Below are 72,089 nucleotides of genomic sequence, written 5' to 3'. Positions count from 1 at the left end.
CCACTTTTTAAAGTGGAGTGCAGGTGTCAGCATTCAATGTGTGAGTAGTCATCTCCATGAGATCTGACACCGCAAGATTGATGGTACGACCAGCTTCAGCATTTTAACATCCTTTTCTTCAAATGGCCCCAAGATGTGAGGTATATGCAGTATGTTCATGTACTTCTTTTTTCTATGAGATGCATTGTGCTGCATAGATCCCTGTTTGTTGTTTGATGTGGGATCTTGTTTTCTTACTTGTTTCATGATTCCTGCGTAATGTGACACGAAATCATTTGTGGGATGTACTTGTAGTCATGATTCATCATGTTTTGTTTGATATCCCTTTGTTTTTATGTTGATGGGATACTCATGTGTCGCCATGTATGTTTGCATTGAGATCCCTTTTATGCGATGTTGGCGGGATGCTCATTATCATCATACATGATTTTAGGTCATACTGATAAGAGTCCTTTTTGAATGAGAGTTCATGCAGCGGAACGTCTCTTGGAGCCACTCCTACGTGAGGGCATTTTCCTTGTATGATAGCGACGTCACCACCTATGTACATCACCACTATTGACAACACTTAATGTAGCGACCTACACCATCTTGACACCGAGGCCCGGAGACGTAGTCCCTCCTGAACGAACTCCGTTATCAATGTCTTGTTATTTTTATGTTGCTGATTATTGTCATGTTCCTTCTTTACAACATGCAGATATGTTCAATTATGTTATTTTAAATGCAATTTTAATCACATCATGAAAGTAAAAGATCTTGGTTAAATCCGAGAGTTGAGTCAACTCGGATCATTGTTGGAACCATAACTAGAATAGTATCTTTGTCCATCACCTCTTTGATCCGGAGTATCCAAGAACCTGCCATCTCTAACTATGTCATCCCTATCTGACCTGTGCCCACCATGAGATCTACTTCCATATGCCCCATTAGTCCTATTCTCCTGTCCATGGTTGATCCGAAGTGGTCCCTGTCTCTGCAAGTCTGAAAAAACTATGAAGGATTACTACATTGACTTATGCTTATTTCTCCTGTGTCTGCGTGATTACGTCACTATATGCCTTGCAACTCCTTAATTATTCCTTTAAGCTTCTTAACATGTCTGCAAAGTCAGATGAATGCCCAACACCACATTGCTCATCTGATCCATAGGGAGAGTCTCAGGAACTGTAGTCTACCATCTTGCTAGTCATCTTTGTTGTTTTCTTCCTGCAAAGCATACCATGTCAGCTAAACCAAAATATAAACATAATCAACATACCTCTGTATAGTTCGGGGAGGATATCTCATCTGCAAGATCAACTAGATTAGCACAATAGATGTATAAACATAATCATAAGAGCATATAGATATCATCTTAACCATAATCCAATCATCAATGCATGACCATATCGACCACACATCATGACCTCATGAATGAAACCTACACCCATATCAATGTATGGGTGACATGCATGCATACACGATACATACAAACACTGACATGCATAACCAATGCATAACTGACCTATACTCATGATAAACACATCCAACAACACACCATCCACTTTCACATGGCGACATCACTGCAACCATGACCAACACCATGCATATGCAACAAGCACATAGACCACAAGTATAAGTAACACATATATAACTGACATGAATGCATGACTAACACACCGCCCATCCAGTCCAAAGGGTGAACCATGCTCTGATACCACTATGTAAAACCCTCCTCCCACATTTACCCAAGTTAACCGGTCTGCTGGGGTAAACATGTGACGATAGGCTACTACAATCTGATTCAACTCCCCATGTACAATTAAGGAAGTGGAACTGACACAACACAACTAATCTGACCTTCTAAACATACCACAAAACCTACAGGATCCAACCAACCCTTCCATGTCATCAACCCCTGCGACAACTTGACACTTCACTGCCCTAGAGCCTTAATCGCTCCCATGGCATGGGCGTGCATGCGACTAGGGACCTCCAGTCACTCTCACAACATGGGCATGCAAGCAACTGGGGTCTTTTTCAGCTAGTTCTAAGCCTGTGACCTTAGATTTTGTGCCACTTTTTTAGGGCCAGGACTCAGGCCACTACCCATAACTCCATGAAACTTTCAGGAATGAAAAGTAACATTGAAAAAATGATACAAATGCAAATAATTGAACAAAGACTTAGCTAGACCCCTGCTAGCCAGGACAAACATTTCGTCAAAAATGTCACAAATATGCATTTTATAGGTCATAACAACATATTTGATCATAGGGGTCTCATACTTATCTGATAATCACTAAGAAGCATTAATTCCTTATGACATTAGTTGCATTATCATCTATTAGGTCATATATTCATTGTATATTCATTTACAAATCAAAACATGATGAGAGCCATACATCATCATTATCATAAAACATGATCATAACCAGCATATAACTAACAAAAATAACAAGGATACATCAACCATAAATGCCTCATATGAACTAGTACATTTACTCATAAAATACCAAGGAGAAATAGTTCTTATTAATGAATGATTAGACCAACCAAGTTCGGGACTTCCACATACCACCCGACCATATATTAGTTGAACCAAATATTTCTTTCAGCCAATCACCCCCATGTGATATTCCAAGCATGAATGTGGGACTTATAACCAAAATCAACCAGGGCTTCCCGAGGCTACACCACCTCACCCTCAACAATAGAACTAGGCTTTACCACAATCCCCACCGGATCACTGAGGCATAAACACTAAAAATACAATACCGGGTTTTACCGCAATCCTCACCGGATCACTAGGCCAAAACAAGCATGGATGCCACTAGATCTCTCCACCTACACCGTGAGGGATTTGTCTGTCCCAACCTCTCAACTTTACCGTGTATCCCGCCATTACTGATCAAGGGATTCCTAGGCCTACGAGGTCTCCACCCTTTCTGCTTTATCGTGTATCCCATCCCGAGATTCTTAGGCCCAATCAAGGGTACTCACCACTGAGCTTTACCATGTATCCCGCCATTCACTGGTCAAGGGATTCCTAGGCTTAATCGAGGTGTTCACATTCAGGCTTTACTGTGTATCTCATTCCAGGATTCCTAGGTCTTGTGAATAATCCTGGGACCACCGCATTCAACTTCGAGCTCATCTGGCAATCTAGCTCAACCACATACAAAATAACCCATCGTACCATGGCTATCTGGAAATGGAAAGGCAAGTTTGAATAACATTGTCACACATGGCAAAACCCATGCCCATGGCAGCAAGAAAACAAAGAACACACATGCATAGCCATGCATGCTAAATCTAGCAAGGAAATCACACATGCAAATCGATACCTGCAAATAATCTCGTTGTAGCTGCTAGATCCCACTCTTCCTTGCTTGATCTTTGCTTCCTCTTGCCGTCTTTGCTTTTCTTGATCCAATGCTAAAGTGCTAAAAGAAACTCCAAGTGTGGAAGAGTGAGAGAGAGAGCTCGAAAATTGAACTAACAAAAGGTAACAATTGATCCTCATAAGCCTTTTTATTAATGAGGCCTCTATTTTCTTCATTTTCCTCCTCACATGCAACTTGTGACGTTTCACCTTCCTTTTCTCCTAATTTCCTTTATTTTCATAAATAAAATGCCAATTAATGCCATTTTGTCTTTCCAAAGCCTTTTCCAATTTCCTTAGCCATAATAAACCAAATGAACACCCACACTAGGATGTTTTTCCCAACATTAAGCTTGGAATAAGTGTCCCATAACCGTGGTTATTATTTTTCCTTTATTTGCTTTTATTACATGGAATTTTCACCAAGGCTGTTACCGCCCTTCAACCTTGAAGATCTTAATCATCAACTAAACTACTTCCAATTCTGAGTGCGATTCATATGAATATTTCAACTTTTTCAATGCATCATGAGCATTTTAATTGGAATAATACGGCGACTAACCTCTTCACTTATAGAAGCAACAATTAGGGCATAAGCTTTGTTGTCTTTATTCTCCCATATGGTTAGCTCCTTTTTTGATGTGGGATTAGTGGGTGCATTGTCACCTTCTCCTTTACAGATGCATTTCAATAAGTCATTAAAAATGAGGGTGTGCCTGATCTTTCTTGACCATTCTTGGTAGTTTTCCTTACTAGTCAACACCATGCCAAGAATGGAGATGAGCGAATGCATCTATACCAATAGTTTTGAGTTAGTGAGGTTGATACAAGCTTTAAAAAAATGTGCCCAAAGAAGTGCATATCTCTACAATTAACATGAATGCACAAACACGAAGGCATATGTTTTCCTTAAGGAAGAATGGGGGATTGTGCACTTTAGTCATGACATTGATTGATAAGTATGAAGGAATATCTGTAAAGGACAAACAACAATGTCAAGGCAATTATAGTGTTTTATAAATACCTTTACAATCAGATGTACTCGACATATTTATTCATTTATGATTATAGCAAATTCAGATAAATGACAATAATAATGTTTCCTTGCCCAAAGGTATAAATTACGTATGAACGTCAGGCTCTGTAAAGGGTAACCTTCTTACTCTCAAAGCCGCTACCATGCCTTTTGTTACAAAATGTCCTCCAATGAGCAACTAGTGCATTGAACTTGACATTTGTGGCCTTTACCCCATGCCATGAACACTAATTATAACTGTGATAATATTTTGTAGCAACCCAACTTGTCATAGTTATTTGAATGTGGAAATTATTGTCTTAGAAGGACTAAAGTGGACATGGATCTGCAAATGATCCGAATTGGATCATTATATTGTTTTTCATCCATCTCAATGCATTTAGAGTGGAAAAAGTGGAGGAATTAGCTCACGTGACCGTTTTTACTAGCGGGACCCAGTTTGGAAAAACGGGGTCTAAAACTTTCCGGGAGCGTTTTGAGGCATCAAACGACGTTTTTTGGGGGTAGAACTTTCTCGCTTCAGTGCAAGTCCTTTTCATGCTATTCTACACACAAAAATATTTCCAACGACATAAGAATCGCGTCAATCAGAGTCCGTATGCAAAAGTTATGCCACTCAGAAGTTGACCTTCCTGTTTTCACACCTATAGTTCAAGAGGATGCCGCGTCAGCCCCATTATTCATGGAAAAGGTTCTAGCCACATGTTTGTGATGTAAAAGACTCTATAAGAGTCTATTTTGTAACTCTAGTTAAGAGTTGATGTAGTCAAACTTAACCACTAGTAGGCTATCGGGCTGTGTTATAACCGGGCCACTAGGAGGAAGAGACATTCCATTCTTTCAAGAGCATTTTGTTCCATAGTTGAGCAAAGATAGCCATTAGAGATATAAGGTAGAGCACACAAAGAGGATATGTGCACTTTAGTAGCCCACGGGCCACAGACATTACTTCTTTGTATCTGCAGCCATATTTCCAGACAGAGAAAGAGAGTGAAGCGGCCTCACCTTCTAGTTGGGTTTTCTCCCGAAAGGGTTTCCCAGAGAGCATATCTTGTGTATTATGTGTGTGTGAGCTTTTTTTTTCATTCTCTACTTTTATGCTTGATTTACTTTTATATGCATGCACTAATTACAATTAAAATTACAAATATAGAAATTAAATAAAATTGTAATAGTGTCGAATCTCAGATTTTAAATATAAAATTATCATATCTGTTGTGACGAGTTGTCCAATGGAATATCCACGATAATTTACATATCATTTGGTATTAGAGCAAATTTCTTTGTGTATTTTGTGGAGATTGTAGGGATCTAGATCGGCGAGGCCGAAAATCATAAAACCCTAATCATGGGGTGACAAATTTGTAAACGAACCTCATGATCTTGCAGAGGTGAGGTTTTCACGGCTTGAAGAACAAGTCACGGATATAAACTGCAATGTAAACCTCCTCATGGAGGCCCTAAGCAATAAGCTAGGGATATTTGGAGAAGAATGGGGTTTGAATGCAGAGGACAAATCAGAAGGGGGATCAGGAGATCGAGAAGACACAGATAACTAGCCAAAGAAAGAACCCAGAAAAGATCAACCCAGTTCGAGTAATGTGAACCAATCCCTATTTAAAGTGGAAGCAAAAGTCGATATCAAGCCATACCACGACGAGATTGGTGCTCTGAAGCTGAACTTTGGAAGTTTATTTCAATGTCCATCAGATTGAGGAAGGGAAAAGTATCTCATTTGCGCTACTGAAATTGGAGGGCCATGCACTGACTTGGTGGGAGAGCCACACAAAAGCCCTGAGGTTGGAGGGAGAACTTCCAGTGACTAAGTGGGGGGATTTCAAAACCTTCATTAAGTCACAGTTTTATCCCATTGGGTACGTGGAAGACTAGTGGATCCAATGGCATTACTTCGGGCAAAATTCGGGCCAAAGCGTGTAGGAGTACACCACAGAATTCAAAAAGATGACTATAATGTTGGGTATCTCTCCAAAGAACCCAGATGTACTCCTAAAGTATTTGGGGGGTCTACACTGCCATCTGCGTGAGAAAGTGATGTTGTTCAAGCCCAAAACGGTGGACGAGGCTTGTGTACAGGCATAATACCTAGAGAACATAGGTATGAAAAGAGTGCAATCAAGTGAATCAGAGCAAAAGGAGCAACAAGACGCTTCTAAGGATGGGAAGAAGAAGCAAAAAGGGGGAAAAGATAAAAATATGGCAAAGATCCTAACAACCATTGTAACCACTACAACATTGATGGCCATACAGAGGAGAAGTGTTGGAAGTTGCATCCAGAGCTAAACCCAAAGAACAATAAGAAATATAATAAAAAGAAGAATCTCATGGCCATTGATTTGAGCAACCAAGTTGAAAGCATCTCATACATGGATGAGAAGATCGTCTGTACGTCAGTGCAGAAGGAGGTGAATCTAAGTAGCCTTCAACAACATGAAGAGAAAGAAATGACCAAACTCTTCCATGTAAAGATACAAGTCAAGAAGATGAAGATTGATGCTCTGTTTGACTTAGGATCACAGGAAAATCTCATTGCAGCAGATCTAGTCAAGAAGTTGGGGCTGGAAGTTCATGATCATCCAAACCCATATCCACTGGGATGGGTACATAAGGATGCAGAGTTGAAGGTAACAAAACAATGTAAAATTAGATTTGCTATCAGTGCTGATTTTATTGATGAAGTAGATCTAGATGTGGTTCCCCTTGATGTATGTGGAGTCATGTTTGGGAGTCCATACATGTACATGCGTGATGCAATATTCATGAGGAGAGCTAACTAGTACCGGCTCATCAAGGATGGAAAATCATTCATCATCAACACGCATAAAGGCAAGTCGAAAATTTCACTGGTAAGTGCCAACCAAGCTAAGAAATTGATCAGTTCCAACAAGAAGTATGTTTTATTGTTTTTAAGAGAAAATCAGTCTGTAGAGGAGTTAATAAGACGCAAGGAATCCCTAGATGGTGTACTAAGAAACAAAAACAACGACTATAGGAGTTGTTACAAGCATACAAGGACATGTTTCGAGAGCCTAAAGGGGTACCCCCTAAGAGAGAAGTGGAGCACAAGATCCAACTATTTCTAGACTCCCCATTGCCAAATATTGTGTTGTACAAACACTCTGTTATAGAAGCAAGTGAGGTGAAGAAATAATTACAGCAGCTGCTGGAACAAGGTGTCATTCGACCAAGTGCATCACCGTGTGGGTCACCATCATCATTGTGCGAAAGAAGGATGGGACTTGGTGGATGTGTATAAATTACATGGCGTTGAATAAAATCACGCTCAAGAACAGATACCCCCTACCCAGGATATACGATCTACTAGATCAATTACAACAAGCAAATTATTTCACCAAGCTAGACTTGAAGTCTGGATATCACCAGGTTCGAGTCAAAGAAAAAGATACTTGGAAGACCACCTTCAAAACCAGGCAAGGTTTGTATGAGTGGTTAGTTATGCCATTTGGCCTATGTAATGCACCAACTACATTTATGAGATTAATGAATGATGTATTGCACCCTTTTATAGATTCATTTGTTATTGTCTATTTGGATGATATACTGGTATATAATGTTACATGGGAGGAGCATATTTCACATTTGATGCAGGTGCTGGAAACATTGAAGAAGCACTAGCTGCTAGCAAATCTCAAGAAGTGCGAGTTTGTGTAGCAGTCCTTGGTGTATTTGGGATATGTAATTGGTGGAGGACAATTGAAGATAGATCCTTCCAATATGAAGGCCATCATGAAATGGTCGGTGCCTACTAATGTTACTGAGGTTAGGAGTTTCATTGGAGCAGCACAGTACATGAGGAAATTCATAGCCTCGTTTTCAACGGTAGCAGCACTGCTCCACACCATAACAACAAGTGGTAAGAGTTTCCAGTGGGGAAAAGGAAAGCAGAAGGCTTTCGATGAGTTAAAGAAGAAGATCAATGAAGCACCAATTCTAGCATTACCAAACTTGCAACGACCCTTTGAAATGGATACAAATGTGAGTGGGTATGTTATGGAAGTTGTCTTGATGCAAGTAGGAAGCCCCGTTTGCTACCATTATGAAGTATTTCATGTGGCAGTTCTTAACTACCCTACCTACGATAGGGAGCTCTACGCCATGGTGCAAGATGTGAAGAAGTGGAAGCACTATCTTATGGGAAGGGAGATAATAATCCCAACAGATCACCAACCGTTACAGTACTTGCAGGCTCAAAATAAGCTCCAACAGACTAGGCACTACAAGTGGATAGGGTTTTTACAACAGTTTTATTTGGTGATCAAGTATAAGAAGGGCAACACAAACAAGTTGGTCGATATGATTTCAAGGCCACTCATATCAAAGATTACAACTTTGGGGACTCTTATGCACATGGAGCCATTCACCCATGATGCATGCATAGAGGTGTATTCAGAAGATGAGGACTTCAAGGAGGTGTATTGTAGAAATTTTGAATAATATAACACTTATTCACAAAGATTATCCTGATTATACACTATTTGTGGAATGCATGCATAATACATAACCTCCTCTACAATTGATCATCAATTTGCAAAATTAAAACATCAATCGCATGCGCACATTGAAACATCAATCACACATATCAACACAGTATATCACGGGGAAAGCATATAGCTGAAAACCCCCAACTATCTGTATATTATATTGATTGAGAACATGTAACAATACATAGTACAATACTCCTCACAAGTACTCAGTACTATCTCCACCTGTTACACACAAACTAGCTCAGATCTGAATCAATCACACGTTCAAATCTCCTCCGTTGCTTACCTGTCTACACTGCGTAACCCTGCATGAGAATATATGAGAATGGTTGATCCAAACTCGTATTTCCCTTGTATTGCACTACGCAATCCTCATTGGCAATCTCAATCCACTGATTGTGTAAATCTCATGCACAATTGTAGTCACAATTGACAGCTGTCTTGCCCTTTCACTCACCTCTAACACTTGTCTCCACTTAACTATCCATGCACTGAGTTAACTGATGTATTCTTTAGTTGATTTATGAGTTAATAATTAGTGAATTAATTAATAATTAATTCACACCACTCATCACTAGTGTATTTGTGAGTTAGACTAAATACAACTAGTTCAACTAAGTCAAACTGAACACAACTCCATCAACTCCTCAATCAACTCCACCAAACTCAATCACTTGAGTTCTAACTGAAGTCCATCATGCAATAGCTCAACTAACCCATAGGAAAAGCGTATTTCCTTCTAGCAGTTGCATGTTCCACATCCGTAGCTTGAACTGAAGCGCTGCAAGAGAATAAGATAATGTTTATAGTCCAAATATTATTAAGAGCTAATAATATTCGACTGTTCTATATTTAGACTGGCAGTCTAAAAATAGACTCCGCCCATATGTCTAAAAATAGAAGTCCATCTATTTTTACCAACATGACCAATCATCCATAAATAGCATCCTGCAACTCATAGACCATGATCCATATGTCTAAAAATAGACTTTGCGCCAAAAATAGCCTGCGGGCCCACTTAGTGAAGGCAACTTCTTTTCACTAAGCTCCATCATCTTGTTGCATTTTCAACACTCCCTCTCAACAAGATATGGATTATCTGCAACCCCTATCCTGTAACTCTGGAATGTTCTGCATGCAACACATTTGCCCGGTCCACTTGCTCCAACAACACTTGGAACAAAAATACTCCCAACTGACCACTCTGTTGGGCTAGGAACATACTCTGATGCTGAAGCTCTACCTGTTGCTGACAAGTGCTCCCTCTCTGACATCTGCACTACTGTAACATCTCCATGCATCTCGCACCATTGCACACCTCTATGTGCCACCTAGCACTGTGCAAAACACTTGTGCCTCTCGCATTGCTGCTGCCTGCTAGCTATGCGCTGTCCTAGGATTCCCTACACTATCGCTCTCTCTGCTGCTCTATCCACATCTGTCTCTACCCAATCAGTCAGTTCCTGCTACTCCACATCGGGGCTCCCGTAGCAAGGTCTCATCCAAGAGGTTGGGTACCTCAAGGATCCTGCCCCTCCTCCTTGGGACGATCACTCTATATCGCCCCACCTCCTACCTGGAGGTATGGCTGCATGTGATCCCTCAGCCCACCTGGCTCGAAGTTTCCCCCTACTGGAGGTCTCTGCATGAGTAGATGTCTCTACTCGATCTCCTCTCAGCTTCCCTTGTTGTGGCTGCTCCACAACCTTCTGAAGCTCTGCACCAATTGTGGCTCCTCCACAATCGTCTGAGACTTCTTCTGGCTCTGCATGTTGAGAGGTAATATACGCTCCCTCTCAACCACCAAGTCTCCATCAGTTGCCTTGCTGCTCAAGGCTTTGCATGCATCTTGAACCTCAAGAGCATACAGGTTCTTGACCCGTGAACCAATCTGCTTCACCTGTCTAGTGATGATGTGTCCAAGGAAAACCTTTCCCTTACTGAAAACTACATCATAGCCTCTGTCTTCCAGCATCGCGATCAACACCAAGTTTCTCTTCAGTCCTGGTACATACTTGACATCGGTCAAGGTAAGGCAATCTCCATGCTCCCTCTGAAAAATAACCGTGCCTAGACCTGAGACACTATACTTCTCATCATTACCCATTGCTATGAGTATCTGGAGATCTTTCTCCTCCAAAGTACTGAACAAACTCTTGTCACCGGTCATGTGGAAAGAAGCTCCACTGTCAAGAAACCAACCACTTCCCACCATGGATGAAACCATGCATGCAAAGAGTGTGAAATCCAACTCAAACTGTGAAGCAAGTGCCTCACCTTCAGATCCTTCACCGGATCCCTTCTTGGATTTCCTCCGTGGACAATTTGCAGCATAATGGCCCACTTCATGACAATGAAAGCATCGCACTTTCGATTTGTCAACCTTCTTCCCATCATTGGAAGAACTGGATTCGGAAAGAGAAACCTTCTCCTTCCCCTTCTTTGCTTTGGCAGACAAGGCGCAATTTTCTTCATCAGATGCCTTTGATGAAGATCTGTCCCTGGTATTCCGCCTGATCTCCTCTTGCACAAGATCAGACCAAAGTCTCTCCCATCCTGGCAATTTCTCCCGACCATTAACAGAGTCCTGATAGGAATGCCAAGTCTTCGGAAGACCAAGGAGAGCCAAGCTCACCAAGTCCTCATCATCGACAGTCACCCCCACACTTCCCAGCTCATCCCGACATTAGGTGAACTTCGTGAGATACTTGGGCATACTGTCTCCATTCTCACACTTAATGTTTCTGAGTTTATCCTTGAGCGCCAACTTTCTCTAGTTGCTCTTGCTTTGGAATAAATCTGTCAATGCTTTCCACATCAAGTATGGAGAAACCTTTCCATGCAGGCTGGATACAATGTGATCCTTCACGCCCTCCAACAGAATCCTTTGACACTTTGTTGTCTTCTTTTTCCAAGCCTCAACGTGAGCAACATCAGTAGGCTTTGGGACTTTAGCATCTATGAACTCCTTCAACCCATTGTCATCTAACACCGCCTCCATCATGTCTTTCCATGCAATATAATTCGAGCTGCCTTCAAGGGCATACTCCAATCGCAATCCGTTGAAAGACATTTCAACTTCAACACCAAAAAAACACTGCTGCAAATTTGAATTCCACCAGCTCAAAACTCAACTGCTTCTGATCTAAAATTCATGAGAACAAAGTATTTCTCATACAGAGATTAATTGTATGGGCATTCACCGGATATCTCACCTTTCAAAAGAAGGATGAATCCAGAGGCTACCTGGCCCGATTATAGACTCTGCCTGAAGAAATAAAACGTAATCACTTTCTGAATAATAGATCTGATGATCAACTCTGCTCCGATACCATGTAGAAATTTTGAATAATATAAAACTTATTCACATAGATTATCCTGATTATACACTATTTGTGGAATGCATGCATAATACATAACCTCCTCTACCATTGATCATCAATTTGTAAATTAAAACATCAATCGCATGCGCACATTGAAACATCAATCACACATATCAACACAGTATATCACAGGGAAAGCATACAACTGTAAACCCCCAGCTATCTGTATATTATATTGATTGAGAACATGTAACAATACATAGTACAATACTCCTCACAAGTACTCAGTACTATCTCCACCTGTTACACACAAACTAGCTCAGATCTGAATCAATCACAGGTTCAAATCTCCTCCGCTACTTGCCTGCCTCCACTGCGCAATCCTGCATGAGAATAGATGAGAATGGCTGATCCAAACTCGTATTTCCCTTGTGTTGCACTACGCAATCCTCATTGGCAATCTCAATCCACTGATTGTGCAAATCTCATGCACAACTATAGTCACAACTGACAGTTGTCTTGCCCTTTCACTCACCTCTAACACTTGTCTCCACTGAACTGTCCATGCACTAAGTTAACTGATGTATTCTTTAGTTGATTTATGAGTTAATAATTAGTGAATTAATTAATAATTAATTCACACCACTCATCACTAGTGTATTTGTCAGTTAGACTAAATACAACTAGTTCAACTAAGTCAAACTGAACACAACTCCATCAACTCCTCAATCAACTCCACCAAACTCAATCACTTGAGTTCTAACTGAAGTGCATCATGCAATAGCTCAACTAACCCATAGGAAAAGCGTATTTCCTTCTGGCAGTTGCATGTGCCACATCCGTAGCTCGAACTGAAGTGTTGCAAGAGAATAAGATAATTTTTATAGTCCAAATATTATTAAGAGCTAATAATATTCGACTGCTCTATATTTAGACTGGCAGTCTAAAAATAGACTCCGCCCATATGTCTAAAAATAGAAGTCCATCTATTTTTACCAACATGACCAATCATCCATAAATAGCATCCTGCAACTCATAGACCATGATCCATATGTCTAAAAATAGACATAGTCTAAAAATAGACTTTGCGCCAAAAATAGCCTGCGGGCCCACTTAGTGAAGGCAGCTTCTTTTCACTAAGCTCCATCATCTTGTTGCATTTCCAACATGTATCAGCAGTTGTAGAGTTAGAGTCATGTGCACGATGACGACATCACCGTTGACTACCATCTCCAAGATGGGTTACTCTATAGGCTAGATAAGCTATGTGTTCCTAAAGTTGAGCATTTTCTGCTGATAAGAGAGGCTCACACCTCCAAGGTTGTAGGGCACTTTGGTGTAGGGAAGACAATGGCTAACTTGCAGAGGTATGTGTATTGGCCCAAGATGCAAGAACAAGTAGTTAGGTTCATAAGAGGATGGATGCACGCTTTGTTGTACCAACAAGCCTAGCAACAAGAAATAGGGTCTGTATCATCCCTTACCTGTACCTACTTGTCCTTGGGAAAACATTTCCATGGACTTTGTGGGAGGTTTACCGACAACCAGGAAGGGACATGACTACTTGTTCGTGGTAGTTGATAGGTTCAGCAAGATGTGTGTTCTGATGCCATGTAAAAAGACCATCAACAGACAAGAAGTAACAAACTTATTCTTTGCACAGGTCTGGGTACACTTTGGGATACCAAGGAGCATCATTTCAAACCAGGATACAAGATTTTTTAGTTGATTCTGGACTACATTGTGGGAGAAGATGGACATGAAGTTGAAGAGATGTACAACATTCCATCCACAGATAGATGGGCAAACTGAAGTAGTCAATAGGACTATGGTGCAACTTTTGAGGGGTTACAACCACAAGCATCCGAAGAACTGGGATGAAAATATGGTATATATATAACATTCTTATAATAGAGCAGTCCACACTTCTACATGAAAGTGCCCATTTGAAACTTGTTTTGTATATTTTCCATCTTCACCTTTGGATGTTGCATATGGGCAACAAAGAGAAGTGACAGAAGACCTTACAGGAGATACATTGACGGCTGAAAATTTTATAGAGAAGATCAGGCAGATCCATCTACAAGTACAGGAAACACTGCAGAAATCGCAAGTGAAGTATAAGGCCATGCATGATCAACATAGAACAGAGAAAACATTCAAGGTGGGAGACAAAGCATGGCTACAATTGAACAAGGAGAGGCTGCATGGGTCTGGTAAGAAAATCAAGGCTCTAAGGTATGGTCCCTTCGAGATACTGGAAAAGGTGGGTGATAATGCCTATCAACTCAATTTACCATGATATATGCACATTTACTCAGTTGTAAATGTGGAGAATTTGAAACTCTATGAGCCTTCCGTGCTAGATTAGGAAGAGGAACAAGTCCTACGTTCTGTGGAGGATTTGGCACCAGACGCTCAGCGGAGTTGAAAGAAGATACAATTTTTCATAAGAGGTCCATAACTATAAGACAAGGGCAACAAGACCTTTGGCAGTTGGATTGAAAGGACAATTTCTAGGCAAAGCTAAATGGTATGCCAGAGAAGGTGGAAGAAAAATTTCCTCACCTCACTCAGTAAAAGCTTTTGAGGACCAAAAACTTCCCAAATGGAGGATGCGTGATTCAAATTGGATAATTATATTGTTTGTCATCCATCTCGATGCATTTAGAGTGGAAAAAGTGGAGGAATCATCTCACGAGACCGTTTTTACTGGTGGGACCCAGTTTGGAAAAACGGGGTTTGAAACTTTTCGGGAGTGTTTTGAGGCAAACACCGTTTTTTGGGGATAAAACTTTGCCTCTTCAGTGCGGGTCCTTTTTATGTTATTCTACACACAGAAAGCTTTCCAACGATGCAAGAATCACATCAATCGGAGTTCGTATGCAAAAGTTATGCCACTCAGAAGTTGACCTTCCTGTTTTCACACCTATAGTTCGGGAGGATGCCGCGTCAACCCCATTATTCATGGAAAAGGGGCTAGCCACGTGTTTGTGATGTAAAAGACTCTAGAAGAGTCTATTTTGTAACTCTATTTAAGAGTTGATGTAGGCAAACTTAACCACTAGTAAGCTATCAGATTGTGTTATAACTGGGCCACTAGGAGGAAGAGACATTCCATTCTTTCGAGAGCATTTTGTTCCATAGTTGAGCAAAGATAGCCAGAGATATAAAAGGTAGAGCACACAGAGAGGATATGTGCATTGTAGCAGCCCACAAGCCACAAACATTACTTCTCTGTATATGCAGCCATATTTCGAGACAGAGAGGCGACCCACCTTCCAGCTGGGTTTTCTCCCGAAAGGGTTTCCCAGAGAGAATATCCTATGTATTATGTGTGTGAGCTTAGTTTGTCGTTCTCTACATTTATGCTTGGTTTAATTTTACTTGCATGCACTAATTACATTTAAATTTACAGATCTAGAAATTAAATAAAACTGTAACAATGTAGAATCTCATATTTTAAATATAAAATTATCAGATCTGTTGTGACGAGCTGTCGAGTGGAATATCCACAACAGTTTATCGATCATCAAACCTATGGACCTTCTCGAGAGAAATTACACGTTTATGAAAACTCTCATCGTTGAGGTTTTGTTAATCTCATGGGTAAGCACCAATGTTGAAAAACACAATGCCAAAATCATGGAGTTGCACCAGGATGGAAAGGAAGTGACAATTACTTTATGCCTTACGAACAAACTTAGCATTAAAACACTTAACTAGGTTTCTTTGTAAAATAGAACCGATATAAAATCCTTCTAGTACAATGAAGACTAAAACTAACTCTACAAAAAGATTGTAGTGGTAGCGATTTTCATAGTCAACACTAAGGTGTAGAATGCGTGGAGAGAGAGCACAATGTAGAGTACTAGTCAAGCAACCTAAAGCTATGAGTCAAGTAGAGTTTTGAATGAGCATCGAGTAGAGAGTCCACTGTGGAGAGTAACATCTGACTTAGCATAATCACACATGATAAGGAATCGTTCAACATTGAGCAGAGAAAACTGGTGGAAAGAGATGGCAAGGAGCATTAGGTTTCTAAGGCCCGTGACAACAATGGAGGAGATACGCTAACTAGAGCATGCAATGCCTAAACTTAGAACCTTGAACCTGCACTCTAATACCGTGTCAAGCTAGGATGTTTAACTCTTGAAATTGTTATTTGAATTAATGTGATCATCATTATATACATGAAGTGGAGTGACCTTTGGGATTCATATTCCAATGTCTTTGCTTATTCTAACTACTCAAATTTATCTATTTACATATTTATAGATTTGTGCTCAATCTCTGAGGATTAGGTATCTAACACCTAAATTAGAATACAGTTGTATTTCCATCAATTGGATCTACAAAACTATGGGTAAAACCACCATGAGCCCAAAAACTGCTAAAAGCAATAACCATATGTTAAAAATCACCAAAAAATGGATGCAAAAAATCACTGACAAACCCCTTGTGAAAACCTATACGTGTGGTGTACGTAAATCGTGCATGGGGTTAGTCATGCAAAGAATATAACACATCCCAACAATTAGTATAGATCCATTGACATTCACTCAGAGACATTTTGATCCCTCCTAAATCTATTTGCATTTCAAACTAGAACAAACAACAAGAGGAATAAGAGACATCCATTGCTCAACATTGGCTAGGCAAATAGAAATATGATAGACAATGCCTCAGAAAATTAGTAATGTGATTGTGTAATGCCTCACTCCATATTTACCCACTTTAACCTGCTCACTAGGGTAAACATGAGATGAGAGTTATTATGACCCGATTTCCAAGATGCACTTATGGAAAATGGGGTCCACATGTCCAGAATTGACTGCAAACACCCAGTGGATCACAATCATGCTATTATCGCACATGATCATACTATTATCAACCTCACTTCACCCAACATTATTTCTTTTCATTTTCGTTTCCTTAAATTTAACACAACTTTCTTTTTTTTTTTACAGTTTTTCAGGTTCTAAACTTCCCAGGCCGTTTTGAGGGCCTAAAAGATATTTTAAGGGAAAACAAAGAAATTAGAAAAGTGGCAAAATTTGTTTCACTACTTTTCTTCTCGGCCTGTATTATGATAGTCAAACAAAGATCGTATGCCAAATTTACGACCCCAGGAAATTGGAGGTCCAAATTACTCATTTATATAAACACTTTATGTACATAGTACTTGTAGGTTATAAATACATACCTATTCACTAATTCAATAAGCTCACCGGAGAATCATCAAGAAGGCTCAATGCCCTCTCAAGGTAGCTACAAAAACACTTGTTAGCCCATGCATTCATCAACCATTCAGTAACTTATCAAAACATGTCAAGCGCCATAGATAAAATACATCATAGAATGAACATATGACCAACACATAAACAAAATGAAAACCATGGAAACTCAACCATAACATCGCCAACATAACCACTACAAGTATATATGAATCACAATAGAAGAATACCTCTTATTAATATATGAAAATACCAACCAAGTCAAGGACTTCCATATATCACCCAATCATAGATTGAGTTGAACCAAATCTCTCTTTCAACCAATCACCCGCGCGCCATACTCCAAACATGAATGTGGGACTTAAGGAATAAACCAATACAAAACCAAACTAGGGCTTCCAGAGGCCAAACCACTTCAACCCTCAACCACAGTGATTCCACCTCTATGGCCAGACATCACTAACTGATGCAGGAGCATCTGGTCACAGGGTGAAGTCAGAGAGAGGGCGGACAAGGTTTCTGAAAAGGACTGGAGATGAGGAATAGTTCACTGGACGGACAGCAAGTCTGTCTCGTTCTTAAGTTTCTTTTCTTTCTTTGTTAGCTACATTATTATCTGTTGTTATTTTAGTTTTGTCCATTATGTCTGAAGTATTGTAATAGGTTCTAACTAGAAATGATAGTAGTAGGTTAGAGTCATCAGACAGTTAACAATAAATTACTGTTGTAAAGAACAGACTAAGTAAACTAGTTAAACACCAAGAAAAATCACGTCTGTAGTAACTGCTGAACTGAAAATGAGCAACTACCAGCAGTTATCAAACTGCCTGGAAACAATGTATAAAAAGATAAGCAAGCAAACCCAGTGGGGTTCAGCAGCGGAGAAAACACAAAAGAGTAACAGAAAATAAAGAGATATTTCCTTCATTTTTTACAGTGCACAAGTAAACAAATAATTCTTGTATGCGTCCTCAGTAACACAAGACTGTGTGTAAAGTTCTGTATAAATAATTTACTTTTATTTGCATATACAAAAGTTCATTACAGTATTCGATGAGTTACGAACTGGCAGAGTAAGAAAGCGAGCAAGAAGTGGAATCGACCAGCACCCACTACGGGTTCATACCAAGCAAACACAGTCACCAGGTAAGCACCAAAAACTGGCAGTGAACGAGTTTACTTCCCATTTAATTTTTACAACAAACTATCTCAGCATAAAATTACATAGAACAGTTCATCTCAGTGCAACCTAACAGCGTTGCCGCAAACACCAAAACCCTCCTAGTTTACGACCAAGGGTTTGACAAACCCAGAAACCCCAAACACGACAAAGGAACAGGCATTCTACATAACAAGCAACCATAACCCGGGACAGTGACCAAGACTCAATACAGATAAGTAAACAAGAAAAGGACTACCCGGGAGGAGTCGACGAATGCCATTGCCCACGAAACAGGGGACGGCCACACCTGCAAAATGCACCAAGGGCGGAAGGTTAGTTTTCTTTTAAAACCCTTGCATGAGAAGTAAAAAGCCGTAAAGACTGGAAACGAAAACACAGAGAATGAACATGAGGGCGTGACCATACCTGAGAGTGAGCCGTAATAGCATACAAGAAAAACCTCGAACCAGAGAGTCCTGCTCACAGAGGGGCCGAAAAACGTTAGCATATGCACAAGTTGGGGTAAAGAAACACCAGCATAGAACTGGAACTTACCTTATTAAGTAGCTGAGAGCCGGAGAGGGAAGAACCCGGAGTTCCATCGACCTGGGTAACTGTCGAGCTGAGCGAGCTGAGCACCATTACGCCATAGCAATTAACCACAAAGAATTGTCAAGAAGACCAGACCAGACGGTGCCCACGTAACCAAACAAAGGAGAGTGTTTACAGCCAGGAAAAGCGAAACAAGCATACGATGGAATAGCAATAACTTACCAAGGAAACCAAGCGCCGGACAGACAAACCAACACAGGAACGACAGAGCACAGTCGAGCTCTCACCATATCACCACAGAACAGGCGGAACCACATAGGGTTTCATCACAGGCGAACAACCACAAGCAGAGCAAAATAACACAGAAACCACCGAAACCAACCACCGGGAGATAGAAATGACCGCAAGGGCGCGAACAGAGTGACAAAATCAAGGCGGGGTTTGCCAGGATCCCGAGGAGAACAGGTGTCCAACGAAGGGGTGGAGAGAGTACATGCAAAGTTGATTGCATATCAGACAGTAATCAATTCCCAATTAACGCGTATATTGCCCAGTTCATAACGTTAAGTCCACATCAGCTGAAGCAAGGCGGGACCACGTGGGTTGGCCCCATCACTAACACCAACAAGATTTGATCCTAAATGGATCTTGGATAGACTCCTAAGTCTAAGTGTTCCTCACAGAGGAAAATGAAAGTCCAAAGAAGTTCCTGGAGATAGCCCCATTGCAGAGATCTTCTCCTTCTAAATCTACTGCAACTTGAATGGGAAAAAAATGGACTTAGGATGCAAAAGTTATCACAGAAAGAAGATGTCCTATGTTCTTTAGAAAAAGAGGAAAATTCCTCTAAAATGGGCAAAAAAAAGCCCTTATAAAGGGAAATCGCATCAGAAGAGAGCCAAAGGTGGACTTAAGCGGAAAGGGGAAGCACCCCCGATTGCCGATCCCTGACATATCGGGTTGGAGGCGGGCATATGCATTAACATAAGGAAAGGACTGGGCCGATGCGATAAAGCGATCACCGATATCGACGGATCGCAATTGGTGATGCCATGAAGTAAAGGACGGACTCCCGAGCCAATGCGACTTGCGATTGCGATATGTCGCATCGTAACGTCGCGTCGCAGCGATATAAAGGGGTGATAACGCCAGACCCGATGGGTTTTATAAACCCGACCATATATATTTTGAGATCCTTAAAAAGGCTTTTTCTATGTAAAATTGTGTTTTCGTTGAATAAACGAAAATTCAAGGAAACGCGAATTGGGTGATTTAACGGACCCGAAAGGGTTTTTAGACACAACAATATATGTTTTGAGTTTCGAAACGAGCGGGATTTCGGGCGGGCTGTAGGCGGTAAGTGGTTTTGGCTGGGCTTCACCCGAGCCCATACACTGGATGCCACGTGGCCAGGCGTCGGAAAGAGAAAACCACCCTTTTCGGGCTGATAATCTCCGTGTGTGTTAGCCACCCGAAATCGATAATAACTGTTGATCAACGATTACTTGCGATGGCGCCCAAAGACGGATCTGAAAGGATATAAGGCGGAATTAATGATTTTTGAAGTTTGATAGACTGTGTTTGGGTGGATTTTTACAGGTTTTTTGTGTGTTCTCTGTATAAACAGAGAACGACCATTTTTGGGATTTCAAAGGTACCGACGGTCCATTCCGTTACAAAACGGGTGGCCACCATCCCTGAAGGCGTTTGGCAATTATTGTTAACGCTCAGAGGGGGATTTGAGCGGACAGAGGCCAGAAGACAGAGAGCCCAGAAGAGGAAACGAACGGACATCGCCGAGTGGCTTAAAAGCCATAGAATGACAGAGACAGAGGGGGAGAGCGAAAACAGGCAGTGCAAAAAGCAAAAGCTGAAGCGCAGAGCAGCCGAGGGAGTCACTTGGAGTTCAAGTGGAAAGCCAGAGGGCTGTAAACTAACAGAGAACCGAAGAAGCCAGAGCGAGAGCCAAAAGCCAGAGCGAGAGCCAAGAGCCAAGAGGCAGAGCCGAGAGTGAGAGCGAGAGTCGAGAGCCAGAAAGCCGAGAGCTTCAAGAGCCAGGGATAAAATGGTGTCTAAACCCATTGTTTCTATGTAAAACAGTGGAGTTGAGCCAAGAGCTTGTAAAAAGGACTTTGCCATAATCCCAGAGAGCCTAGTTGAGTTGACTAGAGCTCACGGAGACGTAGCCCAAGAGTTTTGGGTGAACTCCTAATTAATATTGCTGTTATGTGTGATTGCTTGCTGCTGCATTGTATCTGCTGCTTTATTTACTGTTATATGTATTTATATATCAGTTTGAGCACATTAAATTATAGCAAATAAACAGTTTTAATAACAAACTCCAGCATACACCTTATTTTCAAGCACATATTTAATTCTGCATTAGTTAATCATACAGACTTGGGAATATTTAATCTTTGGAAGTGGGACAGGTTCTTGTAAGTTAGACAAGAAGCCTAAGTGCCCCATTTTTAGATCAAGATTGTCTCTACCCAAGCTGTCCAGGACTCCAGGAACTAGTAACTTAGCCCACATCCTTTCAGGGCTCTAGAGCATTTGTCCAACCTAGCTCCATGGACTAGTAACTTAATGCACCAAGGACTCTAGAGCGTTTGTCCTAATCTAGGATCTATGACTAGTATCTCAACCCAAGTTGTTCCAAGGCTTCTAGAGCAGTTTTTCCAACCCAGTCATAAGGAACATGAGCACAAATACAAAAAAGAAGTGGAAAACCCACAACACCATGGCGCTCTAGGAAATGACAAGGCAAGGCCAAAACCACTATCAATCTAGGCAAATCTCCATGCCAATGACAACACATCACTAGAAAATCACATGCATATACCATGCATCCACAAGAGCAAGGAAATCACACATGCAACCTGTTAACTCCAAAGCAATGCGACTGTAGTTGTTGATCCTACTATTCCCTTGTGCTTTCTTGCTTTCCTTTGTCTTCTTTCTCCAATCCAAGTGAATACTAGAGTGCTCCAAGCATGCTCCAAGAATGATCCAAGATTTCTCTAAGTGTGCAAGAGAATGAGAGAATGAATTGAGAGCTCCAAAACTGAATTGACTAAAAGCTGTGAACTGATCCTCAAAAGTTTGTTTGTTTGTTTGTCTTATTTATTTATTTATTTATTATTATTATTATTATCATTGAGGCCTCTATTTTCTTCATTTGGCTTCAATTTCCCTCTCATGCAAATTTGTGTCTCTTCACCTTCATTTTCTCGTAAATAATCCACAAGTGATGCCCACTAAAGTGTTTTGCCCAACATTCAACTTGGAATACATGTCCCATGACCTTGGTCTTATTTTATTTACATGGAAAATCAATCAGGGGTTGTTATAAATTGATTGGGTTAACTGGGGCTCCTTTAGAACTAATATGAATATTTAGATACGAGGGGATAATGGAGAAAGGTCACTCACTTCCCATTTCAAATTTGCATACCATTGCAATGTTCAATTTCTAAAGTTTAGAGAGCAATAGTTATAGCAATTGTTATGTAGTGTAATTTTCTAGATAGTTAAATAAAGGAACACTTTAGTTAAGTTGTAACATTTTCTATGGGGTTCTAGACTCCCTTTTGTAGGCAACATTCAAGGGGAGAGTCCAAAACATTCCTTTATTAGTTTGCTTGTGTTTTCATGGTTTATTTGTAGATTATTCACTATTTGTTTTCAATAAAATGTACTATCAATAATTAAGTTCAATGTAACATTCTTAGTTGATAGATTTTATGATGTTTTCATTTATTTAGATTACAATAACTAGTGTTTTGAGTTCTGGGATCTAAACTCTCCATCAGTAACATCTTTATTACTATGGTTATCTCTACACTGTGATATATAGGCAATTGTTAACAATTTACTTTTTTGTATGATTTCCTTTGATTTACATTCCCTTAAAACTAAGATTACTATACTTGATTTATGGTAAACCATGAGAAGAGGAGGTTACCAAAGCCAATATCCTAGAGTAAGTAGGATGGAGAGTGGATTATTTGCCGAGGTTGGTTATTTGCTTTAGCTATAACATCGTTAATATTTTAGATTATTGTAGTTTGCATACGTAGTGCATAACACCTTTGAAGCAATGCACACAGAGATTGATGCTTTAAGTGTGTTCTCAAGATTCCTCGATGTTTTGTTGTTAATGTAATTTCTTGGCCCAACGAAAATATTGAATGAATGATTGTGAAAATCAAGCTTTAATTTCCCTTTTTACCATTTCCTTTAACACCATTTTCTTTAATATTGAAACTTGGTTTTTTTTTTTCCTCGTGGAAAAAGTCGTAATTTTATTCATAAGACAAAATTACATTTTGTAGATGCTCAAAGCATATGCAGAGATACTGATCCCATTTTCACAGAAACCAAAAAAGAATAAAAAAATGAAAAATGTTAAAAAAAACTATTCTTTTCTCCCTTTCTTTTTCTCCACCTTATGCCATCCCCCAGAGTTTGGGGTAGTAGTTACAATGGAGAGCTGATTTTCTGTTATAGTTATGGGAGATTCCTTGTCCGATTCGGATCCTTCTGATCCATGGGTTCTCTTATTGCCAGATATTTCCTTGCTGTTTGTCTTGGGGTCTTGTTGCTGCAGTGGATTACTGGGGGCTTCCTCTTGCTCTTGCGTGTTGTGCTGGGCTTTTTGTTCATCCTTTTCTGCTTTGTGTTTTGTAGTGTCTATTGTATCTTCTTCTTCATCCAATGGCTCTGTATGCTGCCATCCTTTAGGCCTCCTTTGTTGTTGCTTGTTCCGATTGGGGGTGTTTCTTGCCTGTGGACAAGCACTGAGAAGGTGGCCTGTTTGTAGGCATCCTCGGCATTAGAATGCTGTGTTTTCATAATCCAAGGATTGTGTCCATTGGGTGTTGTTAAAATTTAGAATTATACTTTCTGGTAGTCCTTGGCTGAGATCTACTTCGACACATATCCTGGCGAATGTAAATATGCCTTTTGTGAGTCTGCCTTCATCAATATTTAGGAATTTCCCCAAGGTATTCCCTATAGCGATTAAAACCTTGTGGTGCCAGAAGTGTAATGGGAGGTTGTGCAGCCTGACCCAGACTGGCATCTTTGAGACCACCATTGTATTGGCGTCGAAGTCTGGAAACCATGGTGTAATGAAGAGCCCTGCGATGCCCCAGAACCATGGCCCCGTGTTAAGGACGAATTCCTTTTCCTGTTCTATGCTAAATCTTACTATAAAAAATCCTTTGGGACATAAGTAGATTTCACAGTTTGGTGTCCAGTTAGTGTGGATCCAGTGGTGCAACTCGCCAGATCTGGGCCAATACCCATTGAATCTACAGATGACTGAGTGGGAGTATAGATCTGAGTACAGAGCACTTACCTCAGGCATTTCAATGGTGAGAGCAGGATTCACGGTTTTTTGTTCAACTATGTAGGGCCCGAGAAGTACAGGGGCTGTTGCAGGATTGGCTTGCACTTTTCCTTTGCCTTTGACAACATCTTTGAAGGAGCTTGAGTTCTTTGGGTTTTTTGAACTGGTTCCAGAACATCCACCTCGCAGATGGAGGTTGATGATGATGGTCGAGTCCGTAGTTATGTTGTAATCCTGAAGGGTGTAGTTGTCCTACAAGCTGCGTCCCTTGTAGATCAGGTTTTGCCCCTGTTCTGGTATGCCAAGTAGATTCTGTATTTTGTTCCGTAGAGTTTGAATGTTGCTGCCCTTCCATAATCTTATGCATTGATGCCTGCCTTCCGGTGCTTTAAGGAAGAGATGTGTGAGATCCGCCTCTCTAGGGTTTGAGTCCGACTGAGTTTGCCCCTGATCGGTTGCCCGAAACGTCCAGATCCCTGATCCTGGATCATCGCCCGTCTGCTTTGTTAATTGTCATTCCTCTGTGATTGTGGCCCATGAAACAGGGCCTGGAGTGTGCTCCCAGATCTGGACATTTTAAAGGCTGCTTATTCTTTTAAGTTCCTGATATGTTGGTTCAATGGCAGATCTGATCCTCAGGCTGTCTTCCGTCGCTAGAAAGCTCGACCCAGGCCTGTGCATTGGCCATGCAAAGGCGGCTAGGCCAAAATTGGGTGTGAGGAAAGGGTATATAAAAAACGAGTTGACGCTTACCTCTGAAATATTGCCATGTGGGCTGCTAGATCCTGCCCTGTCCGCGCCTAGCTTTTCCTCCTGCAGCACTGCCTCTACTGAGATCTAGAAATTCGGAACAGGGTTGAAGTCCCAGATCTGAATTTGGTATGGGTCATATCGTTCGCTGTGGGCCTGTCTGATTAGATCATTGTCGGATCTGATGGTATTATGCCTTCCCCTATTGAGGAGGGTTGGCCCGGAACCATGCAATAGCCGTGCTAGGGCAGCTATGTCGAGTTCAGACTTATGGTGAGGGTGCATGAGGGGCATTTGATCTCAAAGCTTAGATTTGATTGCATGTGGGCCGACAAAACTAACACTGAGATCGAGTGGCTGGACATTCGTTTCAGTAGTACCTGGTAAAACCCTCGCTCTCCTTCCCGGTCCCTTCGATTGTGGCATCCTCGATACCCTTTAACCACTTGACGACACCTGCGGTGGAGACGACGCTTATGGATCCCTACTTGCCCAGCGCCTTGAGAAGGCCTCGTCGGAGCTCTGGCTACGTTGGTGTATCTGCGGGGGATTCTATTGGGTACTTCGGCATCAAGGAATAATAGGGAGGAGGAACGAGGGCCACGAAGGATCCCTGTTCCCCTCCATTCTCCAGGCTTGACAGAGCAATAAACCTGCTGCCCATTCTCGCTCGTATCAAGTATCTCGATTTAGCTCGTTTCATATTGAAACTTGGTTATTTTGCAATCATACTACAATATTTTAATTAAGGAAGACAGCCAAGAGTAAAAAGATGATGCTATAACAATGGCATCCACAATTATTTCCATCTTTAGAGTTTAGGTTGGGATTTTTTGTTGTTGTGTAACTTTTGGTGGCCCAAAACAAAACACTTGTCCTATATTTGTGCAATGTAACCAATGCGATTTCCCTCGGTGCTTCCATTCCATTGCTTTAACAACATGATGGTTAACTTTAGGACACACACACACACACATATATTTTAATAAATCCACAAAAAATCACAAATTCTATTCATAAAAAAAGAAAAAAAAATGATAAATTTTTCTTTTATGTTGAGTTCGTATTTGTGGACAAGTTTCTTACAAATAACATGTTGATCACAATACCAACACCTAAAGATTATGTTTTCATAGTCCAAACTTTGGATCCATTTGTTGTTGTTGTTGTTGTTTTTTGTTTTTTTCCAATGACAATTTACGGTGAAGACCTTTATTAAGGTTGATATCCACATAAATAAGAGTATATGTAAATAATCCCTACTAGGTCCTCTCGAGACCATACTTTAGGACGTTGTCCGTTATGTTTCCTATATCTTTAAACATTGATGGGTGGTAAAAGGGAATAAGCATAATGAGAAGTCCAACCTAAACCGATGTTTTGGATACCACCATGGTAGTGGGATCAAAATATAGAAACCGTGGGACAACAATGAGTCAAGCTATTCCCCAAAACCAAGGTTCATCCTCAAATCATTGTATGGGAATCATCATGCGTGTAAAATTAAATTGCAAAGAAACCTATAAAAGACAACAAAATCTCAATGCATGGTCTAATTATTATAGATTTATTGGTGTAGATTTGTTGTTTGTGGTTGGAACCCATTAAAACAACATATTATTACCTCAAATTCAAGTAATAAAAATAACTAATTTACCTCATAATGCTTAGCTTCCAAAGTTTGCACCTCATCCATTTTCTCAATATATATGAGTCTGGCATAATCAAACGTTAAACTATTGCAAGAGAAACCTTGGAGTGAGTAATAACCTTATAAGAAACTAGTTTAGATGATGACACCCCAAGTCCCACTATTTCTCCTCACAAACACTTAGAGACGTCTTGGGATTATAAGTCTCTCATTGTGTAAATTCTCCCCTAACACTTTCCATGTCGTTAATCTTCTTTAGATCCACCCTCATCCTATTGATCCACTAAAAAATCTCTAGAGATACACAACTGTTAAGATCTTCTCCATAAATATATATGAACTTGGCATAATCAAACGTTGAACTATTACAAGAGAAACCTTGGAGTGAGTAATAACCTTATAAGAAACTAGTTTAGATGATAACATCCCAAGTCCCACTATTTCTCCTCATAAATAATTGGAGACGTTTTGGGATTATAAATCTGTCATTGCGTAAATTCTTCCCTGACACTGTCCATGTCGTTAATCTTCTTTATATCCACCCTCATCCTATCAAATCCGCTTTGATCCACTCAAAAATCTTTAGAGATGCACAACTATTAAGATCTTCCCCATAAACTCTTAGAGCATCCCATACGTGCTTGGATTTTGAAATACACTATTAAGAAAAAAGAGCTTTCCAAACATTACATAGTAATTTACCTATAAAAGCTTTGGAAACATTACATAGTAATTTACCTATACCAAGTTCATTGGTTAATTAGTGGTAAAACTTATCATCAATTTGAGAAGTAAATCACTTCAAAAAGTAACTCATTAACTCTTCTAAATCCATGTGCATTGTATCTCACAAACATGTATGTACGGTTTATGAGCCCCCAAAATGTGAACATATACTAGGTGGGGGGAAAGCCAAAACAAAAAGGAAGGCTTGGGCTTTTTGGACTTGAAAATACAATTAAACGTTATATAAAGCCCGGCGTTGGGCTTTCTGGACTTGAAAATACAATTAAACGTTATATAAAACCCGGCGTCTTCACATAGCTTATATGTTCTTCCATCGGCCTTCTGTTAAGGGAAAGGGAGAGTGTTGATTTGATTTCGCATCGCTGTCGAAGAGAAGGGTTGGTTCGGTAATTGAGATCAGACGGTAGGAAATGGCGAAGGGACCTCCTATTCGCTTGAAGGCCGTGATCTACTCGTTATCGCCATTCGAGCAGAAAGTCATGCCCGGCCTTTGGAAGGACTTACCCCATAAGGTAGAGAAGAAAATTACAGACAATTGGCTCAACGCTGTCTTCTTTCTCACCCCGCTCATCGGCACTACTATGTATGCACTCCAATCTCTTCCCTTTACATATTGATATTATTCTTTAAGATATGTTAGGATAATTGATAGTTCTTTAAGATATGTTGGAAATAGATGCAGTTAAATACAAATTATGTGTTCTAGTTAATGCCTGAACATTAGGGTTTCGTTCTGGGAGGGTTTTGTTTTTTTTTTCGCCTCTGGAATTGGCTGGTATTCCCTTTTTCTTTATTCATTTTTCTTCTGGTCATCGATTGATATTATTGTCGATTAGATTTCTTTTGAGCAAGATAGATTGTTGCTCGGGTATTAGGGTTTCGTTCTGGGAGGGTTTTGATTTTTTTCGCCTCTGGAATTGGCTGGTATTCCCTTTTTCTTTATTCGTTTTTCTTCTGGGCATCGATTGATATTATTATTGTCGATTAGATTGCTTTTGAACAAGATAGATTGTTGCTCGGATACCTTGTAGATATTAAAGGAAATAAGCTGTAGCTTGTCAGCTTGTAAACGCCAATATAGATGCACCCGTAAAGCTTATTGTTTGCAGTCTCTCTGCTATGAGTCACGGGCATTCATTTTAAGGCCTCTTATCTCCAGAAGATAAGTTATGGCAAACCCGATTACACTTTTGGTCGTGTACAATCGCTAAAAGCAACCCGTGGGTTGTGCCCTTCCAACGTCTCTGTATTTTTAGATTTCATTCCCTTTGTCCCAGCATAGTGGAGGTCAGAACCGTGATCGCGAGACCGCACAACACATTAGTACGTTGCGAATTGATATTATCTGTATAGTTAACTCAGGGATATACATAATATCATATACACGAACCCCTCTAGCCCATTTTTCGTACTGTTTCTATTTTTGCACCGTGTCTAGTAACATACATTGTTAAATGATCATTCAAGCGATTTCTTGACATTTGAAGATGTTCTTAAGTGTTCCTGCTGAAACTTTGGTGTGGCGATGCAATGTATAGGGTAGTTTATAGAAGAGAGGAATGGACAAGACAATTGTCAAAGTGATTTGACCAGCTGTCTGTCATCTGTGAAGATTAGAGCATGAAGATCAGGGTTTCAATCTGTCAGGGTTTTGATTTATTTTTCTTTCGGAAACTACTGGTATTCTGGTTCTCTATTGTATTTTCTCCTAGGCATCGAATGGTATTATTACTGTAGACTAAATTGCAATTGAGCAAGATAGATCGTTGTTTGGGTGCCCCATGGATATTCAACGGAAATAAGCTGCAGCCTCTCAGCTTGTGCACCTCAATTTAGATGCATTTTCTACGAGTCATGGCCCTCTTATCTCGAGAAAGTAAGTTATGTCAACTCTCATTACACTTTTAATAGATGTGCAATTTTTAACAGTGACCCAGGGGTTGTGGTTTTCTAATGTGTCTGTTTTTTAGGTTTCATCACTTTCTCCTGGGCTGTAGCATATTGGAGACGAGAAACCTGACCAGTAGATCCATTTCTTATTTTTGTCCAGACAATATGTTAGTGCATTACTAATTGATTTTATATGTATTATATACCATTAATATGAGCACAATACTGTCAATGGAAAGATAGTTACATACAATCGAAGCATAAGAGGACAAGTATGTAAGTATAAGAGAATAAGATTGCTTACATTGTACACATGCTACATAGTCATTTGTGTTTTCCATATAGAGTACAAATTTGTGGGGCAAGGGATAAAAGATCACAATATTTTCAATAAAATACAATGAAGTTGTGAGTGATAGTGGTAAGGATAAAGGGAGAAGGACAAAAATTACAACTTTAATACATCTTGACATGTTTACAATACTTGTTTAGTGAGCCTCAACCTTTTAGCATGGATTTGAAAATTGAGGTGTGACTAGAATTGTGTTTCTCTACATTGCACATTGCATGAGTTTTAGAAACATGAGAGTGTTTGGAGCAGGGATTCAGGTATGTGATATATTTAATAGTTTCAACCAAATTTGCAAGGAAAAAATGTTTAAAAAAAATGAAAAAACATAAGTAATATGATATAATAATAATGTGGAATATATGTGGATTTGTATTATATTGTAAGTATAGATTCTAATATACTTATTTTTATATATTTTTTCCACACATTGCATTTTGTGGGGAAACCCATAGGGCATTTCCTCTCATTTTGAGGATGGTATTTAGGGAAATTATATTAGGTAGAATATCATAGCATTGTCATGTCGCTTATAGGAATATTACTTGGGTGGGGAAGAAAACACGTCATGATACAACCAGTTGAGCTAGACCTAAATGGCAATAATATACTCAATGTAAGTTCTATTGATACACACACACATTTACGTACATATTGGGGAAACCCATTGGTGGTTTCCCTCATTCCAAGGATGGTAACTAGGGTAAACTAGATTCTTTAGGGTTGAAGGTCGATACAACAATATACTCATTAGGATCCCAACTCACTTGCAAGAATTCTTCCTGGGTGGGGAGGATATCACTCCTCTTAACTTCCAGGGTTGGACCTAATTGAGAATAAGTTCTACTAATAAATATTATAAATCACATTAAATATTAAATACATTATTAATTATAAATTAAAATATAATAATACATAATATATATTTGTATATAAATAAAAGTCATATAATATAATGTTGTATACATATAAATATTAATATTATTAATATATGATATTATTATCAACTCGAGGCTTATTCTCCTTTCTAGAGGCTTTTGCTAGCAAATGAAGCTAGAACAAAGTTATTGATTGTTATAGGTGGCTCAATTATAATTATCAACTTGATGATATGAAAATCAACCTTGTTTAATAGCAAACTCTCATCCATCATAACTTGAATTCAAAAGGAGGTTTGAAAAGTTTAGAAGGTCTTGTTCTACCAAGTTCCAGGAGAGCTTAGTTTCTAGGCCAGATCATTAGCTAATGAGGCCTCCAAGATCAAAATATTGGTTCTCTAGAAAATGGGGGTTGGTATCATTAGATAATTCATTAATTCACATAGGGTTATGGACATTGAAGCACATTACATTACAATAAATTGCCATAGGTCATGACACCACTGTTAATTGAGTTTAAGCAAGGCTTTAAGATATGACAGGCCTTGCACACCTTGCATGTATGAATCTTTTTGGTCAACTTCTTAAGTCACTTGAAATGTTTATCAAGGGAGATAAAGGATATTTTGTGTGGTAGAAGCGAGCAATACCATTTGGAACAAGGCTATTTGATTTTGAAAATATTTCATGTCAAGAGTTTCTCCTTTAGCCTTTGGACTGTAATTTTGAATTCTTTTTTTGTGTTTAAAGCTTTAGGGCATGCTCAATGCATGGCTGTTTCTTTGTTTAGGTTCATGAAACTCTTATGGATGTTGGACTAGGGTACTACGAAACATATATGGATATGGTGTCACTAGATTTTTTAAAAGATAGGATTGAGATACATGGGGAAGCACCATGTGCAAAAATATAATAATTTTTTTACATATTTTGAAAATTCAAATTTAAAAATCGAACTATTCATAAATCACAACAATAGAATTGGAGTCATTAGATAATTTATAAATTTGAAGACTAAAATCATGTTGCATTTTGTCTTGTACAATAATGATAATGGTAAATACCAAATTTGAGTATCTTATCAATGATCACTCTATTGATATGATAATGTTAGGTATAACTACTATCTTGAAATGGGTCTATGTCCTCATCATCTAAATATTTTAGCTCTACATCATTATCAATAAGCCATTTTCCTTGAAAATTGTCTTAAAAGTCTGAAGATTCCTAGCTAGTTATGATGGTAAATGAATGTTGTACACTATTAGACAAGATAAGATAGTATTATTAATGACCATTAGGTGAGGACAAAACTAGATCATTGGGACTATTGGGGTACAACGATGTCAAGGCTCAATACATAGTGGGAGCGCTAAAGCGACTCCTATAAAAATAAAATGTAAAATGTAAAGATGTGAAACAAATTTGAAATATGTAAAAAAACAACCACGAAACTCCACAGCTAGAAAATACTCTGATCGAAAGTGAAGTATAATATATGTAGATGTAGAGCATGGAAAATAACTTGTGAGCAATTTGTCTTAGTTTGTTGGATTTATATATGTTTATCTAAGCATTTGAGGCCGAACAAAAGGAGCTCAAGATAGAGGACTCCATTGAAGAAGTGTTGAAAGAAGAGTGGGATGATGTGTTGTGTTGCTCTCTAGAGGAAGAGGCGACTTGTTGGAAGTTGGAGGGAGCCTCATAAAGAAGGAAGTGATATGTTGAGTGGATGCTGGTTTGGGAGGCAACAAGAGAGTAAGAATGGAGACAAGAGGTATCCTTCATGTAAAGGGCCAAATATCTTTGATTTGGAAATATGAAGAAATTGGAGAGAGTATGGGGCTTTATGAGTAAGCAATGGAACTACCTCTTGATCTTGTATTAATTGGGGTAATTGAAGATAAAGTCCTCCTTAGTCTCAACCTCATGAAGGTAGAAAAGTGTGCATATCTTGTTTGATTTGGAAATATGGTGGTCAATCTTTACTCCAAACCTATGAGATTCTACTTTGAACTAGCCCTAAAGGGATGCATAGATCGTGCATCCAATGGTGAAGGGTGTACTATGGTTGAACAATCAATTTGTTTCTTATCTTTAAAAAGTGATCAACATAAAAGGCCATCTTTCAGTGTACCACACTAGGGGAATTAACCCAAAAGGTTTGGATAAATTGCTGGTATATGTCATCTTCGATAAATTGGTTCAACTCTTGTCTGGGAGGGGAAGGCGGCCAGGGGCATTCACGGAGTATTGGAACATAGGGAGTTGATCCATATAGATGCCTCTTAACTCCAATAGAGTCGAGACCCTTGTGAACCAACAATGAGCCCTTCCTGACGGATTGGAAGAGGCAATTGTCTCTGAAGAACAATAGGCCAAGTATGAGTATTTGTCTCTCTCATTCTTTTATTTGGCAACGCTCCTATTGCGATGCAAAAAAGATGCCAAACTAAACACTTTCTCAATTTGGAAAGGCTGTGTCCCAAACTTTCCTAAGAAGAAGGGTTTGGACATTACTTAATTGAGGCCCAATTAAACTCCTGTAAGGAAGGCTTGCAAACCTTCGAGTCATTAAGCATAGTACATCGAATAAGAGAGCCCATGAGATCCCAACTTAGACGAGATGTCGTGAAAGTTGTGACAAAAACATTATCTTTCACTAACCTAAGGCTAGAAGGCCCGTCGCAAGTTGATATGAGGTCCTGAACACTATGCTCCCAGATATGTGCAAGTGTTGGTGATCTTAATCTCCTTCCCTCTAAAGAATAAATGAGGGTTGATATGGTAATTGAAAACCATAACCTTGGTTTTACCTAGGTTAAATATCAATTGTCAAAGATTGCAAAAGAGAGCAATGGTATCTAATTTGTCTTTGGAGATGAGGCCAATAGGATGATATCATCTGTAAAGAGTAGAATAGAGTTAAAAACATGGTGCAAGAGACATTCGTCACTATCTTGGATATGTTAATGGAGAAATTTCTCCAACTCATGTAATGTCTCGAAAAATTAATCGCTTGAGGGATGAACTAGCCTATTGATCCCCATAGGCTATAGTCCTCTATAAAGGGAAAGTAAGCCCCAAATTTCTCTTTATTGGGTAAGTTTTGGGGCAGCTACGCGAATAAACCCAAAGTTGGGGCTTGGAGTAAAGTTTACTCAATCAATTAAGGAGAGAGAACAAAGATATCTATAATTCAAAAGGATAAGATTCATTTGAAGCATCAGTGTGGTTCAATTCATTTGTTCTTGAGCATTAGCTCTGAGGGTTTTAAGACCCCATATTCTCTTGTCAATTTCAGTGGTGAAAGATTCCACCTTAGTTGAAAATTTCCCTTTATCTTTCATCTTATTATCCTTATTTTGGCACAAGGTCCCTTTTGAAGGAGGAGTGAATTTTCTGATCAATTTCTCTGCCTTGGGCACATAAATTTTATCTTGGGCAGTGAGTTCTCTAGAAGTCTGTGGAAGGGTGCGAAAAAAAATCTCCTTGCAAGATTTGTTTGAAGGCAGCGAAAGGTTTTCCTCCTTCCTGTAGGACACATGGACGGAATTAGGGAACAACAAAATCCCTTTGTGTTGACTAACATCATCATTCGAGGAAGATTTGTTGAGCACCAAAGTCTGGTTAGATGTTATACGTGATTTTGTCTGGGTCTGATCATCGACAGGTAGCATCTGAAGACGTTCGTTTGACAATCAAATTTGGTTTTCATCTCCAAGGAGAGATGATGTAAAATTCTTCGTGAAGAATTTTGACTCTGTGGACGCCTGAATTAAAGGGTACTGAACCCTAATCATGATCCCAGGTTGTAGAGTGATCACCGAAGTCTTTACGAATGACCTGGTTAGTCGCATCTTGAAAAAGGGAAATCACACAGTCATTAAAGGGTTTCTGTCTGCATAAAAATTAGGGATTAAATCTGTCTTGAAAAATTTGTGTGGAATCAACATGCATTTGAAACCATGAATTGATTGTTATGGAGCACTTTAAATATTAGAAATAGTTATGCTGATTACATTGTGGAAAGTTAACACAAGTAAAGTTTGGTCATGATTTGTTGAAGTATTTAGTTTGATGCCTTGACTATATTGTGGAACTTGGACTATATAAATAAAGTTGTTGAATTATATTGTAGTATGGTATTGTTGTCATAATTGCGACGTATTTTTTGAACATTATAATTATAATGTGAAGAATTGTTGTCGTGCTGCCTATTATGACTCACTGATTATGACTTATTGATTTTTTGGTCATATTCTAAACGTAAAATTGTAACGAAACCCTAGGGAGAACTAGGGTAAAAATTTATTTGTCCTATTATAGTGGTATCAGAGCAAAGGTCCTGCCAACCTTAATCGTACTTAAAAATGGAACTGCTAGAAGCTAATTTTTGGCTTAGGTATGCAGAATCTCAAAGAAAGTTGGAAGAGCAGCAAGCAGAAGCTTCGAAAAAGATGGAAGAACAACAAGCATAAAATATCAACAGGATGCAAGAATGGAACAAAAGACTAGAAGAATATAACCAAATACCCCGACATATAAGAAAGAAAAGTTGGGACGACTTCTAGAATAGTAGCAAAGGAAATAGATCAAACAATACTGATCATAAGCATGAGCATGAAGGACAAAGTGTAAGAAAAGTTGAAGCAAAAAAGCAAAGCATGGACATGGTTGTACCCCCGTAAAAAGGAGGTTGGCAATAAGCTAGACTTAATTGAAAGAAATTGGCTAATTGCTCGAGTTTCTCCCCAACATGGAAAGACTAACATCCCAGGTCCGTTTGATACAATTGGGAGAGCTAATACATCAGGAAATGTCCAAATATCCTATGAATTAAGAGAAATTGTTGGAACAACTATTATGGGACCTTTAGATTCATCCACTATTTCAAATGTTCTAGAGGCTACAGGAAATGATGTGCCAAAGGATACAAAGAGTTACTTTGAATCTGAAGAAACCATGGGACAACTCTAGTCGGTGCTTTAGATGCTCTCGAGATTTCAAAAATTTCAGATAATGATCTATTAACTGTTATATTTGAACCATTTCTCATGTTTCATGTGGAAAGAAGGAAGATATTTTATCATTTGCACTTGTCAGTTGTTCCTCACCTAGAAAGACAGAAGTGAGTGCATCTTTATCTCGAGCAGAGCAAGAGGTAAACAATTTGGTGAAGATTGGAGACAAACCATTGAATCCTACTAGCTATTCAGTGGCTAGTAATTTGGTAGAAACTCAAATAAGCAATGACCAGATCAACCAAGAGACTACAGTCAACACCTCGAGTTCTTCTAAGCCAAGTGAAAAGATATTGTTGAAGATGCTTGCCCTCCAAAATGTGACAAAGCTTGAAAGGACCCAACTAAGTATTGCAGTTTATTTCATATGCAAGTAGCATCTGGAAAGCTCCTTGCAAAGCAAGATCATTTAGATGTGGTAAAACATGAATCTCAGGTCAGAAGGCAAGCGCACACCAAAAAGTTGAAGCGGGCTTTACTAAGGAATTAGAGAAAGTTTGAACCTCCAGTTTTAAGCAAGATCCAAGGAGAAAATCATCATGCTAATAAAAGGCAAAAGCTTGAAGGAAGCCATCCAAGACATGCCTTTGCCCAGGGGAAGAAGTGCAGTATCTCCATATGTTTCTTTTGCTGAAAAAGTGCTTAAATTTCAATCTAATGCTATAGAGCACTTCCGTAGCTGTCCAGAGTAACAATCACTTAAGATGACAAGACCAAAGGAGCTGGATTTGGTAACGTCACAACGGGACAAACCTACAAGGGTTAAGGTTTCAACTAAACTTGAAGAAGAAATGGTTGCTAACATGCCAAAGTTCAAAGCAAGGCCACTGGACAAGAAGATACTAGAAGCTCCAACCTTGGCTGCTTTGCCACAACGCACACCTCAATTAACTGAATTCCAAGAATTTAATTTGAAAACTTCAGAACGAACCCTTATGCATGTGAATGCACCAAACAACCTTGCTTCTGGATCTGAGATTAGATTAGTCTCCCAATGTCGCAAATGCAACAACTCCATGATAAACAATGCACCTTATGGACCTTATGCTTCAACATCGTTAAGCAATGAAAGAAGCATCGAGGAAGTAGAATAAAATGGACATTGGAAGCAGTCTAAGGTTTCAACATATTCCTCTGATAAGAAGTGAATGCCATATATTCTTGTAACATGTGAAAGGTTGCAACTTGGTTAAATGACACCGACACAGTTAGAATCCACTAATGCCACTGCTAGTGAGATGAAAGAAATTTCTAGTTCATCTGAGTCTTCTTTCCTGTTGAGGTCCTTGATAGCTCCACGAAGAAAGGTATCCTGCTATGTTAGGAAGAGGACAGACAAGGCTCTCATGGGTCTTAATGATAAAGAGGATGTTTGATGAGGCAAGAGCATCATAAATAATCCCTGGTGATGATGACCAAAAAGCTCCATTGCTGTTTTAGCAACCTACTGAAATATTTGGTCGCTGTCGCTTGTGCCAATGGGCTTGTCATTTGGAGAACCTCTAGGTGAGACCACCTGGAGCAAGGGAATCTTGAATGACAACTTTGAGATCTTTGATAGCTGCCCATTTCCTCGCTTGTCAAGTTGTGACCATCTACTGTTTGGAGTGTATAACCTTTGCATATTGGGATCTAGTGAGGTCATTATCAAGAAATATCTTGTTGGGGATGGATATAAGCCTTTGCTTGGGCCCAAAGGCTTAGAGTCGATCTCTTGATGACTTGAAATGAAGGAAAGACATGGATTTGGAGTCAAGTGAAGCCCTTTCAGGGGTTCTACTTAGGATTCTGAGGGTATCACGAAGGAATATGGTCCAACTTGCAAAGGGTTAAGTGATGGGGAGGGTAATGGAAGCCCCCTCACCTTGAGGTTAATCTTGAGATTGTCGGGTATGTTCCTCAATGAGCTTGTTCTGCACGTTTTCCTTAACTGCTTCCAACATTAGACAACATGTTATAGTTTGTATCATATTATTTTGGAAGGAGCATTCACTTGGAGTTGGATGGGATTGATCTAATTGAATTATTAATAGCATGTCCGTCCCATGTACACAATGAAAAGAAAAAAATATGTAAATACTATATCTTATCATCTATATAATGTCTCAAACCTTTATTGGAGCTTTCTTGCTAGCATCATAAGAAATTGAAAATTGAAAATTTTAATGTCTTAGACCTTTCCTGCATCATTATCATATGCTATACAACCTATAGGCAACGGGTAATCAATAACTTACTTTATATAGCTATACCACCTTCATATTAATAATGAGTAATCCAACTAAAATTTCAATAAAATATTTGTGATTTCAAGGTTTCAAACAAATGGCATTTATCCTTGAATATTTTTATTTCTCAAATTCTAATGTTATTTGCTGGAGATCCAACGTGTGAGGCCTAGCTAGCACATAATTCATTTCGATAGCATGAGGAATGTTTTTGCACATGAAGGATTTGTTTATGTGGTGGTTGCTACATGGATCTGGGCAGATTTTTATCCACATTTGAATTTGAAATAAGGATATGTGGATCTAGCCTCAAGTCTTGTGGATCTAGTAACATAGGTGTTGGGTATTTTAATCTTCTTGCAATATAGGTCTTGTTTGGCAATTGCTATTATGGTGTCTTTGGCTTTGGTATTTGTGAGCTGTGGTAACTTTGTGCCTTGGTCACTTTTTTGTGGTTTGTATAGTAGCGGGTTGGTGTTTCTTATGTTTTGGAAAAAGGGTTGGTCCTTGTTTGGGGCTGGTAGTGCTGTCCTTCGTTGTGTGATTTGTTCATGGACTATTGGGAGGGCCATGAATTTCACAGGATTCTTAGACAACATGAAGAGTCGATCCAGATTCCAAAGCAATAAAACCTCCCTGTTCTTTGTGACCACCAAAGTCCATGAAAATAAGCGTTGTTGCACCTCTCAAAATGCAATGGCTAAAAACACTTTGGCCTAACATAAGTAACAAATTGATGTCTTGAAGGCAAAATGCTTCATGTCGAGGAATATGGTTATTAATCTTAGCAAAGGATCTTATCTGCGAGTTCCAACCACCAAAAGTTGATAAATTCAATTTTAAGGGGGTTTTAAGGAGGAAGATACTGTTCTATCAAATGATGGAAGATATAAAATTGGAAAACTAGGACTTTCATCCTTCAATATTGGGTAGGAAGAGGCCAATAATCATCATGTTTGAGTCAATGTATATGTTCAATAAATTGATAAGAATCATAGGTGTTTTTGTAAGGCTATATACCCGCAAGGAATTTTGAATTTTTTTACGCAGTCCTTGTTGTTTAGCTCTTCTACAACCTTTATAAATAAATTCTCTAGTTTCAGTTAAAAAAAGTTAATCTAATATTGCTTTTTTTTGGTTAAATTGAAATTAGATAAATTTACACTATAAAAAGATTGTACTAGAGTTAAACAAGAAATACATAGAGATTGCTAACAAATATTTCCAAGTAAATTGGCTGCACTAAATATGTCAACAACATATTTTACAAATTTACATATTTATAACAACCCAAAATTTTATGTTAGTATAAAGCCTTAGGAAAACACCTACAATTCTTATTGATTTACAAAACATAAAGATTAATGTAAAAAATGATCATTGTTGTTTTTTTTTGTGTTTAGCGTTGGAAGAATGAGAGGTTTGGTTGCTTAGGTCCATATCATCCTCCTTGAAGTCCTCTTGGATTAGAATTGAAATCATTGACATCCTATTGTTGGAAGTTGTGGGGTGAGATCCTATGTTGAGATTGCTATCCATATTTAGCAACATGGAGCATTTTACCTCCAAAACATCAATTTGTTGCCTGTGTTGGGCCGAAGTGTTCATAATCATTGCATTCTAAGAGGTGTCGTGGTGCTCATTTTCATGAACTTTGTTAGTCATAGAGAAGAGTGAGGTTTTGCTAATTTGAATGGATTTCTTGTGTCTTCTATGAACTTTATGAATAATTTACATAGAGAAAGGGCGATACTTTTAGTCCCAGTCAGGGGCTTGAGAGTGATTGATGAGCCAAGATTTCTAGCCAATGAAATTTGGCCAGAGGAAACCTAGTTTCCAGAGTACAAGAGGGACTAGCCAGTGCCAGGGCATTGAGTGACTGAGTGACCTTGGCCCACATACACCAGAGCCAAAAAGTTATGGAATGACAGTCACCAAACAAAGACCAAGATTTGCAAAATGACCAGGATTTGCAAAAAGGACTAAAATTCTAAACATTGAAAAGTTGTCCATTACCTAATGGAGAGATGACCATGTGTTGAATGTACTTTGAAGCTTTAAATGCCAAACAAAAGGTCCAAAATAGTTTAGAGGTTGAGGGAAATTCTTATGAGGTGAAATCTCAATAGTCAAATAACCTTCCTTCGATGTTGTGCTAGTTGTTTCTCCCACACAAGCTTCCATTTTCCAACCTTTCCCTTGATAAATTGCATAGGATGATTCAAGAAGTTGTCCAAGAATAATTTTATGTAGGAATGAGATGAGGCGAGGGGGGTCCTTACATATCTTAGTTCCTCACTTGAAATTAAATGACATTGACCAGTTATGACGTATTGTGTCTCCATCACCATAGACCTAAAGGGATTATGGCACTACTTGATGTTGCAAAACCTATTTTTTGTGGAGAACCCCTATTTTGAGTGAAGTGGTGTCATTAGCTAAAGTGTTCGCTTGGTGGTTATGCTCTCGAAAAACTTGATAGAATAAAACATTTTGGAGTTAGTTTGTAGAACTCTTTTTGGATTTGAGCTATAATAGACGCTAGTTTGTTATTGTTAGGGATTGATGATGATCAATGCCTTTGTTTTGGCTTCATTTGCTAAAAGAAGACCTTGGAGAAGAGCATATGCCTTAGCTTGCTTGTTTATGGACTTCCCAAGTCCCCAAGTGAAGGGTGTTACTAGTTGTCCTTGGAGATAAAGGATGACACCCTTGCACCTGTCACACTTAAAAGTTGTGTTTGTAGTTGTAATGGTTAGTGTTCAATGTCGAGGATGACAAGAGGGTGGGTAGGGAGTGCAATGTGAACTCACATGTTTGACTACTACCCCTATGTGCCACCATGTCGACCTCAAGGGCTGGATGCCCTCATGGGAATTGAACCTTGGTCACTAGAACTTAACATGCTACATTCTTAATATAGAATATTAACTTTATTAACCTAAAGTAAGTATTCATATTAACATTTTATATATAATAATAACAACAACTTAATATCAACATAATATAATATACATCTTTCATATGTATAAAATCACAATAAAGTCTCTTTTGCAAGTTGGGAACACTACAATGCCCCTTAGTCATTAAGGGACAAATTAAAACTTTTATTGGTTTGAAATCCAATATGGAGATATCAAAACTGCTAACATATCCAAATTGCTAACAGGTTACCAATACTACTACTATAACTTCAAAACCATTGCCGTCAATTGGGGTTATCTCGAGTGGTTGGGCAGAATGGCTATTATCTTCCCCACCCAGGTTCAAATCCCTGCTAGTGACATGATGAGCTATAATGTCTTGATAAATAGCTGTAATGGCTTCGTGCCTATGAATATTGTTGCATCGGTTTCGACCCTTGTGAGCTCGTAAGTGAGTATACCTGTGGGTTGGCTTGGTACCAACAATACCACTCTAGCTCTTAGGTTGAGAGGGAGGTTGTTTTTTTCTCAGGAAAAGCATCAAAACCATTGTCTTTTTTGTTTGTTAGGTTATGTGAGTCTCAAGATGACTGGCACGCCTAACCTTGGGTTGAGTAGACGTGACCTCGGGATATTTAAGTTGTCAAAATCACCTAGGGAGCGCACTCGGCCTGGGCCACACCAGCCCTTAGCATGGCTAGATTTTTGCCCACGGAGTTTCGAACCAGTGACCTTTACACCACAAAGTGCTCTAAAAAAATACCTTGTCATATGCTTTATGCCCTGTTGGCCAAAAACCTTTGTCATTTAGATATGTCTCCATTAATAATCTAATTTTATTGTCACAACCAAGCTAAACACCCAGTTGGTGTATGAGATCCCCTAGTTTGTGGGACAAGGGACTCACCTCTGTGCAGTGATTTGACTGCTAAACTCTACAGAGGTGTACATACTCTATGCCCTAGATTTGAACCTAAGACCTCTTAGGAGGAAACACATGTTCATAATAGAACAATGTTGGAGATGGCCAAAGCTCATGAGATAGAATATAACCTTGTTGCTGCACTCATCATTTTAAAAATATAAACTATGAATATAGAAAAATGTCTAAACCTGCGAAATTTACACAAATGGATGACCTGTTAAATTAACCTTATAAATTGGTTTATTAGACCCATGTGTGTTGTTGACCAACATGGTGCCTTAAATTAAGCAACATGCTCAGATTTGTAGCTTTTTTATTATTTTGGAATGAGAAAAGGATAGTAGCTCCTAGACACAAGGTATGTCTTGGGAACATGGGTTGGAGTGGTTTCTCTACAATGCAAATGCTCCCCAAATGCCCTCTCATTTCTTGACATGGTTCTAAATGGATTTGGAGCATTTTTGTACCCTTACTGAAGTTTCATGGAGCAGAGAAATATCGTGTTTGGGCTACCCAAATCTGGGGAGTGGTCTATGCAACATTGGTGTTTCTTATTATTTTAACATTGGTCACCAGAGCTGTGTTCTTAAAAATTACTTATTTGTGGTTGATTGTTTATTCTTAATCATTAACGGTTGATAAAATAATATTTGATATTCTTGACATTTTTAAATTGCTATGTAGCATATTTTTCTATTTTCGGGCAAGATAATTTTTGTCGAGGTATACCCACTACATACCCTGTTTGTTATCCCTTGAATTTGGGATCTCTTTTAAATGTACTAGCTGCACATACTTGCATTTGTGTGTATTATAAAGTTGTTAGAACATTGGTGCAGATGACATTGATAGGTGGCAAGCTTGTGTTGGCCATAGATCTGGATTCATAACGTGTCTTGTACTGGAAGACAAAATGCGCATATGATTAGATGCTTTAGAGTTATGAGGGTTTTAATTGTGCATTGACTTATGCTATTTCTTCTTGTATTGAAAGTTAAAATGTTGGGTATGGTTTTCATGCAACTCCTAGAATGTATCACCAGTGCCCTTATATCCAGACGTTATCACATCAAGGTTAAACCATAAAATAGATACCTACACAATATCTTGCTCAATTTCTCTACCTTCTGTATAATTTTTTGCTAGTGGTCCCATTTTATTCTGGCAGTCTAGCTGGTTTTTATCAAAGGATATTCTTGCTTGCTAGTGTTTGGTTAGACTTTTTTTTTATTCCAACTAACACTTTAAATAAGTCATGGTTTGTTTAGGCCCGTTACATGCCAAATGATTCATCCCTCGGCATATTTAATACAAATATAAATAAAGATATTGGAAAGAACCACAAAGTTACCAAATATGTTAATTGTAGTCTCCAAAAACAACCCCTAATGGGTTGTGGATAACCCCAAAATCGTCAATTATCAAATTAGGCTAATTGTATCAAATCCCACAATCATCAATGCCATCAGGAGACGTCCCCAAGCACAGCCTTCAAAGTCCCTCCACTTGGGATTCCCATGACGAGGGCTGTTTTGTTGATGATGCTAGATGGCTTGGCTGTCAACTTGTATAATCGGAAAGGGCAAACCAAGACACTTACCCTTTTAGCATCAACTTGCTATTGACAATGTGACATGAGCACGTGTAACTAACCCTTGGTTACGTGTTTTGGTCAGGGACTCTGTATTGGGGATGTGAGGTATGTACTATGTATGACCCAAAAATACATGGTGGGTATGCCAAATTGACCAAAATTTGCATCCCCTGCATCTAACAGAGTTACCATGTGCCCTTAGTGGATGTGCATAAGTATAATTTTGTTTAAAAAAAGCCCGGAAACCTAATTACTAGTTTCCTGCCTTTTCTATTTTGTCCCACCAACCTCCCTATACTCTATAAACCCTAAACACAAAGAAATCACATTGATCATTTGCTAGTGCCAGGCCATCATTTTGTTGTTGTTGGGTAGTTGTTTGGTTATAGGCAATGATTTGGTAGTTGAAAACTCTTAGCAGCAATGAATTTGTCATTCTACCTGAACGGTGATATTGTCATTCATATATTTTTCAAGTATTATGTGTTATTAATTCTTATTTTTAAAACTAAAAACCTTTTTATCTCTGAAAAATATTATATCTGATATTTCTAAAAGGAAATCAGAATTTACAGTGTCTAGTCAGTTACGGCTTCAAAAAGTCAGTTCCTAACACACACTTACATTCCTAACTGACATCATTAGTCTTCCGTTATACTTGTCTACCAAAATCATATCCTTCCGTCATGAGTATCTTAATCTTCACAGACCTACATACTTAAGATAGACACAAGATTTTTTAAAACTTTGAACATTAATATTGTTTTAATATTATTTATATATTTGGGGCAGGGCCCCTATGTCGTACAACTGACGTACCTTATGATTACCCCCCAAGCCCCCCTTTTAGGGAGTGGGAATCTCTAGTTTAATATAACACCTTTAGGTAGATGTCTCATTATTGGCAGTGACAAGCTCAAACAGGGAAAATAATCATATTTGAAGCCAGTACTATACAAGTAGTTCTAGTTCACCAACACCAAACAGTTTTAAGTGAGCAAGCTCTTCCCAAGTAGGGCTTCTTTGAACCTCACAATTTGCTTTGCACTTTACAGAGATATTTATGTAGACTCTAAATCAACAAATCCTACTCCAAAAATGACAATATGTTCAACTCACGCGAACTACCATGTGGAATCAAATGCCAAACAATGCTTCCTATTCAGATGAATTGCCTTGTAAAGTAGAGGCCCAAACACAAATGAAGAACATTATATGCTATCGCTAAAACTGGCATTAAAGCAAGAATCGATTGCAAAACTCCACTTGCATGAAAGAGCCAGTTCAATTTAATTGACTGATTCAATTACTTGTCACTAAAATAGTCAATACAGTAGCAATAGTCTAACTGTTAGACGTTTTTGCTCTTTTCCGGGCATCTTTTCCGGTCAATTTTGGCTAAAATCTGCCAGGGATTTCTTGGAATCTTAAGCTTTAGCTGTGTAATCTGCAGAAATCGAGTGCCTCAGGAGTTTTTCAGGGTGCTGAAACCATTTATACGTTCAAAAATGCGTTTTAGACATTTAAAATTCATGATCTGGCCAAAAATTGTATTGCTGATTTTTGGCAAAAAAGGCAAAAACATTCTAATAGCTAGATTGTTTGGATACATTATGGACTAGAAGCCATGACATCCTTTAGGATGTAGATTATTTACTTTACCATACATGTGTTACACCACTTTTAAGAATCCTAGTCAAGGTTGCACTATCTGTATGACTTTATTAAAATTTCTCAGAACTGCTTTAGACCATCCACCAGTTAGCCATAGCCTGCTGCATGCAACATAAACATGTTCTTATCATGCTTGGCCCTATATTAAATCAGGACACAGATTCCCTTCCCCCTACATTCACATTGTACACACATCACCTCTATTGAAATTTACATAATACAACAGAACTCCATTCCTCTCATCTTGAGAAGTCCATTACATAGTAGTCTTAAAAGTGGAGAGATTTTGAGCCCCACCATGTACATATGAAGAGCTAACTTGTGCAGGTATTATGATTATGATTTATCTATGCACGTGTTCAAGTTCCAATTCATCTATTGTCTTTGAAAGCATGCCAACCATCCTACAACTCTATCTTTCCCCTTTCATTCCTATTCTTTACTAAAAAAAGTCATCATTTGTGCAGAATTTAATTTGGGGGCAACTCCAAACCTGAAGATGTCAGCGATTTGAACAATTTCATCCCTAGCCTCTGGTAAGTCTCAGTAGAGGCATTAAGCATTACTTGGGCACTGCCAATTTTCTACTCACTTCCCTGGGTTTCTTTTATCGATAGAATCATTTCATTTCTTTCATTGTTTGTCATTGCCAACATTTGTTCTCAATGGGGACAATGGCAGTTGATAAATTTGGTTACCGCTGGAGGAATGGAATGCACATTTTTCTTTATAGTTAGTTATTTTCAACAAAGTAGTCTTGAATATTATCCTTCATATAGCATCTGTGTTTGGGGGCATTCGAGAATCTTAATAGTCTCATAAGATGCCTCATGACAAGGATTGATTCTTTGAATATCTTAGGCATCATACAAAAGCTTCTTCTCTCCCTTAAACCATCGCTTTAGGGCATGGTTGTGACAATTCTTGTATGAGTCTACTTATAGCAAGGCACTTAGCATCATAACTAGCAGCTATTGCTGAACAATTCCACTGTTTTATAGGTTTATACCATGCAACATATATCCACAAAATTTCCGTACTTGTTTAGCCTTATTTGCCCATGATTGGGTGTGGGTATGGGTGTTGGCAGAGGGCTTGGAACTTGCACTTACAAATCAAAAAACGAACTCGCACTCGTTCAAGTTCCAATTCATCTATTGTCTTTTGTGCATCATTTAATTTGGGGGCAAATCCAAACCTAAAGATGCCAACGATTTGAAAAAATTCATCCCTAGCCTCTAGTAAGTCTCAATAGGGGCATTAGACATTACTTGGGCACTGCCAATTTTCTACTCACTTTGTCGGATTTCTTCTATTGACAAAATCATTTAATTTCTTTCGGGGAGAAGAGATTGAGATCACCTCATCTTACATTTACTTGGGAGTGCAGTGCACAAGGCCTTGTTTTGGGATGAGGCAAGCCCTCTCGACCCGACTCAGCAAAGGGTATGGCTCCCTATCCCTTACCGAGAGAGTGCTTTCAGAATCAGTTTCAGGATGTCCCGTCCAAACTCCACGTCATGGACGTGATTATTTGACCTATGGTCCTTTATGGCTCTGAGGTATGGGGGCCAAGCTTGGTACAGACGGATTGGGCTCAGACGGATAGAATCCAGACCTTACTTTTGAGACGCATCATGAGATGCAAACGTATAGTTCCGCAACCTATTACCCAGGCAGAGTTCGGCGCCCATCCATTCTTCCTTGAGGGAATTTTCCACCTAGTTCCTTTCCTCCACAGAGTTAGATCTCTTCGGTACTCGACGACAGGGAGAGAACGTTACCCCTACCTAGCACTTTGCTCCTCAGAGTCCCTCGCTTCAGACTAGTCGATAGATCATGCACGTGGGTGGTTCTCAGAGGCATCCTGACTCCTCTAGTATGTGGCCATTTCCCCAGAGCGCCTTCCCCCATTCCGATTCTCTCTCAATGTGCTGAGTGCCAACTAAACAAGGGTTGAAACAGTCTATTAGAGAGGATATCTATTAGCTATACACTCAGGTCACATTGATTTCCCCTCCTATTGGCCTTGGTATGAAGATGTCTTTCTATTTGGAGCATTTCTTAGAGTTGTAGGATGGTCTTATCATTTGGCCCCCCTACATGCATCGTCATAGGATGCACTCTCTTAGGATACCCCTGGGGCAGCGTCGTGTTGGCTCACATCGCCTTAGAGTTGAGATGGACCATCATATTCCCTAGTTGGACAAAATTTGCCAAGTGTACCATCTTCTGGAACCAGAGACTGAATGGCACCTCATCTTCAGGTGCCCTGTTTACTATGAGATCAAAGGACATTTCCACTGTCTCGATAGGGAATCCCTCTCTACTTTGTTCTGATACTAGGACCAAAGATGCCTAGCCCTTTTTATCAGGGAGATATTTACATACAGATCTCAGCTCTTGCACACTTCGAATCATCCTGAGGCTTCTAGAACTATTACCTCTTACTTCCGTGTTTCATCTTGTTGAAACAACAAATGACAGGTAGAGTCTCAGTTTGCAGCAATTGGGAGAATGGTGAGACCTTGAGGTTCTCTGTAACCCCCCTCCCTAGTCCGAGATAGACAAGTACATTCGAGATTGACCCACAGACGATATACCATGCTTTAGTCGACCTACCCTTGGAGAGTCAGAGGGAATGATTAGAGGTAGAGACAGCGCAGGGTGCCTCTCGCTGGCCAGATCTCCTCCCAGACACAACACAATAAACATAGAATGATTAGTAGCTTCTTCCCTTTGATCTTAGATGTTAGTAGTGGCAGCTCATCTACTCCCCCTAGGGTCATGCAGTTGGATTCCCTGATGTTTCTGGGGGACCTGAATAGGGAAAGATTGCCTTACTCACCTCCCTCGCCACTGGCCATCAGATTTGGGAGAAGCTGATCCCATTGGCTTCATCTTTAACCCCCCTCCCTTTTGTGGTGTTGCCAACACAGTGTTGCACAATCCTTCCCCCACCAAGGATCCAGGGTCGAAACCGCGTTAATTATGGATCCTTGGGTGATCCTTCGACAGAACCGTTTATTCGATAATTGGATCCGCGGTTTTGGATTTCTGATCTGTAGATTTGTGGAGGTTTAGGCACGGATCTGCGCGGATTGCCAACGGATCTAGAGGGAGATGGGCGGTTCCATGGGGTTCTAATTTTTTTTTTCTTTGACTTAAGTTGGGTTGGGGCTTCCTGGACACTTCCCTTGATGGTCCTTAGATTGCTTCCTAGAAGCTTCCTCATGGTAATGTTAAATTCTTGAAGTAAAAGTGACATTCTCCTTTATCTTTAATTTTCATCCTTTTACTTAAATTTTCATATTCTCCTTTATCTTTCATTTTCATCCTCTTACTTAAATTTTTAACATTACCATGAATTTTGAAATGACTGGATGTTTGAGAGTGGTTCTAGCCTCATTGGACTTCATATGGAAAAAATAGAATTTCATATCCTATTCAAAATTCAGAGGACTTAACAGTTTTCAGGAATTTAGGATTAATGAGATATTGGCATTTCTTTAGATTATATCATGTCTGAAGGTATGTAATTGGCGTTTAATCAACAACACCAAGCCCTATATGTGCTCATGTACCCTAGTGTTGGTGGTGTTAATTGTTGAACTCTTTTGTCATGGCCTTAGCAAAACAATTACCTTTCAATCAAGTCAAAATTATTGATCAAGCATGTTCAGCTTTTTCCACCATATTTTAAGGCTTGGATTAAGTTGATCAAAATTGGGCAATGTTGATTAATATCCCTAGACAATCGAGGTAGAGGCAAAGGTGAGACAAGAGGAGAAGAATCTAGATTCTAGATGGTTAATGCATCTAGATGGTTGATGCTCGAATAATTAATCATTGATGTACAATGGATGCCATATCTATCTTGATTTATGTACAAATATGCATGTTTTCATATCTTCTACAACTAATTTGTTATTTTGGATGTTTTTTTTGAATATAAATGCAAATATATATATATATATATATATATATATATATATATATATATATATATATGTTGTTAAAAGCGCGAGCGAGATTAAATCGGCGCCGGGAAAAAAGCGGAAAAAATCGGCAAAAGCGGGAAAAAAGCGTTTGGCACAAAAATATTCTTTTTTTTTCATTTTTTTTTCAATTTTTTTAATATCTAAACCATCTACAACATAAAATAAATACATTGGCACATAAATATGATAAAAAAACTAATATATAAGATGTTTAATATCATTTCTAGCGCTAAAATCACACATAACATTGAATCATGTCCTGAATAGTAAGTCCTGACTCTTGAGTCCCAACTCAGCCTCAAAATATCAACAAAAAATATGATAATGTATCTCATCATGTCATAATGTCATATACAATAAAATGAAAGTCTAATCCTATTGATTTCCTCTGCCCTTCTTGCGAGAAAATGCCACAGCTTTCCCTTTCCCTCTAGATGTAGATGCAGGTGCCTGTGCTGGTGGAGATGGCAGTGGAGTCTGATGTGCTCTAGAAGCTGAAGAACTAGAAGTAGGAGCTATAGGAGGTAGACCATGTCCTCTACTAGTGGCAGGGGTAGCCCGGGCAGGTGGTGTCACCTGGAAACATTACAATTTACAATCTCCCAATCCTGAAATCCTGAAAAACTGATAAGTCTGCTGGATTTTAAATGAAATCTAAAATTCTACTTTCTCCATATGAAATCCAATGAGGCTGGAACCACTCTCAAACATCCTGAGTCATTTCATGGTAATGTTAAAAATTTAAGTAAAAGGATGAAAATGAAGATTAAGGAGAATGTCACTTTTACTTTAAGAATTTAACATTACCATGAATAGCATATCCATACTAGGGCCTAGACTTGATCATTAAGCTGCCCCACTCAAAAATTATTTGTTTCTTTCAAAAAAACTTGCATGAAAAAACCCAAAAACGCATTATAAAACACGCTGCCCTGATACCCTGAGCTTTTTTCCGAAAAAAGCGCGTTTTTTTTCGGAAAAAAGTGGCAAAAAAAATATAGCCGCTTTTTTGGTATAAAAGGCGCGATTAAATCGGCATTAGGAAAAAAGCGCGATTTAATCGCTCTTTTCACAACACTGATATATATATATATATATAATAGACGCTCCCGAAACACTTTGCTTCCTAGATTTTTGGGAAATGATGCTTCCACATATCCGCTTCCAAAAAACGACTCCGCTTCGTGCAACATTGGTCCAGCAGCAGACATAGTTCGCATTTCTCATTGTTGATCATCTCATATGACTTTATACATTCTCTATTTGTATTTATACTTCTATTTCATGTTGGTGCTATTTTAGTCACATCTTAGTCTTATTAGCTTTGGAGTCATAATGGAGTCACATTTGCACTCCCACATATCTTGCATTTATACTAGATGTATTTTCTTAGTCCCATTGACTTAATTTTGTGGTCACCCGAGGACATTAATAAATATTTCTTTCTTTCTTTCCTTCATTGTTTGTCATTGCCAACATTTGTTCTAAATGGGGACAATGGCAGTCGATAAATTTGGTTACCACTGGAGGCATGGAATGCACATTTTTCATTATAGTTGGTCATTTTCTACCAAGTTGTCTTGAATATTATCCTTCATATAGCATCTGTGTTTGGGGGCATCCAAGATAATTAGTCTCCTAAGATGCCTCACGACAGAGATTGATTCTTTGCACATCTTAGACATCATACAAAAGCCTCTTCTCTCAAACCATTGAGGGCATGGCTGTGACAATTCTTGTACAAGTCTCCTTATACCAAGCACTTAGCATCATAACTAGCAGCAGCTATTACTGAAAAATTCCTCTATTTTCAGGTTTCTACCATGCAACATGGATCCACAAAATTTCCGTACTTGTCTAGCCTTCTTATTTGCCCATGATTGGGTATAGGTATATAGGTGTTAGCATCATAACTAGCAGCTATTACTGAACAATTTTTCTATTTTTCAGGTTTCTACCATGCAACATGGATCCACAAAATTTCCGTACTTGTCTAGCCTTCTTATTTGCCCATGATTGGGTGTAGGTATAGGTGTTGGCAGAAAGCCTGGAACTTGCACTTACAAACCAGAAAATGAACTCACACTTGTGATGAACAACTACTTTTCTACTCATCAATTCATCAGCTTCAAGATATAAAAATGTGGAACATAAAGATACATCCCACCATTTTTAGTTCACTTTCAAGGTTTCTAAATATTTCATCTTGAAACTCCTTGCATGTCATTTGTCACCACTAAAATTGTGACGTTGCATATAATGTGATGGGGCAATTCCGTATGCAAAGGATATAACAAAATGTGTAGGCACTGAATCTACCTCCACTTCTTAGCACTAGGGACCATAGATTCTTGTATTTTATACAGGCCAGGACACTAGAAATAGGCTTACATGGAGAACATTCTGCTCTGTAGCTATCTGATACTCTACTTTGAATGACAAACTCTCAAGTTCTGCATCTTCCCACATGCCTATGCACTTTCTCATCTCCAAGTCCCAAGTCTTTACACCTCAGCCAATCAAGACTTGCTTGATTCTGTTGTCTAGTTGGTTGTAACAGGTCGACTGACTGATTAGGTCTAACCATTGGTGGTTGTAATAGACTAACCAACTCGTGATATTTGGTTCTTTCGTTTGTTGTTCATGCACTGTTGACTCTATTGCTGTCAACACCTTCAACACTTGTTGTCATTATCATTGTAGGCTCTTACTGATGACAATATCGATTCTTCCATTAACCTATGGTGATGGGCACAATACTTGGGGATTTCATTTGCCACTGCAATCTCTTGGCTCTAAAAAAAGGTGTGCTAGAGGCATGAAAATCTAGAGTGAAAACTTGTATATGTACACCACATCTGGTACCATAGTCATTTCAATAGAGGGAACATTTCCTCATTCTGGAATTGTGAAGGAACATTACCATCAATTGTGTACATGCTTATGCAACTTGTTTTCACTTTCTTTTTTACATGTTCACTAATAGAAACGAAAATAGACGATGTGATTTGCTCAAAACTCTATAGCGTATCTTAATATTCTGCTATTTTTCTTCCACCTTTGCACCTAGGAAGTCTGTAGACATTACCATTGGTGCTACACCTGTCTTGGAGCAAGAAGGGAGATGGCTGAAAGCAAGTCATTGCCATGACAAAACTCTGCCTAATGGAGCCATGCATAGTGCACGAGAGACATTACAAATTACTTGGGGTTCTTTTTCTTGATTTCCATGTGCTTCTTCATGAGATAAAGACTCCTTTCTGTACGTTCATGTTAGTTAAGTAGCCACGTAAAGACTAAAAAATAGTAATGAGGAGATTGGTTACATAGTTGGAATTAGTGATCTACACCTATATCACAGTCGCTGTGCTTGTAAAAAGTAGTTGGAATTAGAAAGAAAAGCACGGAATGTGTGTATGCTACTACAGACGAGGTGTAGATAACTATTTTATTATTTGCGACTTAGGGGTCTTTTTCTTGATTTCCATGTGCTTCTTCATGAGATAAAGACTCCTTTCTGTACGTTCATGTTAGTTAAGGAGCCACGTAAAGACTAAAAAATAGTAATGAGGAGATTGGTTGCATAGTTGGAATTAGTGATCTACACCTATATCACAGTCGCTGTGCTTGTAAAAAGTAGTTGGAATTAGAAAGAAAAGCACGGAATGTGTGTACGCTACTACAGACCAATGTTTTAAAACTCCGACTCGGCCGAGGGTCCGACTCCGACTCCGAATCGGTATCGACTCGGCCGGCTTGATTTCAGTGACTCGGTTGTTGTAAAAAATACATTAAATATTTTTTTTATTTATAAAAAACATAATTTTAAAGATTTTCATTCATGTTTCCAAACATAGCATTAGAATATAGATAGAGACAACATATGATCAAAGTAGGCTCATGAATATATCCATTACATCAAAATGGCTCCCAGTGCACTGTCCAAGACATACATGATGATGATATAGAGATCAAAACAAAAACACATAACCAAGGAGTCTAGAAATGGCCTCTACAACAAAAGTAAATTGTGACCAGTACTACTGGCTAGCAGCTACTGCTAGAGGAGCCAAAATCATCTGGATCAACCACTGGTAGCATATCTACATGCTTCATAGTTTGTAACTCATTTTTAATCTTGTACCCTCATCAATCATCTTAGACCATCTCACCAAGATGGATGTTAATAGATGTATTCATGAGAAGAACTACAAAAGAAATTTGTATGTGACACAGATCAAGATATAGGATCCCTAACGCCAAAACTTCTGCATCCACATCTACATGCAGTCATGACAGACCCATCTACACCCCATAGAATATTTTGTGTCTATTCTCTAGTTTTAGTATCCCTTGGGGCAACTTCAAGTTTGTTCCCATCAACTTTGTAATATGTATAAAGATAAACTTCCATTTTCCAAGAGAGAATTGCACCCTATAAACATTCTAACTAGGATCACATGTCTGATCAGCATTTCAATTTAATGTGCCCTCTTTAGTCTTTATTACATGGTTCTCAGATAGTATCATTGTTTACTTAGAAATCCACATTGTTCCTTGAGGAATTTTATACAATGAAGGCAACAGATGTCTTGCTCCATTCTTACAGGGGATTTCATGTTCTTGGCAAAAAGTTCATAACATTAGATCCTATCAAATTGCCAGTGCCAAACTCATCACTTTCTATTTTCAAGCACTAAACGATGTGTCCACCAGCTTTTAACACAAATCTCTTCACCAAAAAGCAAGTAAAAAAAATCGTTGTTTTTTTTAGTTTTTGGGCCACTGTCACCGAGGCCGCTGAGTTATTACTGAGCCGGCTGAACCGGTTTGATGGCTGAGTCAACCTGGTGAGGGCCTGACTTGGACCAACTCGGCCGAATTGGTTCCAAGCTGGCCGATTCTTAAAACAGTGCTACAGACGAGGTGTAGATAACTATTTTAATATTTGCGACTTGCAATTTTAAATGCTTCTGGTTTGATGGCACTTTCCCATTTAATTCTCTCTCTCCCGGTGTGTGTGTGTGTAATACCCTTTTAATTTCTCGCTTAATTTTTCTTCTTGTTAAATATTGTCTTTGTGGAATAACTTCATTGTCCATTGGCTGGCATTTTGTTTTGTATTTTTTCTACTTTATAATTTAAGATGGGTTGTATGTCAATGTGCTCATTGATTTTATTCGGTAGGTATGCAGAAATTTATAAATAACAAGAGTATATCTTCTTTTATGTTTTTGCTATGGATTGTATGTTAATGTTATGTTTCATGATATTTTATAGGTACGCCAAAAATTTTAAAGAGCAAGAGAAGCAATCCCACAGGTACTAGAGTTTGGGCACCAACTTGAATGGGTTCAAACCTTGAGTATTTCGAGAATGTTGGCTGGATGTCTGTAATGCAGAATGCAGTTTGTTTAGGAACTCAATAAGCAGTTTATCAATTATGTGGAACATATGTCAAACAGTCTTTTTGTGATGACTTATTTTCCATCAATTATCAAATGAGGAAAGGTTTTCATAAATTTTTAAATGGAATGAGAGTTTCCATAAATTTATAAATGGGGTAATTTTTTCCATGGATTCTTAAATGAGATAAAAGTCCTTGTGCGTGGCTAAGAATTCAGCGTTCTCCATGATGGTTATTTGTTCGTTTGGTTGACTGGTTTTTTGATCTTTATTTTTCTGAAGTCAGTTTCTCAATGTGGTTTTGGGAGTTTTAAGAAAGTAAATAGCATTTTGCATCGTCTCCGTGGGATTTTAGTTAATTTTGTTTGACTGTAATGCTGCGAGGGTTGAGCTGATTGGTTTTCTAATCGTGTGTTCGTAATACTGATCGAAAAACATAACAATGGTTTTTATGAGGATTTTTAGATGGAAACATTCATGCTATGAAATGCATTAGAGAACTCGGTTTCCTACCATACTTCTTAGGAGTGTCGCATTTTTTGGGTTTAGTTAATTTTGTTCTACTGTAATGTGAGGATTTGGGTGTTTATGGTTTTCTGATTGTGTGTTCGTAATATTGATCAAACAAACGGATATTCGGAGAGTTGGATATACAACGTTTCTGTCGAGGATCTTTAGATGTGAACATTGATTGCCATGGCATGTATTAATTCAAACGTTTCACAGAGACAAATGATTGGTAGTTGAGAGTAAGGAACCGAGATTTGTCATAGACCATACTCTTCTTAATTTGAAAGTTTTATTTGTGCATTTTGACCTTGTAACTGTATAGTGCATACAACACATTTTCAAACAAGCAAACTTTAATTAATTGGTACTGTGCAGTAAGCAAACGAGATTTGTCAGAGACCATATTCTGCTTAAACTTTGAAAGTGTTATTTGTGCATTTTTGACCTTATATCTGTATAGTGTATACAACACATTTTCAAGCAAGCTTACTTCAATTAATTTAAACCTTTAATTAATTGGTACTGTGCAATAAATCTTATGAAATAAAAAAACTGTTTTGTATTTTCTAGCCTATAAAGTATAACCAATCTTTGTAGCTCAGTAAGTTGGGTACTATATTATGTTGCATAAACAAGTCAAGTTACTTTAATTAAGTACACTATTATGTTATATTGAAGGGGTAGACCATACTCTTCTTAATTTGAAAGTTTTATTTGTGCATTTTGACCTTGTAACTGTATAGTGCATACAACACATTTTCAAGAAAGCTTACTTCAATTAATTTAAACCTTTAATTAATTGGTACTGTGCAATAAATCTTATGAAATAAAAAACTGTTTTGTATTTTCTAGCCTATAAAGTACAACCAATCTTTGTAGCTCAGTAAGTTGGGTACTATATTATGTTGCATAAACAAGTCAAGTTACTTTAATTAAGTACACTATTATGTTATATTGAAGGGGTAGATTACGTACAATGTTATGTTAAATTGAAAGGTTAGGCAATTCTTTATGATGGGTGAAGGGATTATGATGGGCGAAGGGATTGTTTGAGTGATATTGTTTGAATTATGTTTTTTGCATCTATAATGGGTGAAGAGATTGGTTTGAGTGATATTGTTTGAATATGTCTTTTTATCTATAATGGGTGAAGAGACTGTTTGAATTATGTTTTTCATCATTTTATTAATACAAAACAAACATGTTTTGAAAAACATTGTAGGGAGAGTGGCGTACCTATCTATGTTTTTAATTGTATTGTTTAAAAAACTTCAGTGTCAAAGATTAAAGTAAAAAACAAAACATGTTAAAAAAACATTGGAAGGAGAATGGAGCACCTATTTATGTTTTTGGTTATATTGGTAAAAAAACTCCAGATTCAATGATAGAATAAAATAATTAAATCGTGAGTGATTACATGATATTTCAGTATAAATACTTCGTAAAAACCATGTCGATGTTTTATTTTTTATTTTTATTAAGGAACGCAAAGATTTATCTTAAACTATATACTTTATATATTTTACTGATTGTCATTTCTAAATTTATACGTGGTGGAAAGTAAACCATCAAAATCATTGAAGATGTGTCTTGTATTATCTTTTATTTTTATTAAGGAACGGAAAGATTTATCTTAAACTATATACTTTATATATTTTACTGACCGTCATTTCTAAATTTATACGTGGTGGAAAATAAACCATCAAAATCATTGAAGATGTGTCTTATATTATTAAAGGTAGATTCTTTCGCTTATATGATATTTCATTATAAATACTTTATAAAAGTTCTGTTGATCCTTATTATTTTTTAGATCATATAGATTTATCTTAACCCACGTACTTTATCCAGTGTCGTTTTTAAATGCAAATTTATGCATGGTCGAAAAGAAAGTATCGAATTAAAGGTAGAGCCGGTTAAAAGAGTAATCTCATTGTTAGGCGTTTAATTTATTAGGGTTATTGTGCGGAATATAAAACAGTATTAAGAGCCCAAATTCAAAGAACCTTGGAAATTGAATTCAGTAGTCAAATCATTATATTTAAATATGTTTGATCACATTAATGAAAATACAATCCACGATTATTTTTCATCTTTAGTCTACAGTTTAATAATGGTATTAGAGCTTGGCCGCTTGTTTATCTTTCATCTTTGGTCTACAATTTAATAATGGTGTTAGACGTTGAGTGCTCTCCAGACTCTGTTAGAGCGGGTCCCTGCTCAAGTTGGGCATTCCCTTGGCTCTATTCATGGTTTGTTTTTTGGTTTGTACGTAGTAGTCGTGTTACTTCTGGACATACTTGGCTTCTCTTTCGGAGCTTCTTTGCATCTTTGTCCAACCCCTGTGGGTCGTTTTACTCTATTTTTCCTTGGTGTTTCTCTTGCCCGATGCTCTCCCCGACTCTCAACTGTCCATAATGAGAAATTGCGTGCCCTTGCATCTTTGTCAACGCTCTTCCAATTCATCTCTCCATGGCTCACACGATTGCATGTAGGCTCGAATTTGAAGATTGCGGGCTCATTCCCATCTGGATCTACTCTATATGGGGTCACATTCACTTAGATTTGTGATTGGTTTCGACACTCTCGTCTTGGCTTATGAATGCCATCTCTCCCTGTGCCCTCTTGGGTGCTTGAATTTTCTTAAAACCTCTCTGAATTTCTCTCGCCTTGGGTTATCAATGCTATCTCCCTGTGCACTCTTGGGTGCTTGAATTTTCTTAAAACCTCTCTGAATTTGGTGTTTTTGGGATGGTCACAAACCAGATGGCTGGTGGAAGCAAAAGTATTATATGAAATGGTGGTTTATGGCTTACTATCCCTAACTCTAGAACTCGGCTCTAAAGCTCGATGGTCTTTGGAACATTTCTCTATTTAGTTGGAAGTCGCTGTCTTTCGTCCATTGGAAGTGTCTGCAAATGGCGATTTAAATGCGATTTAAAGATGACTGCAAAGTCTGGAACTTGGTTCTAAGGCTTATAAGGACCTTGGACATTTCCAAATTTAGTTAAAAGTTGATGCCTTTTGCTGATTGCAAGTGCTCACTAATGGAGATTTAAATTTTTGATTTAAATTTTTGAATTTGGCTCGAAAGTTCAAACTCTGGAACTTGGTTCTAAGGCTTACAAGGACCTGGAACATTTCCAAATTTAGTTAAAAGCAGTTCTGAATTTAGTTAAAAGCTGATGCCTTTTGCTGACATTTCCAAATTTAGTTAAAAGCAGTTCTGAATTTAGTTAAAAGCTGATGCCTTTTGCTGATTGGAAGTGCCCACTAGTGGGGATTTAATTTGTTGAACTTGTCTCCAAGGTTCAATTGTTTTTGGAACATTTCCAAATTTGACTAAAAGTTAACGCATTTTACTAAACAGGAGTGTTCAAGATAACTACAAAAACTAATATCAGTTCGAAAATCACTGCAAATTGAATTATGTTCACGACTTTACTATCTCCAGATTGTGGGTTGCTTGCTTGTACAGGAAAGGAATATACGTGTTATACAGGAAAGGAATATACAATTCTTTATGATTGCTTGCTTGTACAGGAAAAGAATATACGTGTTATACAAAAAAGGAATATACATTTATTTTAATGATAGGTGGTGTTATAGTTTGAATTGTACAATTCTTCATGCTAGGTGGTGATATAGTCTGAATTGAAAAATGGTATTTTATTATATTATTTGAAAAAAATCTGTTTGTTTGTTTGTGTGTGAGAAGTGAAATTGTTTGAATCTTGTTAATAAACAGAATTGGTATAGAGAGAATGTTCTATTATATTGCTTGCATGGCAATGTCTAAATTTACAGATGGTAAAAAGGAAAGCAGGGTTGTTTAAAGTTTTTTTTTTATTATTGACTATAGATAACTGCTCTTATATTATTTTTCAGTGTCAAATTCTAAATTTACAGATGGTATAAAAGAATTTCAGTGTCAAATTCTAAATTTACAGATGGTAAAAAGGAAATATGAGCAAGTTAAATGAACAATGTCCTAACTTCTCTTAAATTATCTTTTAGTGTCAAAAGTTGAATGAACAATGTCCTAACTTCTCTTAAATTATTTTTCAGTGTCAAATTCTAAATTTACAATGTCGTAACTTCTTTTAAATTATTTTTCTGCATCAAATTCTAAATTTACGATGTCTTAACTTCTCTTAAATTATTTTTCAGTGTCAAATTCTAAATTTAAAATGTCCCAACTTCTCTTAAATTATTTATCAGTGTCAAATTCTAAATTAACATATGGTAAAAAAGAAATTCATGTCAAATTCTAAATTTACAGATGGTAAAAAAGAAATTCAGTGTCAAATTCTAAATTTACAGATGGTAAAAAAGAAAGCAGAAATTATTTTTCAGTGTCAAATTCTAAATTTAAAATGTCCCAACTTCTCTTAAATTATTTATCAGTGTCATTCTAAATTAACAGATGGTAAAAAAGAAATTCAGTGTCAAATTCTAAATTTACAGATGGTAAAAAAGAAAGCAGAAAGCAGGGTCGATTAAATTTATGTTTTCTATTATAGACTATTATTAGCTACCATGTCATAACCTCTCTTAAATTATTTTTCCTATTATTAAAGTTATGTTTTCTATTATTGACTACCAAAATGAACAATGTCATAACCTCTCTTAAATTATTTTGTTAAATGAACAATGTCACAACCTTTCTTAAATTATTTTTTCTATTATTGACTATCGAGCAAGTTAAATGAACAATATCATAACCTCTCTTAAATTATTTTTCAATGTCAAATTCTAAATTTACAGATTGTAAAAAAAAAGCAAGGTTAATTACAGTATGTTTAAATAAACAATGTCAACCTCTTTTGCAAATTTGTTCATCTCAAAAGTGTCTTAAAATATGGGGAGAAATTGTTCATCCATAAAATAATAGAAAAAAGGGTTCATACTAATGTATTTTAAGTTAAAAATATTTAAAATATTTTTTTCGTCAATAAAATTTATAATTTTTTTTTAATAATATTTTTCTCCTACTTTATGTTATTTTAAAACTTTTCCAATTCTTATTTTAAAACTTGTTTTTAATTCGGATAAAAATATGAAATTTAATTATTTTTTACTTCATTGTTTTATTATTTTATTAATAATTTTATTCTTATTTTAAAACTTGTTTTTTATTTTGATATGGATATAAAATTTTAATATTTTTAATTGGATGGTTTTATTTTTTGTTTCATTAGTTAAACTAATCTCTAGAATTCTATAGTTTTCTATAGTTATATTAGTCTTGTATAATAAATATTATAAAATGATAAAAGTTTTAAGATATTTTTATTTTTTGTAAGTTTATTTTGATTTAGTATTATGAATATTTATAATTTAAATAAATTGAATTAGTTTAATTAAATTCAATATTTTATTGTGTTACAGGTAAACATTAAGTAATTATTTGTAATGAAGTGATTGTTTGAAAGTTATAGTTTGAGCCGCACAATTAAAACAACTAAATCAAAACAACTAAACTTTAAACCATGAGGAGGCAAATGCTAAATAATACAAGTAAAAGAAAGGAGCAAAAAATAATACAAGTAAAAGAAAGGCTTTTATGTTGATAAGAGCATTGATAAGAAAACTTTTTAGATTGATTCTATCTCAATTGATTGATTAGTTCAATTCAGTTGACATTGCTATAAAAACCATGCTTGACATTTGAAATTCAAGGCATTGATAAGAAAACCTTTTAGATTGATTCTATCTCAATTGATTCACTTTATTAGTTGAGTTAAGTTGACATTGCTATAAAAACCATGCTTGACATTTGAAATTCAAGTAAATGCTTGACAAATCCTTGTAGTTAAGATTTACATCCAAATAAAATATCCTTTCCCCCCTTTAGTTGAGTTCAGTTGACATTGCTATAAAAACCATACTTGACATTTGAAATTCAAGTAAATGCTTGACAAATCATTGTAGTTAAGATTTACATCCAAATAAAATATCATTGCTATAAAAACCATGCTTGACATTTGAAATTCAAGTAAAGGCTTGACAAATACTTGTAGTTAAAGATTACATCCAAATAAAATATCCTAGGCAGGGTGTTAACCTTGCTCATGATTTGGGTTTAATCATTTAGCAATATCTATAGGAAAGCTATCCTTTTTAATACTTGAAGTGTCTTATAGGTAAACCTTCACTTCTTAATAGATATCTATAGGCAAGTTATTATGGAAATATTATGAGGATCCATAGGGTTGCACTGAATTGCTTTTTGTGTTATTGTTAACTATTTTTAGTGGAAAAGATTACAAGATTGCAATGACTAGTGTTTGAATTGATTTAAGTATATTCTTTCATTAAGAAAATGATATACATTTTATAATAATTTGTGAATCTTAGTAGTGATTGTTTGAGAGATCTAGCTTTTGAATTGATGTGACTTGAGTATATTTATTTATTAAACAATGATATAAATTCTATAATAATTTGTAAAACTTATTGGTTGGCTTCCGGTCAACTATTATGAAGACATATGGTTAATTTCAAGACTTGGGTATTAACTTTGATATGTAGCAATGGTTTTGATATGTCATAAGGATGATAGCACAACTAAAATTATGTACTATGTTTATCTTGATTAATATTTTTTTCACGTGTGTGAGAGTTGTTATGAGTTATATGTAAACATGGTAAGGTAAATTTTATAAAACAAATTAAATATTTTGACAAATTCAAAATAGAAAGAAGGGAAAAAAATTACTAGGTTTTGTAAAGATTCACTTTTTTGACTTGGGTAATGGAGACTCATTTTCTTTTATTGTCTTTTGTAGCTCATTTGTTAAATATCTATGACATTTGATATATGGACATCTAGATCTATTTAGATGTTGACAATATACGATTTTCACTATTATATGTTCATGATGATAGTTATGTGATTCCATTCAAATATGTAGATTTAAATATAAAATTTTGGTACACGAATACTAGTTCAAGATTTATGCGATGTATGTATATGGACGCAATGCTTGGTGTCATGAGGATATGTTTCTTTCTTGAACATCAATATGTATACATTATTACGTGAATTTGTTATATGTTTATATGTATGTGAGTTATTACCAAGGTAATCTACACAATGATGGGCTATGTAATCGTTGAATGACTATAATGGTGAGGTAACTTTCATCGGAAAGATAGTTGTGTTATAAGTTATACTTGTTTTCAAACACTACTATGATTTTTGGGTAAGTTGTTTTTTGCAAGGAACACGACTTGGTTATTTGATGAGATGGCTTCAAGGACACCTGCACAATATGACCTGATAATAGGGTGTTGACCCTAGTTCTAATAGGGAGGTGGAAGCGTATATGATAGTATATCCCTTGAAACTTGGAGTTCTAGAAGGGTAATTTTAACCATGCTTCCCTAGATATGTAATGACAATTATTAGTCACACGTTGAGGAAGTTAAGATGATATAGTTGATGTTTTTGCTTGGGAGCTATATTAGGAGTTAGGTGGAAATAACTTATGTTCTAACGTATTGTAGCCTATTGGGAGTTAGGTAAGTGTGTTTTTAACAAGGAACATGACTTGGTTATTTGATGAGATGGCTTCAAGGAGGACACCTGCACAATATGACTTGACGATAGGGTGTCAACCCTAGTTCTAGTAGGGAGGTGGCAGTGTATATGATAATATAACCTCTGAAGTTGAGACGATATAGTTGATGTTTTTGCTTGGGAGTTATATTAGGAGTTAGGTGGAAATAACCTATGTTCTAACATATTGTATCCTGTTGGGAGTTGGTAAGTGTATTTTTTACAAGGAATACGACATGGCTATTGATGAGATGGCTTCAAGGACACCTACAAAATATGACTTAATGATAGGGTGTTGACCCTAGTTCTAATAGGGAGTTGGAAGCGTATATGATAGTATATCCTCTGAAACTTGGAGTTCTAGGAGGGTAATCTTAACCATGCTTCCCTAGATGTGTAATGACAGTTATTAGTTGCTTGTTGACGAATTTAAGATGATATAGTTGAAGTTTTTGCTTGGGAGTTGTTGGGTATGGAGCCTGATTATCTTCTTTATTCAGAGGTATCGCCACATTGGACCCCATTTCGTAATGTGACAACAACGCCGCTCGTTTATGTGCGCCGCCAGGGGGGGCGACAATGATCTTTAGGAGCCCCCACCTGATGGGGGATCGGGGGAAACGCCCCCGAGGCTAAAACTAGATGTAAAATTGCCTTGTAAAATGTTGTAATTTCGTAGTCAACCTGGGCCGTTCATTAGGCGAAAATCTGACGGTATAATTTATGTTTAATTTAGGGGTTTTTGCCCTAGAAGGCAAACCCTCGCTATATATGAGGGAATTGTATTGCAGCTATGTAGATGTGTATTCTAAGCGAGAAAGGGAGAGGAGATTGTGTGAGAGCGAAGAGGGAATTACAACGGATCTGCTGTAGGTTGTATTTCTTCATTTTGTTGGATAATATAAAAGGAAAGGCTGGCTGTTTCTCCGTGGATGTAGCCCAAATTGGGTGAACCACATATATCTGTGTCTCTTGTTTTATGCGTTTTCTGTGTTTATATTTTTGCAATATTCTATGTGTTCCATTGCTCTGTAATATATAATTTTCTAACAGGAGTTACATTAGGAGTTAGGTGGAAATAACTTATGTTCTAACGTATTGTAGCAGAGGAGGATATGTGAGATGAAATATGAAAGCATGTGTTAGAGGGGGGGTTCTGATATGGTCAATGTTCAAATAGGAATTAATTGGGTCACCCTTTACTTTTTTTGTAAAATGCCTACAATGCTTAAGACTTTTGAGTTCATTTGATAAAGGTGGCATGATTATCCATGTAGCATGTTGATTGAATCATTATGCTTTTGTTAAATGAAAGTCTTAAATAATGTATTTGTATTGGAAAATATGTAATTGTGGAAATGTTTGAGCATAAAATGCACAAATTACTCATTTTTATTTTGACAAGTATGTGTATGCTAACAAACTTGAACTATCTTATTGCCAAATTGGAAAAAAGGTTAAAAGTTTGAAGCTTACAATGGGTGTTTAGAGCAGGAAGACTAGTTTTGATTAAGTCTATTCTTGAAGCCATTCTAGTTTATTATATGGCGCTCTCTTGGATTCCAAACGACATTATGGAAAGGATGAGGAAACTGTCTCAAATTTCTTTAGTAAGGGTTGTCTGATCAATTTGTTCTTCCTTGGCTGAAATGGGTCCGATAGCTCTTTCGAATGCCTAGGGAGGATGGGGACTACAAAATTTTTCGCTCTTTTAAAAAACACTAGGTGCAAAAGTTGGCTGGAGATTGACCACCACTCAGAGTTTATGGATGGAGGTGATACATAAGAAATACATTTATCAAATTTCCATAGAAGAATGGATTCGAAGTCCAAATAAGCAGAGACTCAATGTTTCTATCATTTGGAAAGTTGTCATTTATTCCTTTCCATTGATAGAAACTGGTATGATGTGGAAGATTGGAGATGGATCCCATCTAAGAATAGGTTTACACCCTTGGTTCGGAAGAATAGCTATCACAGATTGCCCCTGGAGTTGACTACCTTTCTTAAAGAAAGAGGTATGATCACATTGAATCAAGTAGCAAATCCAATATGAAATAATATATGGGCTCAATGTTGGGCCTTCCTCAGGGTTTGTAGATATTATGGAATGGATGAAGCATTAAGGGTTTTCTCATATTAGGTTGACTGAAGAAGCAAATGAATTAGTTTGGTCATTTGATCCAAATGGTTCCTATTCTCCAAAAATGGGATACTCCCATATTATTGTAGATAGACTGCCTGAGGTACAGGTGGGATGGTGGAAGCTGCTTTGGAAACTAAAATTCCCAACAAAGTCTAGATTGTTCATGTGGTGTGCCTTTGAGAACAAAGTCCCAACCTGGGATAATTTACGTAAGAGGAAATTTGAAGGACCCAACTGGTGCGTTATGTGTAAAGATGTGGAGGAATATGTCAACCATATGTTGGTTACTTTCCCTTTCAAAGTCTGTTTAGCATATAGTTATGAATAAACTTGGACATGACTGTGAGTGGCAAGATGAGGATCTCTTGGAAGAATGGTTCAAATGGTGTTTTGTATGAGGGGTAAGATCCTTCAAGGTGATGCATCTATTAATTTGTTGAGGTATATGGCTTGCAAGGAACAATGCCATTTTTAATGATCACTTACTACCTCTGGAGATAATTGTCGCTCAATCACTTGCTATTTTAGACTTTCTGTCCAAGCCTCAAACAAACCACAAATGCAGGTCTGTTACTCAATCTCACATAGACAAGTCTAGGTTGTGGTTTTTTTTTTTAATGGGGAAATCAAGGGTGAGCCAAGACTTTGTGGGGGATGTGCGATTTTGTTTATGATAAGAGTCACATTTTTTCCATATCAAAATGGGTCTGGGTGAAGGTTCAAACAACTACGTAGAATTACTGGCTTTGAAGCTCCTTCTTTTTGCCTTAAAAAAAGATACACTCCTTGAAAGTTTTTAGAGATTCAATGTTGGCTATCAATTAGATCGTTGGAGCAAACATATATCACAATTTGGGGATTTTTATACTCCTCAATGAGATTTCGTTTAAAATACTCATTTAACATGTTCATTATTTCTCATGCCTATGGGGAAGTCAACATCCAAGCAGACTCTCTCTAAGGGTCTTAGTCCGGGGAATGGGATCTGTATGATTTCAGAGTCAAAACAACAAGTTCCATGAGTATTATCATAGATCTTTCATTGACAGGGGTCCAACAGTACGAGATGCACCATAAGTTTAGATTTTTTACTATGGTCTTTTTAACTGTTTGTATATTTGTAAGTCTAAAACAAAACTTATATGTTTACTTTTTTGTATCAACACATTATATGTGTTTATGATTTTTGGATAGGCTAGAAAATAGCCATGGTTATCTATATTTGTAACAAGTATTCCGATGGATTTTTGCCAATTTTTGGACAAATCTTCGAGATCTACATATACAAATACATGGTGGACATGTATATGTAGAATGTGATTTGATTTCAGATAATAAAAATATACCCATGTGTTGCAAGTGTACATTATATGCTTATGTAATGCAATAATCACTAAGTCAATTTATGAGTTGATTGAGTTTTTGGTGTGATGGAAAGACTACTAGTGCATTTGGTGTGGTGCATGAGTGGATATCATTAAATTTAATGGAAGGGTTAATGTATTGTATGTGATGAAATTTATTACCACTTTTTCCAAGGAATCTTGAAAGGTGAGCCAAATCAGATTTAATGAGGTCATAATATGTTGAAGAAATATGTACTTGGAGAGGGCAATAATGCATAGTAAGGAGAATAGAGGAGTCATGGAAATTGCTATATTTTTCATTAATATTTGTTTGGATTGATTTTGAATGTTTTGAGCATTATTATTTGTGGATTCAATTGTATTGATTATCTAGCAATGTTGTTCTTAGAGCCTCAAGCATGGTGGGTTAGGAGACCTTTTGGCATGGAAGGTTAGGAAACCAAAAGAATTCATATATGTAGGATGCTAGTAGGTCTCCTAGTTGGTTAGGAGGATATCTGTTCTCCTTAAAACAAGCGGCAAGAATATATTAGTTCATTGATCAACGTGGCATAAAGGATTCATGGAAATTGCCATATTTTTCATTGACATTTGTTTGGATTAATTTTTGAATGTTTCAAACAAATTAGTTATCAACTCAACTATTGTGATTATCTAGCAATGTCATTAGGCTTGGAGTCTAAAGCATGGAGGGTTAGGAAACCAAAAGGATTCTTATATGTAGGATGCTAGTTTGTCTCTCAGTTGGTAGGGAGGATAATTGGTGATACTTTCTACCTATTAGAGTACATTGCAATCGAGGACAATACAAATAAAACCAAGATATATTTTGCTTGACTATGTACTATGTTTATTGTTTAAAAATTCTTAAAAAGTTGTTCAAAATTTTAGTTAAATGTCCAATAACATATATATTTTTTTATGCAAATTAACTATTCTTCTAGTAGGCTTCAACAAAAATTTAAGCTCGATGATTATAACTATTAAAACCTAGTTTATTGAGTTAATAAGGAATATGTTTTAGATTAACTTTAATAGGAGAAAACCTCTTAGGATTGTTAGCCTCAAGAAGGGTCCCACTATTTAATGACATTTTTAATTTTCTTGACATTTCTTAGCTAAACTAAAACTTCACTATCTTTAAACTTTGAGAGGTTGATGGTTGTGGTTTTTCATTTGCTAATGTTGAAAATTCCCCATATTTGTATCATAATCTCAACAATTTCAATTCCCATATGTTTTGAGAAATAGCTTAACAATTAAGGAAAGCACCTAGAGATGGTGAACAATGTTAAATAGACTTAGACAATTTCAAATTAATGTAAACTTCCTTGTAGGTTTCCTTCACACATTAGAAGATTTGTTTTATTTTTATTTTGGGAAGATTTAGGTTAATTATTTGTCAAAATTTTCTATATGTCATTGACAAAAAAATGAGTTTTAATTCTAGTGTTGTAAAATTGTAGTATGGAGAATATGGAATCTAGAAATTAATAGAACATGGTACATGGTAAACTAAGGCTTGCTATAATTGATTTTATGTTTTTCATCTTTTTTCATTATATATATATACATTTTTTTTTCCTTTTTAGGGTATTTGTTTGCAAAATTATTTTTAATAATGTCTCAAGTTGCTATCCCTGTCTATAAATAAATAAAGTGGGCCACCTCATATACTTGAGTTTTGTTCGTTAGACCTTGTATCCTTCAATAATTTGTTTTTTTCTTTAGAAATGAAATTGTTATGCTACCCCATGCCATTGTAGAAAGGTGATATTTACAAAATTAGCCATGACATATAATGGGAGTTGAATTTTGACACAAGTTGTGTATGCATTTGAAGAATTTTGTCTTGATGTTGTTTAGAACTATGTTTGCAATGATAATGATATTAAAGAGTTTATTTCAATCATATTTAATGTGGTTATCATGCTTATAAGATTCATTATGTGGTAAGTATAAACTATGTCTAAATAATCGTCCATTATATAACTCTCTCGTCTCCCTTGAAAACTAGCTAATGAAAGGTTTTAATATAGATGGCATGTGTAAAATGTTCCTATACTACTAAGGTTGGGCATAAACATAGAGAGATATATTGAGACATTTTTTTTCTAATGTCTTTTATTGTTGAAGAATAGATATCTTTTGACACATTTTTTTATAATGCCTTGTATTGTCAAAGAGATGCTTTAATATGGTAAGTACATTTGTAGAGAATATCTAAAATCTATTTATATGTAAGTTTTTTGTTTGTTTGTTGAAATTTGACATTATATCACTGCAAAAGTTTTTTGTTTGTTTGTTGAAATTTAACATTATATCACTGCAAAAATGGAGTAAATAGAGTTTTCATTGGTGATCGGTGCTGCACCACAGAGAAACCCACCCGCGAGCACCAATTTGGAGTCTTCAGATTACATATACTACGCTTGACCAGAGTGTCTTTCAAAACTATATATAGGTTTGAGCATCGATTATACAAAATTGCAGTATTGTTCCGCCTAGGACTGCCAGACTTCAAAATTCTAAAGATAACCGAATACATGATTTTATTTAACCATAGAAAGACAAATCAGAGATTGCAGGAGCTTGGAAAAGGAGGGAGGACCATTCATGGGCCAGAGGCCGCTACCAGTTTCCCATGGCTGAGGGCCAAAGCTATCATTGTCGTTGTTGCGCCTTAACACCGTTGCCTTGTTGCCAATGTTGCTGCGCCTCTCCCATAACGTTGTCCAGACTGTGGTGCGCCTGTTACCTTGAGCCTTTTGCGCTGCTATAGCTCTGTCATGAATCCTTGTTCGTAGTGAAGGACGAGACTCCCGTATTTGATGCAAATTGATGACAATCGTGGCCATATCACCACATTGTTATGCCAATTCCTCTCTAAAAGAGGAGGGAGATTAACTAGTGGATGATGCCATGTTAGTTGAGGGTGCCCTATAATCGTTGGCTTAGAAATCTTATGAACCAGAGTGGCACTGGTACCATCTAGGAGCATGCAAGAGAGGTGAAAATTCACCGGATTTTCCCAAGTGTTATCACTCCCATCACGGGCTAGAGACGCTGAGTGGAGAAAGATAGTCGCAAGGCCAGTTCTATCTCCCATGGAGACCATAGGAAGTTTGTTACCTGCTGCAGATCCCATGTCCAGTGAATTGCTAAACCTATCCTCCAGGTCGGAGAGAAAACCAATATGATTGTCATCAGTGTTGAGTTGGGTTTCCAAAAAACGACGATTATCCCCGACATGGTTACAACTGACTACCATATTCTTTATTAGCAGAGTTACCTTACCGAGCACCATACTGAGAGTCAAATGTAAAGCACGTCCACACGCGCCTGCATTAATATTCCTTGGGAGGATCTGAAGTGGGTTGATCAGATAATAATGGTTTTCCATCATGCCAAGTTGATCGAAGCACTTATTGATTGGAACGAGGATGGGTTGCACCTTGCGAGTATTAAAACCAAGGTATGCCATGGCTGGGGATGATGCTTGGTGAGCCAGCTGGCGTCGAAATCTTCTCAAGGCGGTCTTGTCATAATGATGTTCCTGCATTAGCACCTGTGGTGGGGGTTAGATGTAGTAAGGTTAATTTTAATTAAAATATTTATATTATTTTAGTTCCTACTTTGGGATGGAGAAGGGGGTCACACTAATCAAAGACACATTAGTCTATAAGGATTGTGATGTTCTCTAGGCTAGGGATGTGTTTTTATGCATGAGTTTTGAATCAAGGTAGAGCATTACCTACCTAAAGACGAACACTTCTATAATCTCTACAATGTGACAATACTAGAGTTAGCTATTCAGTTCATCTTGATAATTACGTTTACCATGAAATCAAGATAAATATTATTATAGAATGATTATTTATAAACTATGTGATATTACTTTACATTTACAAGCAAACATGGATGGAGCAACTTTTTCATGTACTTCTAATTTTAAATCCTATTTTTATTTGTGGTGATTACTTATATTAACATGTTCTAGTTAAGTCAAGTCTCACTAGCACAACTAGTTGAGGATGGGCCTCATTAGCAAAGCGACCCAGGATCAAACCTCAAGGGGGGTGGTTGTGCCTTGTGTTAGGGGGAGGAGACATGTTAAAAAATCTAGTCAGCTTAGGGCTGGTGTGTCCCAGGATGGATACGATCCCCGAGTGACTTTGACAGATTAGATGCCCCTGGGTCGCGACTCCTCAAGCCACAGGTCAAGCCTAGAAAATCACATACAACTTGACAAAAAAAGAAAAAAAACATGTTCTAATTAAGAAACTTTTTACTCCAACCTCTTAAACTTATCTTTATTTAACACCTTTGTGAATATTTTGTTAGTTGATATTTAGTTTTGTATAAACACTAGTAAGACCTTTCTAATACTATAATGATCTCCTTATGATAATGAGGTATTTTTCCCACTTTTTATTATATAGGTAATGGATTACAATATGGTATGAAACATTGTTTTTTTTTGTATGTTGATATAGAGATGTTTTATATTGGAATTTTTGATCTTGCTATCACCTTATCTTTAAACCAAAAACCACTTAATTCACCTAACTCATACTTGAGAAAGTAGATTTAAAATTTCCTCCAAAAATCATTTATACCAATCTCAAATGATATGCAATACCTTCCTACGATGAAATTTTCATTAAACTACAATAAAATGTCAAGTATAATCTCTAATTGCCTAATTTTCCTCCTGACACTTAAGAACATTTTCTTTATTACTTTCTTGAAAACAAGCTTCACATAGTGACACCTTTTTAATAAAATGAAAATCACATATCATATTCAACTTCTTAAAAACACGGTAATTTTAGTTGTAAAGGTGACCAAACTACAATAAAATGTTAAGTATAATCTCTAATTGCCTAATTTGTCTCCTCACACCTAAGACAATAAAGACAATATTCTTTATTACTTTCTTGAAAACAAGCTTCACATAGTGATACCTTTTTAATAAAATGCAAATCACATATCATATTCAACTTCTTAAAAACACGATAATTTTAGTTGTAAAGGTGATCAAATCGACTATATCATGTATATGATTTTTGTTTTTCAATGGTTAGACTCACAAAAATTTGAGAGTAAATTTAGATAATTGTAAGATGTAATTCTTATTCATATGATAAATGTAAATACATAAATTTCACGATTTTTGGTTTCATCTTCCAAATTCTTTATGACTATTCAAATTCATTTGCGGCTTTTTACCTTTCTCTCATGTGAATAATGCAATTTACATAATTCCTAAGGATTGTGTTTCCAACATTCACCCTTTAATTTGAAGGTGTATGTGAGTTTGTAATATTTCCTTTTCTTGATATGGTCAAAATGGGTGGAATTTACCCATGGTATTTACCGTGGTATTTTCCCATGGTATATGCTCCTAGTATTTGCCTTTGTTTCTTAGGAAAAATAATAAATAAAGGAATCTAGAAAGTCCATCGAGCCTACAAAAAGGGAGAGGAGCTAAGCATTGGGATCATCTTGAGTTTGCCTATCCTGTTATGTTTTGTTGAGAACTTGGCGAGGCCAGTTCTAGTTTGATCCCTGAGATGAAAACCCCGCAGTGACTTTGTCAGGTGGATCCATTCAAGGTCCATTATTGTGCTTCAGTGTTTTAGTGTAGTCTTGTTGAGCAGCCGTGGATGCCATTTGGCAGGGGTTTCCTTAGCCAAAACACACATCCAATGATGCCCACTAGGATATCTTTGCCCAACATTCAGCTTGGAATAAGTGTCCCTTAACCGTGGTCTTATTTTGCATTTATTAACTTTTATTACATGAAATTTTTACCAGGGCTATTACAATGTCTGCATATGTGCACATAATATATGTGAATATATGAAAGCTTCCGTCTACGTGCATAGTTGTATATGCACAT

At 37.4% G+C, this 72,089-nt stretch overlaps 1 protein-coding gene across 1 annotated transcript; it reads left to right on the top strand.

The window, feature by feature from the left end:
- Positions 1–28,000: 28,000 nt before the first annotated feature.
- On the top strand, positions 28,001–54,767 carry LOC149255331 (cytochrome b-c1 complex subunit 8-1, mitochondrial-like). Its single transcript, XM_089460457.1, has 2 exons — positions 28,001–28,287; positions 54,472–54,767. The coding sequence occupies exons 1-2, from the start codon at positions 28,115–28,117 to the stop codon at positions 54,518–54,520; spliced, it is 222 nt and encodes a 73-aa protein (XP_089316583.1). The 5' UTR covers positions 28,001–28,114; the 3' UTR covers positions 54,521–54,767.
- The last annotated feature ends 17,322 nt before the right edge of the window (positions 54,768–72,089 follow it).

Source organism: Pinus tabuliformis, chromosome 7, assembly GCF_031772625.1.
Source record: "Pinus tabuliformis cultivar Carrire ecotype Pingquan chromosome 7, CPIR1, whole genome shotgun sequence".
NCBI classification, from domain to species: domain Eukaryota; kingdom Viridiplantae; phylum Streptophyta; class Pinopsida; order Pinales; family Pinaceae; genus Pinus; species Pinus tabuliformis.
The sequence above is the reverse complement of the archived record's forward strand: the minus strand, read 5'-3'. Positions and strand labels throughout refer to the sequence as shown.

Excerpts from the sequence above, each read along its gene's own strand:
- LOC149255331 (XM_089460457.1), top strand. The coding sequence starts at position 28,115 with ATGGCGAAGGGACCTCCTATTCGCTTGAAGGCCGTGATCTACTCGTTA. Across the intron at positions 28,288-54,471 it reads CCGCTCATCGGCACTACTAT|GTACGCCAAAAATTTTAAAG; the intron begins GTATGCACTCCA and ends GATATTTTATAG.